Source organism: Pelodiscus sinensis, chromosome 8 (genome assembly GCF_049634645.1).
Source record: "Pelodiscus sinensis isolate JC-2024 chromosome 8, ASM4963464v1, whole genome shotgun sequence".
Taxonomy (NCBI): domain Eukaryota; kingdom Metazoa; phylum Chordata; order Testudines; family Trionychidae; genus Pelodiscus; species Pelodiscus sinensis.
Genome location: NC_134718.1, coordinates 6,595,186 through 6,652,403, shown reverse-complemented (window position 1 = coordinate 6,652,403; position 57,218 = coordinate 6,595,186). Strand labels below are relative to the sequence as shown.

The 57,218-nt window shown below is 63.4% G+C and overlaps 4 protein-coding genes across 6 annotated transcripts in view; 2 read left to right on the top strand and 2 right to left on the bottom strand.

Annotated features, from left to right (window-relative positions):
• Positions 1–1,305: 1,305 nt before the first annotated feature.
• On the bottom strand, positions 1,306–42,378 carry PAOX (polyamine oxidase). 2 transcript variants are annotated; one of them, XM_075934675.1, is made up of 7 exons: positions 42,355–42,378; positions 7,087–7,576; positions 6,374–6,573; positions 3,738–3,993; positions 3,261–3,373; positions 2,061–2,218; positions 1,306–1,754 (listed from the first exon to the last, which is right to left on the bottom strand). In XM_075934675.1, the coding sequence occupies exons 2-7, from the start codon at positions 7,557–7,559 to the stop codon at positions 1,605–1,607; spliced, it is 1,350 nt and encodes a 449-aa protein (XP_075790790.1). In that variant the 5' UTR covers positions 7,560–7,576; positions 42,355–42,378; the 3' UTR covers positions 1,306–1,604. The 2 variants fall into 2 exon arrangements, with proteins under 2 accessions (XP_075790790.1, XP_075790789.1); XM_075934674.1 differs by lacking the exon at positions 42,355–42,378 and adding an exon at positions 8,727–8,930.
• Positions 14,697–17,267, top strand: DEPP1 (DEPP autophagy regulator 1). Its single transcript, XM_075935622.1, has 2 exons — positions 14,697–14,771; positions 16,588–17,267. Exons 1-2 carry the CDS (start codon positions 14,697–14,699, stop codon positions 17,227–17,229), a joined length of 717 nt encoding a protein of 238 aa, XP_075791737.1. The 3' UTR covers positions 17,230–17,267.
• Positions 40,599–43,950, top strand: LOC106731635 (C-X-C motif chemokine 5-like). Its single transcript, XM_014571012.3, has 4 exons — positions 40,599–40,797; positions 40,893–41,025; positions 42,478–42,567; positions 42,789–43,950. Exons 1-4 carry the CDS (start codon positions 40,731–40,733, stop codon positions 42,862–42,864), a joined length of 366 nt encoding a protein of 121 aa, XP_014426498.1. The 5' UTR covers positions 40,599–40,730; the 3' UTR covers positions 42,865–43,950.
• A 5,616-nt stretch (positions 43,951–49,566) lies between these two features.
• The window catches only part of LOC106731636 (transmembrane protein 72), a 16,196-nt gene continuing 8,544 nt past the window's right edge, over positions 49,567–57,218 (bottom strand). The window contains exons 3-5 of one of the 2 annotated variants that reach the window (XM_075934672.1): positions 57,113–57,184; positions 55,490–55,629; positions 49,567–49,982 (exon numbers count right to left, since the gene is read on the bottom strand). In XM_075934672.1, coding sequence (XP_075790787.1) covers positions 49,567–49,982; positions 55,490–55,629; positions 57,113–57,184 — 628 coding nt within the window. The remainder of the gene's footprint in view (positions 49,983–55,489; positions 55,630–57,112; positions 57,185–57,218) is intronic. The other variant, XM_075934673.1, reaches the window with a different exon arrangement.

The window sequence follows — 57,218 nt, the reverse complement described above, 5'->3', positions numbered from 1 at the left end:
CTTCGATAGCACCAGAGGGGACTGCAGGGCCCCAACCCCTGTGGAGTCCCACCACTCGCTTCTCCTCTCCCTCTGTGCTCCTGGGAGCCTCAGCGCCTGGGATCAGGCTGGGAATAACCCCCGCTGACTACGAGTGACTCCGCCCCACGCCTTTTCCATGCCTCTGCTGATGGAAGCTGCTGGACACCAACTCTCCAGGCAGAGAAGAGCCCCCACCCACAGCTGCATGTCTGTCCCTGCTAACTCAACCTCCCACTTTCCCTGACTCCATAACCTTGGCATTCCTGGTGCTCTCAGCCCATCTCTTCTAGCTCACAGCTGGACTGATGTGAGCTAGAAGAGATGGGCTGAGAGCACCAGGAATGCCAAGGTTATGGAGTCAGGGCAAGTGGGAGGTTGAGTTAGCAGCTGTGTTCGGAGGAAGGCTAACCTGGAATTGGTCTTTGCCTGGAGCCAGGCAAGCTGAGGCCAGACTGCTCGCTGCTCAGGACGTGCGGGTAGACGGGTGCGGGCGTCTCCTGCTGCCAGCAGGAGACGCTCGGGCCCCGAAGAGCAGCACGTTCCAGGCCTTTGGGCACCAGGAGCCAAGTGCGCTGTGGTGACCCTGCTCCTCTCCCTGTCGGAGCCGCCCATCCTGCGAACAAACCCCTGGACACCAGAGAACTCGCGCTATGGCCAGCAGAGACGGCTGCCCCTTGGTTTCCCTTGGGCTGTACTGCCTAGATGCGGTGCTGGTGGCTGAGAGGCAGAGCACACAGCTCATTCCTGCCCGCACAGGGCCACCGGGCCTTTGGGACACTGACACCCGCCCCCCCAGCCCAGGCAGGCAAGGGGCCTCTCACTTTTTGTCCTCTCCAAGTTCTGCTGGCAGTTTTCCTGCAGCCCTTCCATGGACCAACCCCCCCCCCCTCGCGATGGGACTGTCCCTTATGGCCTGAGTAGGCATCAAGCCCCTGTCCAGTGCTTGTAGCAGGGCGTGTGGGTCATACAATTACGCCGCCTGTCTCAGGAGCGGCTGGGGCCTGGCACGTGGGTCACACACCCCCTGTCTCAGGAGTGTCTGGGGTTGGGGCCTGGCGCGTGGGTCACACACCGCCTGTCTCAGGAGTGTCTGGGGTTGGGGCCTGGCGCGTGGGTCACACACCGCCTGTCTCAGGAGCGGCTGGGGCCTGGCGCGTGGGTCACACAATTACACTGCCTGTCGCAAGGGTGTCTGGGGCTACTTTGACGCGGCCTGTCTCAGGAGTGTGCTGGCTACCTCGTTCCTCTCAGGAGCAGGCAGGGAAGACAAACTGGACGCACAAAGCCCTAAGGACAGAGGTTTACTCGTTATGACTGAGCCCTCCATTGCATAGCCAGGTGGCCTTTCCATGCCCCACTCCCCGCTGTCCGAGTGGGCGCCAAAGCTAGAGCTGGGTCCAAATCTGCCGTTAGTCTGATCCCAGGGCGATGAGACACAAGCCCTGAAGAGCGAGCGAGCCGGCTAGAGACACTAACCCCTTCGCCTGGCCACGGCAAGGGCCCGAGGGAACTGGAGGTCGAGGGATGAGCTGGAGACGGGAAGCCGCCACCTCCCGGCAGCAGGGAGAAGCGAGCAGGCGGCCTCAGAGCCGAGGCTTGTGCTGGTGGGATTCGGACGGGTCGTACAGGCCGAGCAGACGGTCGGCCTCTCGCCAGCCCGACAGCAGGGCCCCGTGCGTGGTGGAGTAGAAAGTCCGGTGCGTGGCTTCTCCGGCAAAGAGCACCTGCAGCGGCTGCAGCGGGAGGGGCAGACACAGGAGTACACACCATTAGGGCTTTGCTGCGGGACCCCCACGCCCAGTGGCTGCACTACGGCCGGGGGAGACCCAGCTCCACGACCTTCTGGTTAAGCCATCGAAAAGCGGGGCTTCCCGAAGCAGCGGATCCCCTGGGCATTTCCATGCCAAGTTCCCCACCCCACTGCCCTTGGCACGCTCGCCACCGTCCAGGCATCTAGCTGGGCTCAAAGCTGGCAAATGCCAGCAGCTGGGGCGTGGTCCGCCCCCTCCGGCTGTGCTCAAGGCGAGCAGCGCCGTTACCCTAGGGTCAGCGGCGTCCTCGGGGAGGGGCTGAGCCAGCGCGTCGATGTCGTCTCCCGAACTGCCCACGGCCACGTAACTGTAGGAGCCCCGGGTGTAGGGCGCACTGTGCCACTGCGATCTCAGCACCTTCTTCGGCGGGGCGAGGCCGGGGTCCCCTGCACCACAAACAGCAGCTGAGCGCCCAGCATCTCCCCGTGCTAGGACCAGGCATGCAGGGCTGTCCCGCCACTCACCCTAGCAACCAGAGCGCGGGGGAGGCACCCTAGCAACCGGGGAACCCTAGCAACCAGGCACCCTAGCAACTGGCGCACCCTAGCAACCAGAGCACGGGGGAGGCACCTTAGCAACGAGAGCACAGGGGGAGGCACCCTAGCAACCGGGGCACCCTAACAACTGGAATGCAGGGGAGGCATCCTAGCAACCTGGCACCCTGGCAACCAGAGGAGGGGAGGCACCCTGGCAACTGGAGCAGGATGAGAAGGGGCATGCCGGAAGGAATTTGGGGTCCTGCCCGCAGTGCTGGGGCTGTGCTAGCGGATAAGGAGAGGGACGATGCCGTCTGCTTAGGCACCACTCACAAACCGGGCCAGGGCCGAAGAGCCAGGTCGCCGCTCCACGCCCGGCAGGCAGCTCTGCAAACTGAGGCAGGGCCTTGCGCTTGCATGAGCGCGGCTAATCTGGCACCTCGAGGACGAGCTCTTCCCCACGGGGTGGGTGGCCCACCGATGGGGGAGGGGAAGGACAGTTGTCCGGGGCCGGCGCCCTGGGCCCTTTAAATCGCCGGCGGAGCGCTGTGCCACGTGCTCCGGGCAGTGCTAAGGGCTAGGGAGCGGGTCCAGCGCCGTGCTCCAGGCAGCGTTGAAGGTCGGCTGCCCTCTGCCCCGCCCCTTGCAAAAGCCTGGCGCTGGCCTTCCCCCACCTTGCCCAGGGGTCCCAGCTCTGCTGCCCATGGCGAAGACCCCTCGGCTTCCGGTTCAAGGCCTCCATTTGCAAAAGGGACGAGAGCTTGGGGGAGGGCTCAGCTGGAGTCAACATGGAGAGGCTGATGATGGGGACTGGGGGTGCCTGGCACTTGCTGAAAACCAGGTCCCTTTAAGGCCAATCGAGCGGGGGCCCAGGCTGCTGGCCCCTTGAAGAGCGCAGAGCGAGGTGCAGGACAGCTCACGCCTGGGCCAGGCCCTGCTGGAGAGGGGGTACCTGTCAGTCGCCGGATGACGTCCGTCAAGACTCTGAGAACTTCAGCATCACTCAGGGTCTCCATGTACTCCGATTCCTTCCCAGCAAGGAAGCCACAGAGGACGTGTCCATACCTAGGAAAAGGCCATTTCTATTAGGGGAACAACTTCAGTCCAGAGCGGGGAGCTGCTCGGAGTGGGGGAGGCAAACAGCAGCGGCCCCACCTCTGCAGAGAGCAAAGGCAACTGCTAGGGTCTGGCAAAGCTACGGTTTGCCCTGCATGTGTCTCTTGGTATCCTACCCTCCACCCCTTCCAAAAGAGCACAGCTAGTCTCCCCGCCCCCACCCGCGGGGCCCAAGAGATGCGAGTTCTCAAGGGGCTGAGCTGGTGGAGTGAGAAAAGCCACAACGCTGCCACGACCTAGTTCCCTAAAGCTGGCGCCAGGCATGTTCTAACCCCCGAGCACCCCAGAAGCCCCAACGCAGCCCCCCGCCTACCGCTCTGGCGGCTGGAGGACCACAAAGACAACCAGTTTTCTGAACCAGCCGGCCTGCAGGTCGGTCTCAGCCTCGGCCAGGGGAGACTCGTCCTCCCAGACAGCCTCGATCAGCTGACAGTCCGCCGGCCAGAAGGGCTGCTCAAACTCCAGGAAGATCTTGTTGTTCGTCCCAAAGCCCAGGCGTCGGACGGCGTCGGCTTTCCGGGGCGGCAGCGGCGGGTGGAGAAAGGTCTCGTGATGCTCCTTAAGGAACCCTACAAAGGGAGAGCAGGTCACCTGTCTTCCCTGCCGCTGCCTCCCAAGCCGGAGCCGCCTGGCACAGGGCTGCCCACGGCTACGTGCTGCCAGCTGCCCAGGCGTGGGCGGTGAAGCCAGGGGGTCAGGGAAACATTGGCAGCGCCTGTCGCCCTGCCGACAAAGGGCCCTTTGTGGCCCCGAGGAGCCGAAGGCAGCAGCCCAGGATGGAGTTTCGCCTGCACTGGTGACGGGATCAGACTCCGCTGGGCAGGCTGGATTTCATCCCCAGATGGGCAGCAGCGAGTCCTGCCCCACGTGGCTGGGGGCAGGGCAGGCCGCTGTCAATCCGGGGCCCAGCCGTGGGGCAGACAACGGGCTCGGGCCACGTTTTGCTCCTGGCACAGCGCTAAAGGAGGGGTTCTTTGCTGCAGAGAGCTGGGGGAGCGCAGCTGCGATGGGGAGAGGGGTCCTCAGCCCTGCACGCCCACAGCTGAGACAGAGCATCCTCCCACAGAGCAGGTGGAAACACTTTTACACAGCACCGAGCACCAGGCCTGCCCCGCAGCCAGCAGCCTCCCAGAGCCGCAAACACGGCCAGGCCCTCGATCCGGACGGGCAGCTGCGACACCTTGTTCTTCATGAACCACCTGGGCTTCTCGCATGGCATGAGCACCCCCCAGTGCTACAGTCGCAGCCTCACCCCCCGCCAGAGCCCGCGGTCGCCACGGGGAGGCTGAGGCAAGGCAGAGGGGCCGGCACCCCTTTGTGTTGGCGCTGGCCGAGTGTCACGCCCACCCAATTCCCCCGGAAGCCAGTTCTGTGTGCGGTCCGTTGGCCGGGAGCACTCCGTCCCTGCGCTGCCCAGCTGCTCCTCGGGGGCCAGCACCGCCCCGGCTGTATCAGACCACAGCTGGCGAGGCAGGTGTGGCTGCAGAGCCCCAAGGCACATTTGGTGGGGGCTGATACAACAGGCAGCTTATCAGCACAGGGCATGGGCCCTGGCAGGGGCTGCTGCAGCCCACAGCTGGAGTCCACTATCACCCGTGAGGGTCAGGCCCGGAAGGCAGGATCCAGCTGGCAGAGATGGACAGTGCAGGAGCCCTCCAAAAGCGAGGCTATCTATCTCCAGGGGCAGCCGTGTCTCCGCCCCCCTGCTCGCTGGGTCTCTGGGCTGGGGGCTGCACCGGAGCGCCCAGTCTGCCCCCAGCCCAGGCGGGAACCCGCTGGGGGGTTACTGACTGGATTCGCCCAGCATCAGGGCGGGGATCTGGTGCCCTTCCCATGGGAAGCCTCCCGAGTCTGACTGCCTGGAAGGCTTTTCCCTCAGCCCCCAAGGGCTGACCCCAATTATCCTGCCATCCCCCTCTCCCCCTACTGGGCCTGGGTACTGGGATGCCCTCAGGCCCTGCCCAGCCTGTGCAATTTGCTTGGCTGGAAGGGACCCTCTGGCATGAGCCCTTTGGCTTCTTCAGGAGGCAGAGATGCCCACAAGGGGCTTTCCCCCCTGGCTTTAGACACTGGAGGTTTGGGCCTGCCTGGTACCTGAGCTCCCTCCTCCTTGGCATAATGCCCAGCAATGGGGTTTCACCAGGGCTCAGGCTGGGAGGAGGGGCAATGCCACCCTGATGCCCCCAGGCAGAGCTGCCCTTCCCGTGAGCAGCAGACAGGAAGGGCAGGGCCGGGCCCAGCCAGCCCACGGAGCAGCGTCCGGTTCCCCTGCCTCCCAGGGAGGCGCGAGGCGTGTCACCTAGCGCAGTGTTTCCCAAAGTGTGGTCCACGGCCCAGTACCGGTCCTTAGGAAAAAAAATACCGGTCCTCAGAAAAATTGTCACGCATGATTCTTGGGAGAGCCGGCCGCCGCGGCATCTCTGCCAGGCATGCTGCCAGGCGGTGGGGCTAGATCCGGCGGAGGCGAGGACCCAGGGAGGAGGCCGGGTGCACCGACGCAGAACGCCCGGCGCTGGATGCAGCCGGGATTGGGGCCAGAAGGGGGGCGGAACAACCCGCTGGACAGGTAGGGCCAGCGACACGTCCCGGGGCAGGTGCAGCCTGCAGTTTCACCCATGAACGCAGGCACAACTGGGGGAGAGGACACGGGGCTACTCACCCAACCTCCAGGGCCCATACGAGCCGAGACACCGGGAAGGCCTAAGAGAGACCTTCTAACCTTACCGGTCCCAAATGGGGGTGTAGTAGATACCTTGGGGTTGGGAAACTGCCAAGGGCAGTCAACCGGGCCGCTCCTGTTGGCACTGGGCGCTTTGGGAGGACCAGAAACAATGTCTTTGTATATTCATAATTTGCTTAATGAATATGCAAATAAATGCGCCAGGTCCTCCAAAAAGCTTGTGAACGGGTTTACTGGTCCCCAGGATCAAAAGATTGGGAACCACTGACCTAGCGGCACCGTGACGACGACGTGATCTGCTAGGAACCTCTCGCCGTCCTCACACTCCACCTGGACCGGGAACGGCCGCCCCTCGTGGCCCTCCTCCTGGTAGGAGCCGCCCCAGCGAACCGCCCTCACTGGCTTGTGGAACATCACGCTCCCCTCGGGCAGGGAGCGCAGCAGGCAGTCCGGGAGGCCTCCGTAGCCACTGCAGGAGAGAAAGGGCCCAGTGCCAGGACATCAGCCCAGGGCTCGCTGGGGTCCACGGCCTCCTCCCCGAGCTCAGACAGACCCACCCACGAGGCCCACTGCCTCCCAACCAGGAGAGGCCCTGACCAGCGCCCAAACTTGGGCCTTAATTTCCCCCTGTCTTCCCCAGAGCTGTCTGGCTCCGTGGGGGGAGCCTGACCCCCGTTCCCTCCCTCCCCAGCTGCTCCAGCTGGCCTGGGCGAGCGAAGGGCTGCTGGGTTCCCTCTGTGCGGGGCACACAGCGGGCTGCTGCCGGCGGGACCAGCACAGAGCTGGCGAGGGCGGGTGCAGCTGGCAAAGCCCCAAAGTACCAGTTCGGTGGGTATGGCTGCAGCAGGCACAAGGTGGGCAGTGCAGGGTGCAGCCGGGCATGGACGGCTCTCCCACCCTGCCGGACTCTGCTGCGGAGGCGCAGCCGCCGTGCCAGGTCGCCCTCGAAGCCTGCCAGCCTCGGGTGGGCCCACTCACTCACCCGGGGAAGGTGCAGTCCAGGCCGGGGAGCATGGTGTACTCCCCAAAGGGCCCCAGCGCCACGAGGTCCATGCTGTGGGTCCCGCTCACGCAGCACTCCAGCTTGAAGCACGTGTTAAGGACGGCCAGCGTCAGCCGCTTGGCATCGGCATCGCCCCTCCGCTGCTCCAGCTGCCGGGCGATCTCCGTCCGCAGATACTCGCCCACGCTGGGCACGGGGGCCGGCGGCGCGTGCAGGAACTCGCGCGACCGGTCCAGCAGGGTGGCGAACAGCGTCTGCGCCTCTTCCACCAGCTCCGGGCTGAGGACGCGCCCCGCGCTGGAGTAGAACACGGCAGGCAGGTTGGGGTGGCCGTCCACCTCCACCTGCTGGTTCTCCTCCGACAAGGCCTCCTCGGGCAGCAGGCCGTACTCGGATGCCAGCCGGAAGACGGGGTTGGCCTGGGAGGGCCCGTGGATCCAGTGGGCGCCCATCTCCACCACTTCGCTCCCTAGGCGGCGGGGGGACATTGCACAGCTCATGGGCACTGCCAGGCGGGCCCAGCCTCTGACAGACCCGCAGGAGCAGCCGGGGGATAGTCTGCCCCCCACAGCTGCACTCGCTGGTCAGCAGCAGGCACAGGCCGGCTGGGAAGGGCTAAGACGCGGCCAGAGGGTTGTTCTCACTAGTCAGAATATGGGGGCAGAGGGTCGCTCACCCACTGAGCACAGACACACCCAGGGAGAATCCCGTCCCCCCCGGACAGGCGCTGGGATGCAAACCAAGAGGGAGCTGTATGCCACGGGGACACTGCCCCCAGCCTGGCACAGCCGCCCCCAGCCTGCTGCCCCCAGCTGGGTACAGCCGCCTGCGGCCCTCCAAGTTGGGCACAGATCCCCCCCAGCTTCGCACAGCCCCACCCAACCTGCTGTGCCCCAACTGGGCACACCCACCTCCAGCTGGGCACAGACCCTCCCAGCCTGCTGCCCCCCCAGCTAGGCACAGACCCCCCCCCCCCCAGCTGGGCACAGACCTCTCAGCCTGGCACAAACACCGCAGCTTGGCACAGACCCCTCCAGCATTCCACCCCCCCCAGCTAGGCACAGACCCTCCCAGCTTGGCACAGCCCCACCCAGCCTGCTGCCCCCCATCTTGGCACAGACCCCCCCCCCCAGTTAGGCACAGACCCCCCCAGCCTGCTGCCCCCCAGCCTGGCACAGCCACCTGCGGCCCTCCAAGTTGGGCACAGACCCCCCAGCTTCGCACAGCCCCACCCAACCTGCTGTCCCCCAGCTGGGCACAGACCCCCCCCCCAGCTGGGCACAGACCCCCCCCCAGCCTGCTGCCCCCCCCCACTAGGCACAGACCCCCCCCCAGCCTGCTGCCCCCCCCGCTAGGCACAGACCCCCCCCAGCTAGGCACAGACCCCCCCCAGCCTGCTGCCCCCCCGCTAGGCACAGACCCCCCCCCGTTAGGCACTGCCCCACTCAACCTGCTGCCCCCCCAGCTGGGCACAGACCCCCCCCAGCCTGCTGTCCCCCCCGCTAGGCACAGACCCCCCCCCGTTAGGCACTGCCCCACTCAACCTGCTGTCCCCCCCGCTAGGCACAGACCCCCCCCCAACCAGGCAGAGCCCCTGCCCCGTGGGGCGCGGCCGGTACCGTATTGCTGCGAGCAGACGCGCCCCCCGGCCCGGCTCGTGGCCTCCAGCAGGCGCACGTGGGGCAAGGCCCGGGAGCCGCAGAGCCGCTGGGCAGCGCCCAGCCCCGCCAGCCCCGCGCCCACCACCAGCACCCGGGGCCGGGCCCCGCCGGCCTCCTCCATCCCGGCGCGCTGGGCTCCGCTCCGCCCGCCCCTCCGCCCCCGGGAGCCCGCCCCGCCCCCGGCCCCGCTCCGCCCCGCACGGCAGCGAGCGGTGATGCCCGGTTCCCAGCGCTCAGCGGGGCCCCACGTGCTGCCTCTGCCCGGGGCCTGGCCCCCGGGCTGTGCCGACCCCCCTCCCCTCCGCCGTCGCCTTTTCGCTGGGACCGAGCAAGAAAGAACCAATGTCAAGTCCCTCCAAGGGCGAGCGCAGCGTGTCTGCCCAGAGCCTGGGAGGCTAAGAAAGGCCTGGCCAGGCAACGCTGTCCCGAACAGCTCGGCCGGGGACGGGCTCGTCCCGACAGCGCCAGCGAATTGTCGCCCCGGCTGGCACAGCCTCCTGGCCAAGGGGAGCGAGCCGCCCGCCCAGCCGGGCTAGGGAGGCTGGATGGGGGCACACACACAGATGGCACGCAGCCGGTGATTCTGCGTGGGGCCACACCTTTCCCAGGCTGCTCCCACCGTGCCCAGCCAGCGCCGCCGGCGGGAGTCTGGGTCTCCCCTCGAGGTCTGCTCGCAGCCCGTGCCCAAGGGGGTGACCGACTGCCCCCATGATCAGCAAGGGTACAGACGAGGAGGGCACACAACCAGCCTGCAAGGCCGGGCTGGGAAGCTGCCCGCAGAGGGGGGCAGCCCGGCACCACCCCAGCTTATCCCAAGGGACCCCAGTCCCCCACCAACCAAGCCCAAATACCACAGCTGCATGGAGACCACCTCTCAACGGCTTGGCCGGGAGCAGAGGTCCTACCCCGTCCTGCTGAGCAGCAGTGTATGCACTGCCAGACCGACCCCCCTGCTGACAGCCAGCGTGGTAGGGCTGGGCCTTGTCAGACTAGGCTTGGCAAAGGGCTCAGGCCACTGTGGGTTTTGCACAGGTGATGCTGTGTGGGGGGAAGCATCTCAGCTCCCAATCAGCAAGTTTTAACCTTTGGTGGAGGCGTTGGGATCCGGGGCAGCTGCGCCACCATGCGCCACCAGGGGATGCCACAAACTGGGACCGGAGAGGCCAGGGATTGGTGGGTGGCACCAGTATGAACAGTGCTAAGACAGAAAACCCAAAGGCGCATTTTCCGTTTGAGTCTGCAATGCTCCTTGCGATCAGCTGGAGAACAGAAAACCACCCCCGCCCTGCACATCTTTGTTTCACTGAAAACTCCTTTGGGAGGGAAAAGTCACCACACCCCACGGCTCTTCCTGGCCTCTCGGACTCTCCTGGCAGGGGGCCCTGAGGGAGCAATGGCCAAGATGCCTGGATGGCATCTTGGGCCCCTGAATGCAGAACACCCCCCCACCAGCCTGAAGGAGGGGTCAGGCCCAGACAGGAAGCCCTGACACAATCTGTACTTGCCCCCTTGGACTAAACCCAGCGCAAGGGCTTCAGAAACCCAGTGAGGGAGCCCCCCCCCCCCCCCCCAAGGTGATTCCTTCCCTTTCTGCTGGATCTGGGTCCGACACGGCAAACCCCCGCACTTCCTGCTGGCCGGCCCGAGAATTGGAACTAACCCCGCGCTGCTAGGGAGCTGCTTCTGAGAAATGCCCGAGTGACCTAGCGCCGCACAGAGCCACTCGCTGCCGGGAATCGGGATTTCCCAGCTCAGAACGAAACCCAGACCTGCCCGTCCCAGAACGCATCCTGTACTCTCCCGTAGGCGGGGTCAGCGAGAAGGAGCATGTGACCGCTAGCCGTGGGCGAGAGGGCATGCACGCGTGTGTGCATGCTGGCGGGAGCGGGTGTGCGCTGGGAATTTGCTGGGGGGTTCACGCGGGTGTGCGCCAAGTGTGACTGTGTGCACACAGCTTATGGGGCAGGCAGGCGGCGTGCATTTGTGAAGTTACTGCGTACAGGTGCGGGAGTGCGTGCCGGCAGGCGTGTGTGCGCCGTTGGGAGTGTGTGCACGTGGGCCTGGGTGCACGTGCAGCTGTGGCTGGCTGCGTTTGTGGAGAAGGGGTCCCCCGACAGCTGCAGGGAGCCGGGTTCAGGGATTTTACTTTCCTTGCCAAAAGAGGAGTCCACCAACCAGCCAATGCTGGCGTCAGACGCTTCCCTGGGGAGACCCCGTTTGCTGGCAGAGGGCACGTTTCTGCTCCTGTTTGCACAGCGCCAGGACACACCAGCTGCTCCGGTGACATGTGGCTGGCAGGGCATTGGGCTGAGGAGCTGTGCTCCAGGTGCCGCTGGGTCAGGCTGGTTTCTGGGGCTGGGGAGGGGCTGCATGCTTCCAGGCGGGGAGCTGGGGAAGTCACCCTTGTCATGCCAGGGCTCTTTGGAAGAACAGGCACGTGCAAACTCCCTCAACGCATGGGCCCTTCTTGGGAGAGCAGCTCCGTGCTGGGCCCTTCTGCTTTGTACTGCGGGGCGGCCCTGGCGCGGGGCACCCAGGGGTGCAAAGCTCAGCCACGGGGCCTGTGAGGGGTGAGACGGCGGGTGGTGGGGCAGGAGGAGGCCACAGAGTCTGCTGGATCCTCTGCCTGCAGACAGGGTAACTGGGGAGGCTGCTCTAAGTCTTGCTGGCTGGGTTTCCCCCTGCAGCAGGCCCAGATCGGGGAGCAGTGGGGGGCGGGGCTGTGGAGTGTCCCCTGGTTCTGAGAGGGGCTAGTGTCATGCAAGGGGGGGGGGATGCTGGCACGGCCCCTGTGCTGCAGCTTGCAGCGCTCCCCCGGCCTATGCGCACTGGGCTGGGTTGAATGAACCTGCTCCAATGAACCCGTGGAGGGCCAGGCCGGGACTGTGTCGCCGCTGGGGCTCCCACACGGCTGAGCGAGGCAGATGGCGTGTGACGTCAAGTCCTGGGTGGGTTCCGGTGCCTTCCCGGAAGAGAGCTTTGCTCGGGAGGGAAAGAAAAGCAGAAGCCACCGACTTTCTATTGCGGGATCCCCCTGCCAAGGGAGGGCAGGTCCCGGGACCAGAAGCCGCTGCCTTGCCCTTTAGTTACAGAGAAACGCTCGGCTCTGTTTTACGCCTCGCGGTGTCTGTCTGGGCTTGTGCAGTGACACGAGTGCCTGCTCTGTCACACACGACCCATCTGATCCAGATAGACACACGTGCATGCTGATAGGGACATGGAGGGAGCGTATGCACACATGCACATACACATGGGATGAGTGCACACCCACTTACCAAGGGAGCATGTACACACACACACACACACACACACACACACACACACACACACGGAATGCATGCATACGCACAGAGTACAACATGCACGCAAAGGGAGTACATATGCATGTGTATACAGACACAGGGAGTCCACGTGTGTTTGTGCACACAGAGGGAATACACATGCATGTGTGTACACACACACAACGCACACACACACTGAGGCATACTGCACACCCATTTGAGTGCATGTGCACGCACACAGACAGGAATACACGCACACCCGCACACACGGGGACCGCACAGGCGTGCACACACACACACATCTGTCAGTTTAACCCGTCAGTTCCAGAACCAGCTAAGGCCTCTCTGGGAGCCGAGCGAGACTCCACCACCCCCTGCACCCGGGCCATGGCTGGCCAAACGGCTGTCCTGGCAGCCAGCCACGCAGCTTCCCTTGAGCCCGCACATCCCGCCAGCATGGGCGAGAGGCAGGGCTAGCCAGGCTGGGCTGTGTGTCAGAGACTCCGCGCTGCAGGGGGCCACAGAGCCTCCCCGCACACGGAGCATCTCCTCAGCCCGGCCCTCGCTCCCTTGGGCAGCCCCAGCCGGTCCCCGGCCCAGCGTGTGTCTCCGGCCGAGGGGCTTCACCCGGTGACTGCTCCACCGGGTGCCACGGTGCTGCGCCCCGAAGAGAGGGGGCACGATCCTGTTCCACTGGGGCCTGAGATTTCTGGCTGCCCCCCGCTGGCTGTTACCATGGCAGCCAGGCCGCGGAGCCGAGCAGTGCACCCCCCCCCCCCCCCCATGCCAGCCCTGGCTGCTTCTGGGCACGCGCCTGGCGGTGATAACGGGCCCGGGGCGGCTGCGCCCATCCTGCGCTCCAGGAGAGCAGACGTGGTGGAGCCCGTCCTCCCTCAGCCCCTCGGGCAGCGGCCAGTCCTGCCTCCTGGGGCACAAGGAGCCGGCCCCTCTGGGGTCAGGGCCACCTCGCCCCACGTGTCTGGCAGGGCCTGGGCGCTGTCCCAAGCTGCCGGTCTGCTCCCCCCGGCCCTGCCCCAGCTCTGCTTATTGCTGTCAGGCTCAGTCCATGGCCTCACGGTCCCATCCCTCCCTGGCTCCCCACGCCGTGGGTCCTGGAACAGGCAGCAGCATGAGGGAGGGAGGGGGCAGGTTAGCAGCTGGGGGAGGCAGGGCTCCGGGCCTGCAGGGGCCTCTCTGTGCCACGGGCCTCTGCTTTACAGCGGGGACCCTCGGCCGCGCTACCTGCCCCCACAGGGCCCAAGGGCCTGCCCTGACACAGAGCTATTCCCAAGGCCCTGTGTGGCCCAGGCAGCCCTTATGCAGATGCAGGGAGTGGGAGGCAGCCACCTCTGGGGTGGAACGCAGCTAGGGCAGGTGGTGAAGAATAACGTAGCTGGCTGAAACTGCAGTGGGCATTTTGGGCGGGGCTCTGTTGCAACGGGGCTGGGAGGCATGGGGGTAACGCCCCTGCCGAATGCTAGCGGAGCTTCGCTGGCCATAAGGGCTCCTCACCGGCTCAAGGGCAGCCCCCCCCTCAGCACAGAGCCCAGGAGCTGCATGCTGGCCCCTGGCCCCGCGGGGAGTCTCCACATCTCCGGCTCAGGGCAGCGGAGGTGGATTCTTTCCTTCTCCTGCGGGCCTGGCCAGCGCAGACAGGAATAGCCTGAGCGGAGGGGAAGCTGGAGGGCCGGCCGGCCAGCCGCTACGTGCTCATCAGCAGGACCGCGGCTCCGCAGAGGAAGGGCGCCCCCCGGCCCGCTCCACCTGCAGCTCCACATGCTCTTGGCTGGGCCGGAGCCGCATCAGCGGGGTCACGGCCCGCCCGGAGAGCAGCTGCACGCGGCCCAAGTCACGTAGAGCCGGCAGCGTAGGGAGTGAGCCACAGGGAGAAGCACCTGCACCCCAAAGCGGCCAGGCCCTGGGGCCCTGCGGCCTCCAGCCTCTGAGCCAGCCCCGCACTGAGCTAGGAGCAGCTGGCAAGCGCCCGTCTCTGCCACACCAACGGGACACGCCAAGGGGACATGCATCTAGCCCCCGGCCGCTGGGGGTCAGCCCTTTGTGCTGCTGCGCTGCCCCATGCCTGGGCCAGGCCGGGCCCATGAGGAGCCCCAGGGCAGGCGGCTCTCGCTCACTCCTAGGGCAGGGATTTTGTGCTGCATTTCGGCAGCTGCGGCTCTGGGAACTCCTTCCCGCTGGCACGCTCTTGGCTCCCGGGGCCCTGTTCTGGGAATAGGTGCCTGAGCTGGGAACCAGCCCCTGCTGGGCACCAGCCCAGGGCGCTTCCGGCACCCTCCCCCTCGGCTCCCTGGCTGCCCGAATGGAGAGGGCCCTGCCGAAAGTCGGCAGCCCCCAGCCCCACTACGACCTGCGGCTCCCTGCACCCAGACCTTCAGCCCTGCCCTCTGCGGCCACTTCAGTAGGAGCTGCCCCCGGGGAGGGCGTGGCCGGGGAAGTCCAGCTGCTGTGCCCTTCCCTCCTCTTAGTAGACAGGGGAGCTGTGAGCACCGGGCTGGCTAGGTAGCCCTATAACATCCGCATAGGAGGGGATCGGGCCCTGGAGAGAGGGTCCCCAAATAGTACCAGCCCCTTGTCCTCCACTACTGCCAGCTGGTATAATGCTCAAAGCGCCATTGATGCTAATGGAAGGATGCCCATTGACGCAGTGGAAATCCAGCCCATTGACTTCAAAGCAGCGCTGCCCATTGGCACCAGACAGGATCGGGTCCGTTTGAGTCCACGGGCTCCACCCCAGATTGGCATCGCCTGGGGTTTTACCCCACCTGCACATTAAAAGGGCGACTCTCCCGTTGGCGTTTTTAGCTCTGACATTGCAGAGCAGTTCGGAAACGTGGTCCCGTTCCTCTTCTTTTCACCCCCTGGTCCCAGAACCGACTGGGCTCCGAAGCCCGAGCCAAGATCCTGGGGCCAGCGCCGTACATGGGCGCTCCTAGCTCTTGGTATTTCATCCCTCCAAACACTGGGCGATTTCTCCAGTATTTGTGACAAGGGAAACTTGGCGCGTTAGCCACTGCAAACCCAGCTTTGCTCAAAACGGGCCGTTCCAGGCTAGGCGCTTTGCAACATCTGAGCAGATTTCCAGCCACTAACGTGCTCTGGGGTGCAGCCTTTTCAGTGCTGCTGTGATTATTTCGGTCGTCTCTTGCCACTCTGCAAAAATAGATTTCCAGTGGGGTTTTTCCATAGCGCACTCCAAAAACGCCAGGGCCTCAGGACCGGCTGTGCCCAAAAGCAGCAAACCCCCCTCCCGGATTTGCATGGAGTGAAGACTCCTTATAAAATCCACAATAAGAGAATCCGCTGGGATATTAATCTGAAAGATAAACAGTTGCTGAAAGGTCACTGAAATCACCCCAGCCCCTCCCTCTGCTCGCCTGTGTTTTTCCTCTGAGTACACCGTGCCCTCTGCCTTCCTGAGTTTGCCTTGTTCACTGCCGCTTCTATTTTAGGAAGCTGCTGGCAGTGAGTTATAGCCGCAGGCAGGAAAGGATAAATTCAGGCGCAGGGAGCAAGGCTGTTCAGTAACATCCTAGCCCGGATTCAATACAGGATCCAGTAGGCAATCTACGGGGCCGTGAGCCGACGGGGTTCGAAACAAAGCTCTCTGTCCCAGCAAGCAGAGTCGCTGGTAGGATCTCAATCTCTAGGAAGACAGCCACTTCCCACACACAAGGTAAGAGGCTAAGGCGCTATCTCCGGAAAATCCGGGCTGTGCGGTCAGTGCTTTGTATCCACACAGCTCAGCCGGGGAAGCTGGCTTGATCCAGCGTGGATCAGAAACGAAGGCATTTTGGAGCAGGGGTCCAAAAGAAAACAGATCCCCCAGCTATCTGGGCCCAGCTGTCACTCTACAGGGCCCTTCTGCAGCCTGGGAACGCGTCCTTCTTCCTCCGGCCTCCCGGGCGCGTACAGTCAAGGGGCCGCTTGAGACTGAAAGGAGGAGCTGAAATTCCCCGATTTCTTATGCATTGGCTCTGTGTCCCAGAGTGCTGCTTGGGTCTGGGACTACCGGAGCATTTCAGCCCCGGCCATGATGGTGCACGCCAATCCGGCAGCTGGCGCGTGCGGGGGCAGTCCCACACAAGGCCAGCCGTCTGTGCACTGGCGTGGCGGGGTAAGCCAACCCAGCCACATCAGGCCTGGGCATGATTGACCAGGAGGCTGGGGGACTCAGGCCTGGGCGTTTTGCTGGCTCGAGGAACGATTGCGGAGCAGTTCTCCAGCGTGTGCTCCGCAGCGGGTCGGAGTTGATCCACGATGCTCCCTTCTGGCGTGGGGTTTACTGCTCTCCCCGGTGTCAGACTCGCTCCAGATCAGGGCATGCAGGCCAAAGCCTGCTCTCCGGGCGGTAACCCGGAGGAAGCGGAATGAGTCTGCATTTACACGGAGGGGTGGGAACGGAGACAAGCTGAACCGATGCAACCGATGCTCGGACAATGACCGGCCAAGCGCCTCGTTCTCTCTCCCTGTCTTTGCAGTACAAGCGCCAGGCAGCTGATCGCCGGGACTCGCGGGCCTAGATCGGCGCGACGGGGGAGATGTTGTGTGTGGGGAGCAGCCCCGCGCGGGCCGAAGAACCCCTGGCAGGGCTGGAGGAGTATGTCCGGTCCATTAGCCAGCTGGCCCAGCCTTGCTCGCTGTCCGGCGCCCTGCCTTGTCCGTGCCAGGGCAGCCAGGCCAAGCCATACAGGTTCCAGCGGGCCCGGGGGAAAGCTCCCCGGAGCGGGGTCGCCCCTCTCGGCCCCGAGAAGGAGCAGGGTAACGCTCCGTCCCTGCAGGACATCACGGCCCAGTTCAACGGGCAGCACAGCCCCCCGGAGCTCACCGCCGGCGCCGACCCGCTAGCCTGGCTCTTCGGACTCTCAGCAGTCAAGGAGCCGAGCCCGGGCCTGCGGAGACGGGTGCGCCCTGCGCCCCGCTGCTCCCCGACGGCCACCGACGCAGGCGGATCAGAGGTCGCCCCGCAGAGCGCCCCGGGGAACCCCGGTGCCACCGCCGGCCACAGCGGCGCAGCCCACAAGCCGAGCGGCCCGGCCCCACCTCTGGAGCGGAGATGCCGCTGGCAGCGATCCCGCAGGCGGCCGGCTCTCCCCGGCTGCGCCGCGAGGGGCAGGCCCGGCCGAGCCCAGAGCGCCCGCCTGCCCGTCATCTATGAACTGTGAGGGACTCTAATAAAGCGCGTTGAAAAGAGGGCACCGTGCGGCTGTTCTGTGGGCTCATTGCCCTGCGCCCAGCCTCTCCTCTCCGCACCGTGCCCGGACGCGGCACTGCCCCCGGCCCCAACACTGCACTGAACTGCTCCCGGCCCCTCATCCCCTCCCCCGCCTCGACGCGGCACTGCCCCCGGCCCCGACACTGCACTGCACTGCTCCCGTGTCAGCCGACGGTCAGGGCAGTGTGTGCGTGTGTGTTACACCCAAGTCTTCAACTGCTGAGACACAAAGTCTCGTTGCAGTGGGCAGCCTAGGAGGCTGGAGGGCGCCCCGAAAAATAGTTTAACGTCTGTGACTTTACTGCTAGGACCGGGGTCCCGTCGCAGAAGGCAGCCAACAGGCTCTCAGACGCCCCGAGTTTATAGGAAGAGCTTATTACACCTTAGATTTCAGCTGCTAGAATTCGTAATTCCTTCGCAGCGGGCAGCCTTGGGGAAAGACTGAAAGGTGCCCCAGTGGATTCTGCCACCTGGGTGTGACACAAATCCAAACGCCCAAGCTCTCCCTATATCTGTCCCTAAGACCGGCTGAAGTTCTTTTAAATTGTGCTTGGTTCTGTTACAGCAACTGAAGGAGTCAGGTTAAAGCTTAAACAGTTACAGGTTTATTAAAGAAGCTTATAAATCATATGGTTACAATGGCTATTGCTCTATTTCTTAACTACTAGCAAACTATAGATCTTAAAAATGGTTACAAAGAAGATAAAGATAGAAAAATAGAAATAATGGTACCAAGTAACAGCTTACTCTTTCTATGTGTACACTTAAGACAGAGGATCACATCCAGGTACAATTTTTACCCCCTTCTGTGCCTCTCGACTCCAGCATGTCAGGCCAGGGCCGGTCCCTCAATTCCTAGGAAAGACAAAAATACGAGGTGGGCGTCCCCATAGAACCTCGGGAGGTCAAACACCTAACCCGACCAGCAGGTAGAGGGTAGAATGACACTCAAAGTGAGTGTGTGCTGGGCCCATCTTTTATACTCATGGGGTCACGTATTTCTCTTTCTTATCTGTCATGCCAAATGGGGCTGGTCTGTCTTTTGTGAGACCAGTTCTTACAAGGGAGTTGTGAACTTAATTTACACTTGTAAGAGCGATAACTAAATTGGAATTACTGGGGATTCTTTTCTCAGTGGGAAATTCCTCTCCCAGGGACTGTGTGTGTGTTCGAATCAACATGGGTGCCAGCCGGGGGCAGTTCTCACAGCCTCGAGGCCAGCTTATTGACTTAATCGCTCTCTCGCCACATATCTGTTTTTTCAGCTTCTCAGGATCAGATGAGCCAGCATAGACTACGCTGATTTTACTGCTCCTTCTCTGCCCTGTATGCTTCAGAGAGGCAAATAAGATGGATGATATGGGGGGTTGGTCTGTCTGGCTACATCCCGGCCCCTCATCCCCTCCCCCGCCCGGACGCGGCACTGCCCCCGGCCCTGACACTGCACTGCACTGCTCCCGGCCCCTCATCCCTTCCCCCGCCCGGACGCGGCACTGCCCCCGGCCCTGACACTGCACTGCACTGCTCCCAGCCCCTCATCCCCTCCCCCGCCCCGACACGGCACTGCCCCCAGCCCTGACACTGCACTGCACTGCTCCCGGCCCCTCATCCCCTCTCCCTCCCGGACGCGGCACTGCCCCCGGCCCTGACACTGCACTGCACTGTTCCCGGCCCCTCATCCCCTCCCCCGCCCCGATGCGGCACTGCCCCCGGCCCTGACACTGCACTGCACTGCTCCCGGCCCCTCATCCCCTCCCCCGCCCGGACGCGGCACTGCCCCCGGCCCTGACACTGCACTGCTCCCGGCCCCTCATCCCCTCCCCCGCCCGGACGCGGCACTGCCCCCGGCCCTGACACTGCACTGCTCCCGGCCCCTCATCCCCTCCCCCGCCCCGACACGGCACTGCCCCCGGCCCTGACACTGCACTGCTCCCGGCCCCTCATCCCCTCCCCCGCCCCGACACGGCACTGCCCCCGGCCCTGACACTGCACTGCACTGCTCCCGGCCCCTCATCCCCTCCCCCGCCCCGACACGGCACTGCCCCCGGCCCTGACACTGCACTGCTCCCGGCCCCTCATCCGCTCCCCCGCCCCGACGCGGCACTGGCCCCGGCCACTCATCCCCTCCCCCACCCTGACGCTGCACTGCCCCTGGCCCCTCATCCCCTCCCCCGGCCACTCATCCCCTCCCCCACCCTGATGCTGCACTGCAGCTGGGCCTTTCCTCCCTTGGCCCCGCAGGCGGGAGGGTGGGGGCTCGGCGGGACTCTAGAGTTTGCACTGGGGGGGAGGAACGGCCTGCAGGAGAGAGGACTGCAGACAGTGGACACAGTCCCTGGAGAAGCCCCCTGCTGCCTCCAGAACTAGGCCTTAAACCCAGACCTCTCTGTGCTATAGCCCTGGCCACTAGAGGGCGTCACCATTCCCCGTCCCCCTCTCCCCTGCCCCGGAGCTGGCCTAGCAGCCAAGCGGGTGACAGTGGGCGAGTGTCCCTGTGCTGGAGTGCCAAAGAGCCGGCACAACCCCCCACCACGAGGAGACTCCCCAGCCCCCAACAGCACTGGTTGCGTCTGGAGGGAGGCCCCACAGATACAGCCGCTAACATGACACCGTCACACACACGCGTGGGGCACTTGCGTGTTCAATGGTTTCCATCCGTTACCACCTACGCCGCAGCCGGCGACAGAAACGTTGAACCCTCGACACGGCCGCGTGCTGTGATCTTAGACCCACCCGGGTGGATTCAGCGATTTTCCTGGCATCTGGCAAACCCATCCACAAACCAGCCAGACCAGTCAAATAGCAGCCAAGTAGTAACCCTACCCAGGGCTGTGTGAGCCACCCGGGGGGCAGAAAGTCCCTTGAGAGGAGGGGTTGAGTTTCTAGCAGCTGGGTTTGTGCCGAGTTGGAGCGGAACGGAACATGTCAACGTTCCGCGCCAAAGACAATTCCTCCCCCCCTGAAACTTTTCTGCTTTGGGTGGGTCGAAGTGTTTCCTTTCGACCTTGGCTTTTTTCACCTGTTCGATGTGGTGACAGAGCTGCAGGGCCCCGCACTGGATCAGTAATAAAGAGCCAGGCCTGCATTGGAACGTCTTTTTGAGAAGGGACAATGTCCCAGCAGGAGGAGGCGACAATCTCAGAACACCCGCCCCCCAAAAAACCCCACAAAATTTCCTGCCACGCTGGGGCATGCTGGACGAGTGCCATACCTGCGTGGGATTATCACTGCTGGAGTTGGGGAGACAGTCGATGCTTTGTGAACATTCGAACCGCCTGTCTGCCAGCATGTGTTTTCCCTGCGGGTGTCCCAAACAACACCCACCATTCCTAGCTGGGACACCCGACTTGACCCCCATTCCTGCTCCCATGGTGCCTGGAAGAGGGTTAACACTTCAGTTTGCACCCAAGTTAGAGCAGCTGATATCTCTCTGATACACCTCCTTGTGATGTGGAAATCAACTGGGCGTTGTCAAATCTGGAGCAGGCTCCATTTGGGAGGGCCCGCTGGATCTGGGCAGGGGTGCTCGGGGAAGGCCATTGGCCGTTCTAAAGCTCTCAGAGGGTTGTGGGCCACTACCCTCCATTTGCTTGTTTGGCCACCTGCCTCAAGGGCACTGAGCTGCAGTTATCAACAGAGGCCGATCCTGCAGCTGGTCAGTTTCCTCTGCATGTTGCACAGGCTATTTTAGGCTGAGCAGGCCGGGCCGTGTCAACAAGGATGCAGCTGGGCAGGAAGTACACAGCAGCTGGCTCAGCACTCTGTGAGCTCCTGGCTGGGGACTTACATCCACAGGGCATGTGCCAGCCAGCTGGCACTCCAAGACAGGCACTGGCTAAGCTCGCACTCCTTTATCCCACGCCCGTGGGTCAGGCAAGGCCCTGGGGGCAGATTCAGCCACGTGGGGCGGGGCAGCGCGAGCAATTGGCTTGCCAAGTGCCTGGCACGCTACATGGCTTTGTTTCCCTCCATGGCTGCCGTGCTGGCAGCAGGGAGGGGCCAGCTGTGTCCTTGGCCCATCTGTCAGGAGCACCAGAAGCCCGACAGGCATGCTATGCAATCACACACTAGCCCACGGAGCCCAGGCTGCTAGACCTAGAGCGCACTCTGGCCCAGCGGCACACGGACTGTCTGCCCCACTGCGCAGTGGAAGCCTCCCAGCCCAGCAGCCCCTGCACAACGTCTGCAACAAACTAAAGATGTGTGAAAATCTCATCTAGAAACTGACGGGAAGTGATGCAGAACTCTAGGAGCGTCTCCACTGGGATGTGTCTATCCCTGCAGAATACCGCTCACCCGGCTGGACACACAATACCCACACCCACTTCTCAGCTTACTAGAGGATTTACCCGGCATTGCTCAGGGTCCTTAACTCAAATACGTTTTGTTTTTCTTCATTTAAATCAGAGCTCTGAGCTGGGAGTGGGGAGGAGGGGTTCAGGAGGCAGGCCGCCCTGGGGAGAAAGGACAACTCCAGCCGTCTCTCACTGCAGCAGCGCGGGGCCAAATGAGAAAGGTCAGCAGTCATGGTCAGGGGAGCGGTGTAGGGACAGACAGACAGACACACAAATATACAATAGATAGCTGTTCCTTTCTCTGGCCCAATGGGGTTATTGGTGTCCTGCTCCCCATCTCTGGTCCCTTGCTGCCTCCTGTGGCCATTCCACAGTATCACTCCCTTGCCATTTCATGAGACACAATTCCATTCCAGACACGTCCCATTGTGCTGGCACAACCAAATCCTGATTTTGCTTTAAGTTATACAAGGAAGCTGCCTACTGAATTTGGTGGTCTTGGCTCTTATCGTGTCGGAGGAGTTCTTGAACAAACAGGCTCGTAGACACACAAACTTTCTCATCTATATAATAGATCAGTACCAAGGGGTTCGTTATGGGCAGTACCAAATCAACCCCACAACCATAGCTTCCTGTACTGGTGCACATGTACCCACCCCAAATTAGCCATGACATGAGTCAAGAGTGCTCTCTTCTTTGGCTATGTCTAGACTGCAGGCTTCTTTCGAAAGAGGCTCTTTCGAAAGCATCTTTCGAAAGAGCCTCTTTCGAAAGATCGCGTCTAGACTGCAGGCGGATCTTTCAAAAGAGAAATCCGCTTTTTCGAAAGAGAGCACCCAGCGAGTCTGGATGCTCTCTTTTGAAGACGGCCTCTTTACATTGAAGAACGCCTTCCTTCGAAAGAGGAACTTTCGAAGGAAGGCGTTCTTCCTCGTGAAACGAGGTTTACCGCCATCGAAAGAAAAGCCGCGTTCTTTCGAAATAATTTCGAAAGAACGCGGCTTGAGTCTGGACGCAGGGGAAGTTTTTTCGGGAAAAGGCTACTTTTCCCGAAAAAACCCCTGAGTCTGGACACGGCCTTTGAGAGAACAAGAATCTCCTAGCGTGTGAATATCTAAGCAACATGATAGCAGCTTTCAAGTATCCAAAAAGGTGTTACAAGAAGGAGGAAGGACCACTTAGAAATCGTGACCATAGCATACTTGTGGTGAGAAAAATACCCCAGCAGCTCATCACTGTGATATTTAATTTGAGAAAAGAGAACTACACAAAAATGAGGTGGTTAGTTAAACAGAAAGTAAAAGGCTCAGAACCAAAAGTAAAATCCCTGGAAGCTGCCTGGACACTTTTCAAAGACACCACAAGAGAGGCTCAATTTAAACGTATGCCCCCAAATTAAAAAACACGGTAAGAGAACCAAAAAACTGCCACCGTGAAAAAGAGAAAAAAAGGCATCGTTTGCAAAGTGGAAGTTTGTGAGGAAAATAGAAAGGAACATACATTCTGTTAAATCAAGTATAAACATATTATTAGGAAGGCTAAAGAGGAATTTGAAGAGCAGCTAGCCAAAACCTCAAAAAGTAACAGCAAAACATTTCTTAAGTGCATCAGAAGCAAGAAACCTGCTAACCAGCTATTGGGGTCCCTGCATGATCGAGATACTAAGAGAGCATTCAAGAATGACAAGGTCATTGCAGAGAAACTAAAATAATTCTTTGCATTGCTCTTTGCGGCGGGGGACGGGAGGGAGGTTCCCAAACCTACGCCATTCTTTTTAGATGACAAATCTGAGGAACTGCCCCAGGTTGAGGGATCATTAGAGGAGGTTTTGGAACAAATTGATAAGCTAAACACTAACAAGTCACTGGGACCAGCTGGCATTCACCCAAGAGTTCTGAAAGAACGCGTGTGTGATTGAAGAACTACTGGCTGTGGTTTATAACCTATCCTTTAAATCAGCTTTTGTATCAAATAACTGGAAGATAGCTAATGTGATGCCAATTTTTAATATTGGCTCTAGATCCTGGCAATCTAATGTCAGTACCGGGCAAATTGGCTGAAACTAAAGAACAGAATTGTCAGACAGAGAAATGAACATAATTTGTTGGGGAAAAGTCAACATGGCTTCTGTAAAGGGAAATAATGCCTCGCTAATCTACTAGGCTGCGTCTAGACTGGCATGATTTTCTGGAAATGCTTTTAACGGAAAAGTTTTCCGTTAAAAGCATTTTCGGAACAGAGCGTTTAGATTGGCTCGGACACTTTTCCGCAAAAGCACTTTTTGCAGAAAAGCATCCGTGCCAATCTAGACGCGCTTTTCCGTAAAAAAGCCCCGATCGCCATTTTCACGATCGGGGCTTTTTTGCGGAAAACAAATCTGAGCTGTCTACACTGGCCCTTTGCGTAAAAGGGACTTTTGCCTGAACGAGAGCAGAATAGTATTTCCGCAAGAAGCACTGATTTCTTACAGTAGGAAGTCAGTGCTTTTGCGGAAATTCAAGCGGCCAGTGTAGACAGCTGGCAAGTTTTTCTGGGAAAGCGGCTGATTTTCCAGAAAAACTGTCCAGTCTAGACACAGCCCTAGAGTTCTTTGAGGGGGTCAACAAGCATGTGGACAAGGGGGAACCAATGGAAATGTCGCATTTAAGATTTCCAGAAAGCCTTTGACAAGGTCTCTCACCAAAAGCTCTTAGCAAAGTAAGCCACCATGAGTTAAGAGGGAAGGTTCTCTCATGGATTGATAACTAGGCAAAAGACAGGAAACAAAGGGTGGGAATAAAAGAGGTAGCTAGTGGTGTCCCACAGCTGCCTGTACTAGGACCAATCCTACTCAGCATATTCATAAATGATCTGGAGAAAGGGGTAAACAGCGAGGTGACAAATTTTGCAGATGAGACTATGGACCAAGTTATGGTTACGGACCAAGCTCAAGATGGTGAAGTCCAAAGCAGATGGCGAAGAGCTTCAAACGGAGCTCACAAAACTAGGTGACTGGGCAACCAAGTGGCAGATGAATTTTAATGTGGATAAATGCAAAGCACAGCCGGTCCCCGAGTTGCGAGCACGCCCATTCGCAGTTATGACCAAAGCTGTCGTAAATGGCAGCCCCCGAGTTACGCACCCGATCTGCGTGTACAAACAGCACGGTCGCATGTAACTCTATGGGCTCCGACTTGCGAACGAACCAATTTACGACCAATTGCTTGGTCCATAACCGGTTCGTAAGTCGGGAAGAGGCTGTAATGCCTATTGGAAAACATCATCCCAATTATACGTGTACAATGATACTGACTAAATTAGCTGATACCACTCAAGAGAAAGCTCTTGGGGTCCTTGTCGAGAGTTCTCTGAAAACACATCCTCGGGGTGCAGCGGCAGTCAAGAAACCAAGCAGAACCTTAGGGCTGTGTCTACACTGGCAAGTTATTCCGGGAAAATCAGCCGCTTTTCCGGAAAAACTTGCCAGCTGTCTACACTGGCCGCTTGAATTTACAGAAAAGCACTGACGATCTAATGTAAAATCATCAGTGCTTTTCCAAAAAAACTATGCTGCTCCCATTGGGGCACAAGTCTTTTTATGGAAAACTGTTCCGGAAAAGGGCAGTGTAGACAGCACAGTAGAGTTTTCCGCAAAAAAGCCCCGATTGCGAAAATGACGATCGGGGCTTTTTTGCGGAAAAGTGCGTCTAGATTGGCCACGGACGCTTTTCCGAAAAAAGTGCTTTTCCGGAAAAGCATCCTGCCAATCTAGACGCGCTTTTCCAAAAATGCTTTTAACGGAAAACTTTTCCATTAAAAGCATTTCCGGAAAATCATGCCAGTGTAGACGTAGCCTAGGAGTCATGAAACAGGGCTAGAGAATATCTTATTGCCTCTGTATAAGTCCATGGGACGCCCACCTCTGGAAAGCTGCACGGAGATGTGAGTGCTTCATCTCAAAAAAGATCTATTGGTATGGGAAAAAGTTCAGAGAAAGGCAATGAAAGGAGTTTGGAATGGCTGCAATATGCGGAGAGAGAAAGAAAACTGATAAGATATAAGAACTTAAGTAGGGTGACCATATTTCCCCAGGCCAAATATGGGGCACCAAGAGGGGGCTGCCGGTGCTTGGGGCTTCAGCCCTGCAGGGGAGGGGCAGTGCTCGGGGGTGGAACCACCAACGTTCAGGGCTCCTGCCTTACAGTGGGGGAGAGGAGCTGCTGGCACCCACCGGCTCTAGAGGCTAGAGCTCTGAGTTCCAGCGGCTCCCTGCCCACTGCAGGGAAATACAGAACAATGTGCCCATTAAAAAAAAAAAAAATTCGGGACTCTGGGAACAGACTTAAATATAGGACTGTCCCTGTGAAAACGGGATGGATGGTTACCCTAAACATGAGAATGTAAGAGCGGCCAGACTGGGTTAGACAAAAGGTCCATGTAGCCCAGGGTCCTGTCTTCTGGAGGGAGTGAACAGAGCAAGGAATTATCACATGATCCCTCTCTTGTCACCCAGTCTCTGACAGAGGCGAGGGACACCCTTCCTACCCATCCTGGCTAATAAGTATTGATGGATCCATCTTCCATGAATTTGTCTAGTTCTTTTTTGAATTCTGGTAAAGTCCTAGTCTTCACAACATCCTTTGACAAGGAGTTCCACAGGTTGTCTGTGCACCGTGTGAAGAAAAATATCCTTTGTTTGTTTTAAACTTGCTACCTATTATTTCATTTGGTGACTCCTAGTTCTTATGTTATGAGAGCAAGCAAATAACGTTTCCTTATTCATTTTGACCATAGCTGTCATGATTTTATAGACCTCTATCATATCCCCCCTTAGTTTCCTCTTTTCTAAGCTGAAAAGTCCCAGTTTTTTAATCTCTCTTCATAAGGCACCCATTCCAAACCTGCAATTATTGTTGCCCGTTTCTAAATGTTTTCCAATGCCAAGACATCTTTTTTTTGCGATGAGGCAACCACATCTGTATGCAGTATTCAAGATGTGGCTGTACCATGGATTGATATAGAGGCAATAAGATACGGAAGCAATAAGAATATTGTATAGGGGCAATAAGATAAGACAGAGATCTGTAAAATCATGACCGGTATGTAGAAAGTAAATAAGGCAAAGTTATTTACTTGCTCCCATCAAGGCCGGTCCTAACCAATTACCCCCATAGGGTAGCCAGATGGTTTAAAAACATACCAGACAAATATTTTGTCAAGGAATAAAAAGGGGGCCAGGGAGGAACCAGGGAAACCTGGGGGGAGGATTCAGGAGGTTGAGCTGAAATGCAGTCGCGACCTGCCCCTAAGACCAGCTGTGGCTCCCAGAACACAAGAACCAGGACTCACCAAATGAAATTAATAGCAGATTTGAAACAAACAAAAGGAAGTTTTTCTTCACTCAGCACACAGTCAACCTGTGGAACTCCTTGCCAGAGGATGTTGTGAAGACCAGGAGTTTAACAGGGTTAAAAAAACAACTAGATCAATTCATGGAGGTTGGGTCTATTAATGGTTATTAGCCAGGATGGGTAGGAATGGTGTCCCAAGCCTCTGTTTCTCTGGAAGTGGGTGACAGGGGAGGGATCATGTGATGTTTACCTGTTGTGTTCCCTCCCTCTGGGGCATCTGGTATTGGCTACAGTTGTCAGACAGGAACTGTGCTGGATGGACCTTTGATCTGACCCTGTGTGGCCAGTCTTATGTTGTTATACGTCTAGTAATCTATTACAGAAGGTGTGGGGGAGGGGAGCAAGAAATTCAGGGACATTATTGCACTTGCAATTACAATTTATTTTAAAAGTCCCAGACACACAAAGTCTTTTGGAGAAAAGCATGCCAGGAAGGATCTAATCAGGGAAAGAAAGATCTTGTCTGAAAAGCTTGTACGAACTAGCTCTGATTTTGGTGAATTGTTTGAACTATGTACAGTTGCATCAGACGTTGGCCTACTAACTATGTTATTATAAACAGGAAGCATGCAATTGCTTCCTTAAGCAAAAGAATTGACACCAATTAAACAGTGTGATAAGCACTGTACAAAGTATGCTTTGTGAGGACCATTCAAAAACTCATAATCTACTGATCATTATTGTCCTGATAAGATATTATGTAGCAAGACTGTACACAAAGTTGTAGGATTCTGCTGTATGGAATCAGTTCTACTGACTCTACTAAAACATGTTCCAAGTCTGGGAAGCGGCCAGAAACCAATTCTTTGGAAATAAAAGAGAAACTGATGCCTCAGCCAGGTGTCAACAAAATCAATTTTCTCATGCCTTGTTTAAATTGCTGCTTCTGGGCAGGAAAGAGGATGTGGGAAAATGTCTACCTCTTGACAAACAACTTGGAATGGGGTGCGGTGAAGGGTGGCAGCAAAACTTTCTAGGCATGACCAAGTCTGTGTTAGTCCCAGAAAACCTATAAAGTTTGCTTACTAGAGAAGTGTCTATTATTTTTTTGAAAATTATGGTTGGAACTCATCTGAGTGTCTACGTTTACCTCCTTTCACCTTATCAATAACTCTCATTCTGTTTTCTTGTATAATAAATCTTTAGGTCATTTATTAGACCACTGGCTAGAAGTCTTACCTTTGGTGTGAGATCTAAAGTGGAACGGACCTGGGGTAAGTGGCTGGTCCTTCGGGCAGCAAGCCACCTGGTTTCTGTTGTGATCCGTGGTCTAAAGGGCCATCTGTCGCAAAGGACTGGAGAACACCAGAGGACTGCCTGTGACTCCATGCTTAGGTTGGCTTAGCCCCCGAGGAATTTACGCTTGCTCATTGGTGGGCAAAATCTAAGTTGAGGACTCGCAACCATTTTGAGTTTTGTGCCCTGAGACTGAAGAACCTGCCATGACTCCAGGCAGTGTGCCAGGCTGCACACAGGGATGGGGACGGAGGGAAACGGAGGCACCGTGCTGTTAGGTGAGTTGCCCCAGGCCTCCCAGTGCAGCAGGGAGCCAACCCCAGCGCTCTAGACTAGGAGCTGATGGTCCAGTTCCCTAGGCCTGTGGGTGAAGACAAGTCACCCAAAGGAGATCTATGGGCTGTGGGCAGGTAGTGCCCCTCTCATGCTGCCTGGTTGCGCAGCAGCTGTGTATCGTCTGGCTCACAGTGGGCACCATGGAGGCTGAGCACAATGACTCGATGGCGGGGGGGGGGAGGAGGAAAACCCAACTCACGCCCCCCCTCCATGTTACCCTGCTTAGGAGTAAGACGATGAACGTTGGGAACCGAAAGCGGGGAGCACACGAACCCCCTCGGGGCGTCCGTGGCTCTCAGCCAGACGGGCTGACAGGGCAGGGATAAAGGCAAGGCGCGCAGTTGTGTAAGCCACCACAGAACGCCTGGTGATAAAGTCTAATCTCTGGCTAACAAGCGTGACATGAGACTCTGAGTCGCTGTCACTGCCCTTTGATGGTTCACCTGCCCTTGTTTTCCCTGCCACGCTCTCCACTCGCTGGTGGCTCGGCCAAGCAGGAAGCAGGAAGTGAAATTCACACACTAGGGTGTTTTGTTCCTTTGGGAGCAGCGAACCGGAGAGCATCCAATGGAGCACGTGCTGGGAGCTCCGGGGATGCTCTGAGGATCGGCCTGTGCCCGCCGCTCACCTGCCCTGAGAGTGAGGCCTGCTGAGGCCTGGGGGCAGGACTTGTGCTGCCAGAGATGGGGGGGAGGTGGGGAGATGCCCCGAGCAAAGCCAGGAGAGGTTTTTTCAGGCTAGGGACAGGTAGCAGGAAGGTGCCTCACAGCCCTGCATGCAGTGTCCCAGTCGGGGATGTGCAGACTGCTACAGACTCTCTGGGTGCCCTTGGGCTAGTCACTTTGCCCCTCAGATCCCCGACTGCCCCCCTCCCAGGGTAGGCACATTCATGGCTGTGTGAGGCACTCAGGTGCCAAGGGGTGAGTTGCAGGTTATACGCAGTGACCTTGTGGGACAAGCAGCTGCTGCTGCCCACATGCACAAGCCTGTGCCCGTTGCACAATGGCGAGGCACAGTGACTCGCTGGGAACTTCCCACCGCTGTCTCCTGCATGGCCAGTGACCTCTGCTCCCCACCACTCACCCCAGTGCTCCTGCATGGCAGCGACTGTTTCTCTTTCACAGGAACTGCGGCGGCACCCAAGAAGCGCATGAAGGCAAGGGCTGAGCACATGCCTCATTGGGCAAGACGGCTCCTCCCAGCCAGCTTCCCTTCCTCGGCAGAGGAGCCCAACCCAGCTCCCACGTGGGAGGGAAAAGCAAGCTGCAGCTGCCAGCCCTTAGACTCTGGCTGCCCGGAGGTTAGACGTTGGCCACTGGTCCTTTGGACGTGTCTACACTGCAAACTTGTCTACGCTACGTACTTAGCCACGGCAACGACTGCATCGCTTGTGCGGGCCCACGTGGCTTCTTGTGTCGCCAGTGTGTGTACTCACCAGGAGTACCTGTATCACGGCACAGTGCGGTGCACCATGGCTAGGAACCCCACCCTGCATCTCACCACCATCCAGCGCATTGTCTTTGGGGAAGTTTAGGAATAGAGTCCTAGAATCTTAGAACTGGAAGGGACCTCGTGGGGTCATCGAGTCCCGACCCCTGTCCTCATGGCAGGACCAAGCACTGTCTAGACCATCCCTGACAGGTGTTAGTCTAACCTGTTCTTAACACTCTTTAATGATGGAGATTCCACAGCCTCCCTAGGCAATTTATTCCAGTGCTTAACCACCTTGACAAAGTTTTTCCTAATATCCAACCTTGCTGCAATTGAAGCCCGTTGCTTCTTGTCCTATCTTCAGAGGCCAAGGAGAATAATTTTTCTCCCTCCTCCTTGTAACACCCTTTTAGATACCCCCACCCAATCAACTCTTACTTATTTATAGAATCCTAGAGCACTAGAACTGGAAGGGACCTCGAGAGGTCATCAAGTCCAGTCTCCTGCCCTCATGCCAGGACCAACCCCCATCTAGATCATCCCTGACATATGCCTGTCTAGCCTGCTCTTAAATATCTCCAGTGATGGAGCTTCTACAACCCCCCTGGGCATTTTATTCCAGTGTTTAACCACCCTGACTGGTAGGAAATTTTTCCTAATGTCCAACCTAAACCTTCCTTACTGCAATTTACGCCCATTGTCCTGTCCTCAGAGGTCAAAGAGAATCATTTTTCTCCCTCCTCCTTGTAACACCCTTTTTGGTACTTGAAAATCTCTATCCTGTCCCCTCTCAGTCTTCTCTTTTCCAAACTCAGCAAGCCCAGTTCTTTCAACCTTCCCTCACAGCTCATGTTCTCGAGATCTTTGTTGCTGCTGCTCTTCTCTAGACCTTCTCCAATTGGTCCCCATCTTTCCTGAAATGTGGCGCCCAGGATTGGACCCGAATCCCCAACTGAGGCCTAATCAGTGCAGAATGGAGTGGAAGAATGACTTCTCGTTTCTTCCTTAACGCAGCCCACAATGATGTTTGCTTGTTTTACAGCCACGTCACTCTGCTGACTCATGGTTAACTTGCGGTCTACTTCAACCCCTAGGTCCCTTTCCTCAGAACTCCCTGATAGACAGTTGCTTCCCATTCCGTATGTGAGAAAGTGATGCATGATGTGGCTGCAATGAGGTGCATAGGAGTAATTGGGGTCAGCTTGTCTGCTGGCCGCTGCCTCCCTGGCACACTGGCATGTCTCCCATCATTTCTGCACCATCCAGATCGCACGAACTCGATTTCTCCGTGCCCTCCGTCTCCGACAGAAGCAGGGATCCTGCGCGGCTCCGCCCTGCTGTCATGCACGGTCTCAGTGCAAACCCGGGAGCTTGCGTGGCTCTGCCCTGCTGTCATGCACGGTCTCAGTGCAAACCCGGGAGCTTGCGTGGCTCTGCCCTGCTGTCATGCACGGTCTCAGTGCAAACCCGGGAGCTTGCGTGGCTCTGCCCTGTTGTCATGCACGGTCTCAGTGCAAACCCGGGAGCTTGCGTGGCTCTGCCCTGCTGTCATGCGCGGTCTCAGTGCAAACCCGGGAGCTTGCGTGGCTCTGCCCTGCTGTCATGCACGGACTCAGTGCAAACCCGGGAGCTTGCGCGGCTCTGCCCTGTTGTCATGCACAGTCTCAGTGCAAACCCGGGAGCTTGCGTGGCTCTGCCCTGCTGTCATGCACGGTCTCAGTGCAAACCCGGGAGCTTGCGTGGCTCTGCCCTGCTGTCATGCACGGTGTCAGTGCAAACCCGGGAGCTTGCGCGGCTCTGCCCTGCTGTCATGCACGGTCTCAGTGCAAACCCGGGAGCTTGCGTGGCTCTGCCCTGCTGTCATGCACGGTCTCAGTGCAAACCCGGGAGCTTGCGTGGCTCTGCCCTGTTGTCATGCACGGTCTCAGTGCAAACCCGGGAGCTTGCGTGGCTCTGCCCTGTTGTCATGCACGGTCTCAGTGCAAACCCGGGAGCTTGCGTGGCTCTGCCCTGCTGTCATGCGCGGTCTCAGTGCAAACCCAGGAGCTTGCGCAGCTCTGCCCTGTTGTCATGCACGGTCTCAGTGCAAACCCGGGTGCACGATCCCGCAGTGTTTGCAGAAGAATGAACAGGGCCCACGGTTTCCTGCCCTTTCTGTCTCTGCGCCGTGTGGGCTTGGCAGAACCTTGACTGCAGGGGGCGGGAGGGACTCAGGAGATTCCGGGGGGTGATGGCAGGCGTCGGAGCAGCTTTGCCCTGCCACGCGGCCTTCCTGGCCTGCAGTCCTGGCTTCTCTGCAGCAGCAGGAGGCAGAGCGCCCCGTCCCCACGGCTCTTTGCTTCCCGCTGCTGCAGAGAAGTGGGGTGTGGTGGGGCTGGCACAGCCACTCCGGTTCCTGTCACCCGCGTGGGGAGTGACCACCGCTGTCACCCCACACCAGGCCCCTGTAGTCTCCTGGGCCATGTTGCTGGGGGAAGGGAGCAGAGTGGGAGCATAGAAGGGTGGGGCTTGGGGAAGGGCCGGAAGGGGTTCAAGGCCTGCATCGGGGGGGCTGCCGCAAGCCCTGCACCTGGGGCACCAGCGGGGAGGGGGGATTGCCCCAGGCCCTGAGAACACGTGCTTCACTGCCATCAGTGTGGGCAGCAGGCAGGGCCGCAGTTTCCCAACCAGCAGATTCCTACTGGCCATGCTGAAATGCCACTAGTGATCCCAGGGGACCTCGCCGGCTGATTGCACCCCAAGCTGTACGCCCACCACACCGAGGGCACCACGGAACAATTCAACCACCTTCTCAGCTGGCGCAGCCCTTGCCGTGGCTGGACCGGAGGCGCGCCGGTGCGCCGTTACGCCTCAGCCTGGACTTCCGCCAGACAACTCCCCACTGGTGATAGCTGCCTGCTGCATTCTGCATAACATCTGCGCAGCAAAGCGGGGGACATTTCTGCTGGGGGAGCGAGGGGGCTAGAATTTGAACAGCCAGATTCCGGGGCACTAGAAGAACTCAGCATGGAGCTCCAGCTCAGGGAGGTCTTGGAAGATCATTTTAACAGTGAGCTGGAGCAGTATGCCTTGATTCAGGGTCCTCCACCTGCTTGCTGGGATTACCTCGGAGACCTTTCCATTCGACTTATCCAGAGATCCTTGTCCGCTTCTGGGAAAACGTTTCACCCCATTTCCCGGGAGTCAAAGTCCTCAGGTGGCCTCTACATTTGCAGCTTCCTTTACTTGGCACACACCCAAAGCCACCCAACCAGCCTCTTCCTTTAGATACATTGACCCAACCCATTTCATTTTCTCAACACGACACCCTGCATAGTTGGCTTGGCAGAACCCAATCCTGACACAGCATATCCCAGGCATGGTTCATGTGAAACTTGATCATCACATTCCAGGCTGACTTTGTCCACAGTTCCTTGCACTGGGGTGTTTCCACATGTCCTAGCTAGCAGACACCCAGGTGCAGCATTGTGCGTGTCACGCTGAACCTTCCTTTTGTCTTCTCAAGTACACCCCCTAAGAAAGGAGGAGAGTTACTTAAGTCAAGCCAGGCCTAACCTTTTGTGGCCTAGTAGGACTTGTGTAGCAATTGACTATATCACTGTCAATGCCCCTATTAATTGTGTTTCTGAACAACCCTATGAGTTGTGCGACACGGTCCAAGAACAGGTGATTTGGCTGAGTTCTCATGCTGCTGAGCATCCGGCGGCATATCGTGAATAAACAGAGCTGAATTATGTTCCCAATACGAGAGCATTATCCTGTTACACAATCAGTGCAGGAAAACCAAACCACCCCCCATGTCATTAAAACACACAGACGTTAACCACACCGTGTAGTAAGGGTGCCGCACGTACGAAGAGGCAAGAACATTCATGCCCACGTCAGCCACACCTGTGTGCAAACTCGGTGAGCTCTGTGCTCGGTGTATGTGGTGCTGTGCGGGTTGTGGATGGCTTCCCGGGGTGCCGTGGAAGGGGTAGCGCCGTGACCCCCAATGCTACGTGGAGTGGTGCAGCGGGAGGGCGGGGGCGATCCGGATAGCGAGGTCTCAGCGGGGATGCTGAACTGGCAGGTCTCACAGAGTCTGTGGCATCTGTTTGCTGCTTGAGAAACCCCTTTGTGCTCTAGTGTGTCCCCCTCGCCTTGCCCTGCTGGAACGCCTCGGCCTGCCTCTTCTCCCCCCATTGCTTCTCCTAGCTGCCAACATCTGTCCTACAGGCCCCGAGTTCGAGATCTCCTGGGGCACGTCCTCCCGAGCCCTCTTCTTGCTCCTCCTTACATGGGGGGGACGATGACTAGAAGGATGTGGGGGGGCAGTGTTGCAGCACCCCTGGATTCCTGGCCACCATCCTGCATGCTGGGGTCCAGGCTGCCACCCATGTCTGGGACCCCATTTGCTGCCTGCACGTTAGGGGGCTCTGAGGCCGGCCCTGCACCTGGGGACCTGGCTGCCAGCCCTGCATACTGGGGCTTAGCTCCTGGCTTCAGGCACCGTGCGGGGCAGACAGGGGCAAAGGGGCTGGCTTTCAGCATTCCCGCGCTTAAAAATCCTAGAACTGGAAGGGACCTCGAGAGGTCATCGAGTCCAGTCCCCGGCCCTCACGGCAGGACCAAGCACCATCTAGACCAACCCTGACAGGCGTCTGTCCAACCTGCTCTGAAATACCTCCAGAGAGGGAGATATTTAATGTTCCTGCACCCCTGTCTTCTTATCTGGCCCAGATAAGTGTGGTAGCTGGGCTGGGTTTGCAATGGCATCGTGCCCATGTCACAAGGGCTCCCAGGATGGTGGCCCTGCACCCTGCGCCGCTCGCCCTCTGCCCCGAGATCCTGCCCTGTCCAGACTCTTCCCACCGCCTGCTTGGTTGGAGGTGTGTGTGTGTGTGTGTGTAGGGGGGGTGCCTGAGGATGGAACGGGCTGGACTAGGGGATTCAGCCAACCCCTGCGCAGAAGAGGAAACCCAGAAGGTGCTCACAGCAGCAGCAGCAGCGGCTCAGCCCTGCGGTGTCAGCACACTCGCTACCGAAAGTGAAGCGGGAGGTGCTGCAGCCGCTCCCCTGGGCCCCAAACCAGCAAGCTCTGCATTCTCGCTTCTGCTTGGGCTGGAGAGTGCGGTGAGCGCGAGCCCGCGGGGAGTGGGCGGAGCAAGGAGGACATTGCTCGGCTGCATGATGCCAGCAGGAGAGGGCACAGGGCTGGAGCCAGTTTCCAAGGGCTTTGGCTGATCTCCTTCCTGGGCAGACCAGAGGCACGGAGCCCAGCTGCCACGGTGCCTGCTGATGTGATGGCTCCGGGGCGTGGGAATGTGTCCTGCCGCGGAGGAAGAGACCAGAGCCCTGCAGCCGAGCATGGCAGAGTACCTGCGCCCAGTGCCCATAAAACCCCAGCACCCATAAACCAACGGCTCCGCAGCATCCTCTCCTGCCTAACCCTGGTGGGGAATGAGACGCTGTTGCCAACTCGGCCTCTCTCGGCCATGCCTCCGAGTGACACCGCGCTCAAAGCGGGAGACGGACACCCGGCACTGAAAATCTATTGACACTTCCTTGCGGTCCCGTCCCCTGCACCAGGCTTGCCCACGCTATGCTGGGGAGCTGGATCCCCTGCTTGCCCGTCTCTTGTACTCGGCCACCTCCTCGCTCTTCATGGCGGGGCCCGTGACCGTAGGTACCCAGGGGGTTGAGGAGGGCCGTGCTGTAAAAGCATCCGCTCTGTGGCTGGCCCGGTGGCCTCCTTGCCCGTTGCAGCTCCGTGGCTCTCGTGCAGCCCTGTCGCTGGCCCGTGCGTAGCCTTCTCCTGCACCCCCCAAGTGCTCAGCTCTGAGATCTCCACATCTGTATGGCTGGATCAGAGCTGGGCCTGCCCGGCCTCTTCTCCCCACAGACCCAGGAGACACCCCCAGGCAGGCGCGCGGCGTAGGGTGAAGCCAGCAGGGTCGGCTGGGCCTTAGCACTCAGTGATGGAGCGGGGGTGGGTGCTCGCCACACCGCGTGAGCAGGAAAAGGCATTTCAAGCATCCACAGGACTTTAGAGGCATGTGTGTGTGAGTGTGTGTGTGTGTGTGTGACTGTGTGAGTGCGAGAGTGTGTGTATGTGTATGTGTGAGTGAATGTGTGCGTGTGAGAGTGAGTGTGAGAGTGTGTGTATGTGAGTGAGTGTGAGAGTGAGTGAGGGAGTGTGAGTGTGAGTGAGTGAGTGTGTGAGTGTGAGTGAGTGAGGGAGTGTGAGTGTGAGTGAGTGAGTGTGTGAGTGTGACTGTGTGTGAGTGTGAGAGTGTGTGTGTATGTGAGTGAGTGTGAGAGTGAGTGAGGGAGCGTGAAAGTGTGTGTGAGAGAGTGTGTGAGTGAGAGTGTGTGAGTGAGTGTGAGAGTGAGTGTGAGTGTGTGAGTGTGAGAGTGAGTGAGTGTGAGAGTGTGTGAGAGTGAGTGTGAGAGTGAGTGAGTGTGTGTGTGTGTGAGAGTGTGTGTGTGTGTGTTGTGTGAGTGAGTGAGTGTGCAGAGCGTCTGGCCCCAGAGCAGAGGAGTTCACAGCAGTGACCAGAGCGGTCAGGATGGGGCATTGTGGGATTGCTGCTGGAGGACAATTACAGCCGATGTAAGACATGCAGGGTCCCCACTGGCGCTGCCTTGGCCAGAGAACACCGGCTGTGGCTCGGGGAGGGGCGGAGTTACGGGGCGCTCTGGAGCTCAGGCGGCGCCTTTCCCTGCTGCAGGGTGGTGGGGCGCAAGGGAAGTGTTTGCTCCGGAGGGTTGGCCAGGGAGCCGTAATCCTGTCAGTTTCCCCTCCAAAGCTCCAGAGAAGCTGGATCCCAAACCGGCCTGAGCGCTGGTCCGAGCTCCACTCCCCATGAGCACAGCCCCGTGTGCTGGGGGCTCCCCAGACCTACGCCCAGCGGGGTAGCCAGCAGCAGCACATGCCACCCCCAAGCCCTCCAGCCCCTGCAGTGCCAGGGCATTTAAATCCAGCCACCGGGTAGCTGGCTGGGGTGCAGCTCTGGGGTTGGGTTGCAACTCTTCCCAGCCGTGGATCTAGGCTTCCCCCCGTGGAGCCTGGGTTTCTCTTCGCTCCCGTCCCCTGGGGAGCCTGTCCCCAGAGCCAGGGGGTTTGAGACGGGATAACGGTGAGCTGCACTGAGCTCTGGCCGTGCCGATGCCCTGGCATCCAGCTGAGCCGTGTAAGCAGAGAGCACTGGAAGGCTGCTGAGGTAAACTCCCAGGAGGTTGGAAACATCCCCCTGGGCTTGTCCTGCTGCTACCGGAATCCAGCTCCTTTCTCCCGCTGCAGGACAACCCAGGCTGGAAGGGCACGTCGGTCACCTCCTTGCCCCCACACCCCGAGGAGAAGGCCCAGCCGAAACCGGCACCCTGAGCGCCCGGGCCTAGCCCGTGTCGACTCCTGTTTCTGGCTGTGCAGTCAGGTGATTTCTCATCCTCGCCCTGCCACGAGCCAGGACTTCCCGGTCAGGCGCCGGGGCTTTGCTCATTTGGGGGAAGTTTCCTAAAGGGAAGCCGAGAGTTTTGTTTTTGCAACCCCCCTGAGCTTCTGCGCCTCGTGGGTGCTGGGGTGGGCAGCGCTGCACGGTGACCCGGTGATCCCCTGGGAACGGGCGCTCCCCGGGCCGGGGGACTTGTGCCACGGAGGAGAAGGGGGGTGGGGCCACGGCGTGCGAGCCGTGCTGTACAGAACGGTCCGTGGCACAGCTGTGGATCCTGTCCCCCAGGAAAGCCCCTTGGACGGGCCCTTGCTTTGCTGGGGCAGCCCCCCGGGAGTGAGTCGCCAGCACTAGGCCATGGCGCAGGGCATCTGGCTGCATCTGGCCCCTGCTCCTCCCCAGAGACACCCCTCACCCCAGCAGACCAGTCACACCCTCCCAGCCACGCTGAGCGGCCCAGTTCCACACTCAGCCCCCGCTGGGGCAGGCCGGCCGCCCTGGCAGGGCAGGGCTGCGTGGCTGTCCCCGTGGGGAGCGGCTCCCTGGGGCAGGAGCAGAGGGCACGCATGGGTCCCTGTTCACAGATTCCCAGACTCCAAGGCCAGAAGGCACCACTGTGATCCCCGGGTCGGCCCTCCACATAACAGCCCTGTCACAGAGCCCACGCGCCGCTAGCAGCACCTCCTGCTGGTGGCTCCGGGGATTAGCTCTTTGCTGGTGCGGCACCCTCCTCTCACGGTCTCTTCACCATCCTGTGTCGCCCCTCTGGAGCTGCAGTGGCCTCTTGGGACAGGTCCTATGGCTCTCTCTGTCTGGAGCACCCAAAGCTCCCCAGGCCAGCTGTCCCAGGCAGCCTGCTCCCCCCTGCTGGGCCTGTGCCGCTTCCCTGGTGGCTGGCAGAGAAACCCAGGCCTGCCCCCTACTCCTGGTTCCAGGCCAGGGGCCCCCTCTTCAGCAGCCATGGTGGGCCCTGTCTTACCTCACCCCTTGCTGCTTTCTCCCACAGCCCTTCCTACCTGTCAGGCTCTTCCCGCGTCCCTGGGTTTGCTGTAGAAAGACTCCCTCTTTCCATAGCCCCAAACACCTCTACCTATTTCCCTTCTGCTCTGCAGCCCCCACTTCCTGCCCGGCCGAGCAGCAGACAGTCAATCCCTCCCCCTCCAGGTACAGCCTGGGCCATCAGTTGTCCTCCCTGGGCTCCTGAACCCCTTCCAGCCTCGCCAGAGAGCGCCTCAGGCCAGCCGAGGAAGGTCGAAGAGGGAGCAGTGGCTGGAAGTTGAAGCGAGACCCAGAGCTCAGACCCGCAGAGTTCACCTCCCACCCTGAGGGGGGCAGGTAGAGAGGCATCTCCCTCACTCCGCTGGTCACTCGCCATCCGCCTGCTCACTGCTCCCTGGCGCTGCCCTGCTGGCCATTACTGCTCCCTGGTGCCACCCTGCTGGCCATATGCTCACTGCTCCCTGGCGCCGCCTTGCTGGCCATCACTGCTCCCTGGCGCCGCCCTGCTGGCCATCACTGCTCCCTGGCACCGCCCTGATGGCCATTACTGCTCCCTGGCGCCGCCCTGCTGGCCATTGACTCTCTGCTCCCTGGCGCCGCCCTGCTGGCCGTCACTGCTCCCTGGCGCCGCCCTGCTGGCCGTCACTGCTCCCTGGCACCGCCCTGATGGCCATTACTGCTCCCTGGCGCCGCCCTGCTGGCCATTGACTCTCTGCTCCCTGGCGCCGCCCTGCTGGCCGTCACTGCTCCCTGGCGCCACCCTGCTGGCCATTACTGCTCCCTGGCGCCGCCCTGCTGGCCATATGCTCACTGCTCCCTGGCACCGCCCTGATGGCCATTACTGCTCCCTGGCGCCACCCTGCTGGCCATTGACTCTCTGCTCCCTGGCGCCGCCCTGCTGGCTGTTACTGCTCCCTGGCGCCGCCCTGCTGGCCATATGCTCACTGCTCCCTGGCACCGCCTTGCTGGCCGTTACTGCTTCCTGGCGCCGCCCTGCTGGCCATATGCTCACTGCTCCCTGGCACTGCCCTGCTGGCCGTTACTGCTCCCTGGCGCCACCCTGCTGGCCATATGCTCACTGCTCCCTGGTGCCGCCCTGCTGGCCATTGACCTCCAGGACCCCCTCCAGGACCTCCCCCAATACTCCCTCCCTCACCTCCAATACCCCCTCCAGCACCTCCAGGACCTCCCCCAATACCCCCTTCCTCACCTCCAATACCCCCTCCAGGACCCCCTCCTGCACCTCCCACACCCCCTCCAGCTCCTCCAGGTCCTGCTCCAATACTCCCTTCAGCATCTTCAATGCTCCCTCCAATATCCCCTCCAGCTCTTCTAGTAAAAGCCATTAGTGATACTTTAGGAACCCGAGGCTCAGTGAGCTGTGGATGATTTTGTTTGCCCTGTGAGCCCAAACTATGGCTGGTCCTACAGAGACCTGTGGACCGGCCGCCTGATGCTGGGACCCATTTTGGATCTGGTCCTTTGCCACTCAAGGGGAGAAAAATGTGAACAGAGCACGAAGAACCCCCACCTGGGGTGGATGGGATGTGAGGGGAGGAACGCGAACGACAGAGGAGACGCCCGCCCCCACCTCCCACCCGAGATGCCTGCGGGAAGCCTCTAAGACTGAACAGGGGAGGATTGGGCCCACGCTCTGTGAGAGAGACAGGACCACGGTGGGGGAGAGAACGTGCATGTTAGCCCAGGCCACCGGTGTTCCTTAGAGGCCTGGGCTAAGCTCAGCTCTCTGCCTGGCACCCTGCAGAGGGGCAGGGCAGGGCGAGCCAGGGCCGCCGGAGCGGGGAGCGGGACCTAGCTGCAGTAGTGGGGTGTGCCCAGGGGGCATCTCAAGGCAGCCAGGCTCGCGGGGCAGGGACAGGGGCCAGCGCTGGGGCATTGCCGGCCAGCACTGGCCTCCTTCGAGCTGTGGCGAGAGCGTGTCAGGGACCCAGGGTAGAGCCCCGGGGAGCCCCCGTCCATGCCGAGGAGCAGGGCGGAGAGCCAGGGCCGGAGGGATGGTTATTAAACTGGGGGTGCGCACGACCCGTTCTAACCCCCCTTGTCAGCCCTCGGGGGAGCGACTGCGCTCGCTCTCCGGGACTCAGCCGCTCCGTGGCGGCTCTGTTCAAAGAGCCAGTGGGCTGGGTGCTCCCCCCGCTGGGCGTTGTGGCTTTGCACTTCCCTGGAAAGCAGAACCCTGCGCCGTGGTACTAGTCCCCTGCGCTTGCAGCAGGAAGGGGCGAGGCCAGGAATGGCACCCGACTGCCCCGGCTTTATAAAGCCCCACACAACAGCCCGGGGAGCTGCAGTGCTGACACTCCCAGAGCCGGCATGTGTCCTCTGCCCAGGGCGGCCCTCGGCGTGCTCCTCCTCTGCCTGTGCAGCAGGCTGCCAGCAGGTAAGTGGCAGCGCGGGCTCCCCGTGGGCGGGCGGTGCCACTCACCCCCGCTGGCGCTCAGCCCCGCACTCTCCAATGTCCCTTTTCCCACGCAGCCTGGGCCGCCCCATCTCACCACGTGCCCACCAGGTGCCTCTGCTTGAAGTTCCAAGAGAGGGTGCACCCCAAAGCCATCGTCAAATTCCAGGTCACGGAGAAGGGAGCCCACTGCCACCGCCATGAGATCATGTGAGTAGCACCGGGGGAGGGGACAGGGAGGGACCCCGCCACCCCAGCCCCGCGACTGCTCTCGGCCCCTCCTGGTGGGGCGGGCGTCAGAACCCGCATGGCCATGACCACCCTGGCGCCAGCCTCTCTGTTAGCAGCGGCAGCTTCCCAGCTGTGTTACCCTCTGGCATTGCTGAGCAGAGCTGTCTGGCACTGCCCGGCCCTGCCTCAGTTTCCCCAGGAGAGGCAATGCCGAGCAGGTTCCCTGGGTCCTGGCACCACCACCTTCAGACTCCTGGGGTGGACCGAGATCTCTTCCCGGCGGAGGTCCGGAGCCTTGCCGAGGACTGGCCCGTGGCTTGTGGCCTGACCCGCTCTCTTAGTTGCCAACTCCCCCCAGTGCCACGGGTCCATCCACAAACACCACTGGGCTTGGCTGCTTCCGGGCACGACCCTCCGCGTGCTGCAGCACGTCCCAATGCAAATGCCTCCTGGTGCCCTCAGGCAGGGAACCATCCTCCATGCCACGCTCCCGCGGTCCCAGGGGCTGGTCTGTGCCCAGCATGTCCCCCTTCCCCTGGGAGCAACCCCTGCCGTGCGCTGGGCCCCGGCCACCCCTCAGCCCCACAAGGGCAGGCCATGCCAGCGCGGGAGGCAGAACTCTGAGGGAGCGTGTTCAGACACACGCAGGGAGCCGCGTCCCCAGGAGAGCAGAGAGAGGCGCTTTCTCCCAGAAAGGACAATGCCGTGTGGGATCTGCAGCTCTCCTGGTACAAACGAGTCAGTTTTGGTATTTCCAGCCCTCTCAGAAGCGGAGGCCCTAGAACTTAGCTTTATTAGCTTGTGCATAAACCTGGAACGGGAGACAACCCCTCCCTCCACCTCCCGTACAGCTCCAGGCGCAGTGTTAACCCTCTGCACCCACTGGGCACCAATGCACCGTATGGAGGGAAACTGAGGCAGGACATTCCCACTTCGTCACACACACCTCTGGGTGAAATGCAGCCTCTGTGTGTGGAGGCTCCTGCAAGCTGCACCGCAGCCTGGCCAGCCCGCTGGAGTGGATCTGGCATCCCACCCTCGGCCCGGGCTCCGGTTAATGACAAGGCTGAGGAGGCAAGAATCCTAGGGCATTTCTCATCCCTACCTAGCAGACTCAGCTCCCCCGAGCCAGCTCCTGAGGCGCCGTCCCTGCCCTGCACGCCTTGCTCACGCTTCTGCCCTGTCCATTCCCTCTCACAAGTCACCAGTGAGCCCATCACCGCAGCATCGGGGCGCCAAAGCCCGACGCCCCCCATGTTCCTCCAGAGCGGGACGTCAGGCAACAAGCCCCATTCTGTCCATACTTACCGGGTGTCAATCAGGAGCGACTCCCCAGATCCGAATCAGGCCCCTGGCTCCAGCGCAGGTCCGGGGGCACCGGCGGGGCATTGGGCCCTGCCGGGGAACCAAACGCAGCCGCTTGTCTTCCAGATTAACCATCAAGATCAAGGGAGGCCAGCAGGAAATGTGCCTCGACGCGTCCAAGAGGCAAGGGGAGAAAATCCTCCGGTGCTGGGAGAGGTCAGTGCTGGGTGCAACGGGCCGCGGTCCCCCTGGCCGGCCCTTGGCTGCGCTCGGCCTGACTGCGAGGCAGGCAGCGCACGGCCGCAGGGCGGGGCGGGGGTCCCTGCACTCTGCTGCCAGCCTTCGGACAGCCGCGCCGGCCCATTGGCTCGTCCCTCTGGGTCCCCGTGGCTGACAGCCCCTGGGTCCTGCTCTGAAGGAGCCTCCTTCTCTTGCAGGAAGCCGCAGCAGAGCCCCAGGCAGCTGCACCGCTGCATGAGAGAGCAGCGAGAGGAGGCCAGGCCTATCCTGTGAGCACGGCATCCACAGGCAAGGCCACACGCTGGGCGCCGGGGCCAGGCCTGCCACTGCTTCCCCGCCCCGCCTGGGGCAGGACTTTGACCCACCACTCGTCAGTCGCTACCTCTGTCGCTTGGAAAGCGCCCAGGCTGTCACCCTACGCCCCGAGGCGGCTCAAACACACCCTGAAAAGACCCCAGCACCCTCTGGGACTGGACCCCGGGGACAGGATGGGCTCCTGGCCCGGCTCCCAGCAACTTGCGCAAGGCGAGTCAGCAGGCTGGCCCCATGCCCCCAGGGAGCGTGGAGAGCTGCGCCCGCAGGGTGGCAGGAGGAAGTAAAGCCCCACCTTGGCTGTGATTCAGGAGCGAGACGGTTGTGACAGTTTAAGGCTCTTTTCCCAGAAAGATCAATCTCAGACTGCCCTTACCTAGGCAGACTCTGGGAGAGTTAAACTGTAACTTGCTTTCCCCACTGGGCCAGCCGGGGCTCCTCCAGCAAACGGCTCAGGGCAGCACCCGTCAGACAAGGTGGAGGAGGTTGGCCTCCTTTCTGGGACCAGCTTTGGAGGGCGCTTCCCCTCTCGGCGCTTCCCCCGGTCTGGAGAGGGGCGTCCTGCAACCCCGGGGAAGCCCATCGCAGCCGCAGCCTCTCCCCTTTGTTTCCTTTCCTAGCTCGGAGGGAAGAGCTCTGGGAAACTCCCAGCGTGTCCCCTCCTGCGCCACCAGGGCCTGGCCCAATAAACCTTCCCTCGCTGTGTCGGGTGGGTGGCATGTCTGCCCTAGGTGCGTGGGGAGGCCGCTGTGTTCTCAGTGGAAAACATCCCTGCCCGGGGGGCCGCTGAGGCCTCTAGCCCGTGCCAGGGCGGCGTTGCCAGCGCTGCGGAGAGTGAGCGGATACCGGAGCTGGCAGAGCGGGAGGGGGCAGTGGTCTGGGCGCTGCCCCCGGACAGAGAGCCAGGCCCTGCAGGCTAACGAGGTGCCAGGGCAGAGGGCAATGCCGGCCGCAGGGAAGGCACCAGGCGAGGGGGTCTCTCTTTTTCAGCCTCCCTCTCTCAGGCCCGTGCCCGGTTTGGGCAAATAAATCACGCTGGGTACTGGAGCAACGTGCCTGTGATCCTTGCAAGCGTCCGCGCCGACCCGGGCAGAGCAGGCAGGCAGGGTCCGGCCTGGCTGGAGCTGCCCGCGGAGGGGGCGGTGCTCCCGTGTGCCCGAGGGCAAGCAGCCCACGCCAGGGAGAAGGGGAGGCGGCTGGGGGGGCTGTGGTCCCCGGGCTCGGGCCAGACGCGGCCGCCACGTCCCGGTTCCCCAACGGGAGCGGGGCGACTGGGGTCCGGATTTCCCCGCGTTGTGGATGCTGCCCCCGCACAGGCCCGATGGCAGAGCCACGGCGCCACCTCCTGGCCCCACCGCGTCACGGCCCCGCACAGGCCCGATGGCAGAGCCACGGCGCCACCTGCTGGCCCCACCGCGTCACGGCCCCGCACAGGCCCGATGGCAGAGCCACGGCGCCACCTGCTGGCCCCACCGCGTCACGGCCCCGCACAGGCCCGATGGCAGAGCCACGGCGCCACCTGCTGGCCCCACCGCGTCACGGCCCCGCACAGGCCCGATGGCAGAACCACGGCGCCACCTGCTGGCCCCACCGCGTCACGGCCCCGCACAGGCCCGATGGCAGAACCACGGCGCCACCTGCTGGCCCCACCGCGTCACGGCCCCGCACAGGCCCGATGGCAGAGCCACGGCGCCACCTGCTGGCCCCACCGCGTCACGGCCCCGCACAGGCCCGATGGCAGAACCACGGCGCCACCTGCTGGCCCCACCGCGTCACGGCCCCGCACAGGCCCGATGGCAGAACCACGGCGCCACCTGCTGGCCCCACCGCGTCACGGCCCCGCACAGGCCCGATGGCAGAACCACGGCGCCACCTCCTGGCCCCACCGCGTCACGGCCCCGCACAGGCCCGATGGCAGAGCCACGGCGCCACCTCCTGGCCCCACCGCATCACGGCCCCGCACAGGCCCGATGGCAGAACCACGGCGCCACCTCCTGGCCCCACCGCGTCACGGCCCCGCACAGGCCCGATGGCAGAACCACGGCGCCACCTCCTGGCCCCACCGCGTCACGGCCCCGCACAGGCCCGATGGCAGAACCACGGCGCCACCTGCTGGCCCCACCGCGTCACGGCCCCGCACAGGCTGCGGGCCCAGGCGTGGGGCGCCCGGCTCGGTCCTGCGGGGACTCGGCGCTCAGCTCCCGTGGGACGCGCCGGGGGCCGGGGAGGCTGCGCGGGAGCCCCGCTGGGCGGGGCCGGTTCCCTGGGGAGGAGACCCCGGAGAGGGCCCGCAAGCAGGGAAGGGAGATGGGGGGGCTGTTCTCCCCGCCACAGCCGGGCAAGCGACAGTCTCAGCGCGGACGGGTGGGAGAGTCCGAACCCGCCCCCTCCCCACGGGGCACTTCGCAAAATTCATTCTGCACTCGGACAGCCTGGGGCGGGGCTGGGAAGGAGGCAGTTGGGGGGCAGGAGGTTGGTGCGGGGCTGGGCAGGGGTTAGGGTGCGGGAGGAGGCTCAGGGTTGGGGCGGGGTCTAGGAGGGAGTTGGAGCGGGGCGGGGGGCTAGGCAGGGCGTTGGGAAGTTGCCTCTTCACAGAGACGACTCCCTTTGTCAGGCACAGCTAGCTCCTCCCCTCGGGCATCCTTCCTGGGCTGGGCTGGCGGGGGGCTGGGGTCAGAGGGAGCCCTGGGCTGGGCTGGCGGGGGGCTGGGGTCAGAGGGAGCCCTGGGCTGGGCTGGCGGGGGGCTGGGGTCAGAGGGAGCCCTGGGCTGGGTTGGCGGGGGGCTGGGGTCAGCGGGGAGCCCTGGGCTGGGCTGGCGGGGGGCAGGGGTCAGCGGGGAGCCCTGGGCTGGGTTGGCGGGGGGCTGGGGTCAGCGGGGAGCCCTGGGCTGGGGTCAGCGGGGAGCCCTGGGCTGGGCTGGCGGGGGGCTGGGGTCAGCGGGGAGCCCTGGGCTGGGTTGGCGGGGGGCTGGGGTCAGAGGGGAGCCCTGTGCTGGCGGGGGGCTGGGGTCAGCGGGGAGCCCTGGGCTGGGCTGGCGTGGGGCTGGGGTCAGAGGGAGCCCTGGGCTGGGTTGGCGGGGGGCTGGGGTCAGAGGGAGCCCTGGGCTGGGTTGGCGTGGGGCTGGGGTCAGAGGGAGCCCTGGGCTGGGTTGGCGGGGGGCTGGGGTCAGCGGGGAGCCCTGGGCTGGGTTGGCGGGGGGCAGGGGTCAGAGGGAGCCCTGGGCTGGGTTGGCGGGGGGCAGGGGTCAGAGGGAGCCCTGGGCTGGGTTGGCGGGGGGCAGGGGTCAGAGGGAGCCCTGGGCTGGGTTGGCGGGGGGCTGGGGTCAGCGGGGAGCCCTGGGCTGGGCTGGCGGGGGGCAGGGGTCAGCGGGGAGCCCTGGGCTGGGTTGGCGGGGGGCTGGGGTCAGCGGGGAGCCCTGGGCTGGGGTCAGCGGGGAGCCCTGGGCTGGGCTGGCGGGGGGCTGGGGTCAGCGGGGAGCCCTGGGCTGGGTTGGCGGGGGGCTGGGGTCAGAGGGGAGCCCTGTGCTGGCGGGGGGCTGGGGTCAGCGGGGAGCCCTGGGCTGGGCTGGCGTGGGGCTGGGGTCAGAGGGAGCCCTGGGCTGGGTTGGCGGGGGGCTGGGGTCAGCGGGGAGCCCTGGGCTGGGTTGGCGGGGGGCAGGGGTCAGAGGGAGCCCTGGGCTGGGTTGGCGGGGGGCAGGGGTCAGAGGGAGCCCTGGGCTGGGTTGGCGGGGGGCAGGGGTCAGAGGGAGCCCTGGGCTGGGTTGGCGGGGGGCTGGGGTCAGAGGGAGCCCTGGGCTGGGTTGGCGTGGGGCTGGGGTCAGAGGGAGCCCTGGGCTGGGTTGGCGGGGGGCTGGTGTCAGAGGGGAGCCCTGTGCTGGGCTGGCGGGGGGCTGGGGTCAGCGGGGAGCCCTGGGCTGGGTTGGCGGGGGGCAGGGGTCAGAGGGAGCCCTGGGCTGGGCTGGCGGGGGGCTGGGGTCAGAGGGAGCCCTGGGCTGGGCTGGTGGGGGGCAGGGGTCAGAGGGAGCCCTGGGCTGGGTTGGTGGGGGGCTGGGGTCAGCGGGGAGCCCTGGGCTGGGCTGGCGGGGGGCTGGGGTCAGCGGGGAGCCCTGGGCTGGGCTGGCGGGGGGCTGGGGTCAGCGGGGAGCCCTGGGCTGGGCTGGCAGGGGGCTGGGGTCAGAGGGGAGCCCTGGGCTGGGCTGGCGTGGGGCTGGGGTCAGAGGGGAGCCCTGGGCTGGGCTGGCGGGGGGCTGGGGTCAGCGGGGAGCCCTGGGCTGGGCTGGCGTGGGGCTGGGGTCAGAGGGAGCCCTGGGCTGGGTTGGCGTGGGGCAGGGGTCAGCGGGGAGCCCTGGGCTGGGCTGGCAGGGGGCGGGGGTCAGAGGGGAGCCCTGGGCTGGGCTGGCGGGGGGCTGGGGTCAGCGGGGAGCCCTGGGCTGGGCTGGCGGGGGGCTGGGGTCAGCGGGGAGCCCTGGGCTGGGCTGGCGGGGGGCTGGGGTCAGCGGGGAGCCCTGGGCTGGGCTGGCAGGGGGCTGGGGTCAGAGGGGAGCCCTGTGCTGGCGGGGGGCTGGGGTCAGCGGGGAGCCCTGGGCTGGGCTGGCGTGGGGCTGGGGTCAGAGGGAGCCCTGGGCTGGGTTGGCGGGGGGCTGGGGTCAGCGGGGAGCCCTGGGCTGGGCTGGCGGGGGGCTGGGGTCAGCGGGGAGCCCTGGGCTGGGCTGGCAGGGGGCTGGGGTCAGAGGGGAGCCCTGTGCTGGCGGGGGGCTGGGGTCAGCGGGGAGCCCTGGGCTGGGCTGGCGTGGGGCTGGGGTCAGAGGGAGCCCTGGGCTGGGCTGGCGGGGGGCTGGGGTCAGAGGGAGCCCTGGGCTGGGCTGGCGGGGGGCAGGGGTCAGAGGGAGCCCTGGGCTGGGTTGGCGGGGGGCTGGGGTCAGCGGGGAGCCCTGGGCTGGGCTGGCGGGGGGCTGGGGTCAGCGGGGAGCCCTGGGCTGGGCTGGCGGGGGGCTGGGGTCAGCGGGGAGCCCTGGGCTGGGCTGGCAGGGGGCTGGGGTCAGAGGGAGCCCTGGGCTGGGTTGGCGGGGGGCAGGGGTCAGAGGGAGCCCTGGGCTGGGTTGGGGGGGGGGCTGGTGTCAGAGGGGAGCCCTGTGCTGGGCTGGCGGGGGGCTGGGGTCAGCGGGAAGCCCTGGGCTGGGTTGGCGGGGGGCAGGGGTCAGAGGGAGCCCTGGGCTGGTGGGGGGCTGGGGTCAGAGGGAGCCCTGGGCTGGGCTGGGGTCAGCGGGGAGCCCTGGGCTGGGCTGGTGGGACCAGGCCCCTTTGGCGAGCAGCGAGTGCCGCGGGTGCCGGGACGGTGCTGCCTGCGGATGCAGCGAAGGGGCTGTAGGGCCACGTGACTGATGGCAGATGCCAGCCCAGCCTCATCCTGGGCACTGGGGCCCGGCTCGGCCTGGCAGCATGAGGCACGGACCATGCCCAGGCCGGCCCAGCTGTTTGCCCAGCAGTGTGCGGGGGAGAGCTCAGCACACAAGCAGAATGGCCGGGCTCCTCCAGCCCCTTTGTGCCGGTCGCCAGCCTCCCAGCACATGGCATCCTCGCCCGCCCGAGGGGCAGGGCAGGGGACCCGCCCCATAGTGCCAAACCCCCAGCCTGGCGGGTTTGCGGAAGGACTCCCGGGTACCCCACGGGAACCGCACTGGGCTGCTTGGGGTGAAATGGAGGCAACGTTTATTCCAAAGGGCGGAGAGGTGAGTGTTACCAAGCCCAGACCCAGCCTGGCTCCGAGTGCCAAAACCCTCCCTGGAGCCAGGCACATGCCCACCAACGCGTCAGCCCCCCGCCCTGCGGACAGGGCCCCCTGCTCTCCCAGGCTGTACCCCATGGCCCACGGCACCAGCTGCTTTTTGCTCCTGCGTGTGTTTCCCACCCCTCGCTGGCCCGGCGGCAGGACGGTCTGGGGCTCTTGTGTGTCCGTGTGGCCGTGGCAGGGCTGCCAGCACTTTGCTCCGTGCTGCTCACCGGTCGCCGGCCACCTTCCGCCCCCTTGTTTGGGCGCAGACTTGAAAGCAGCCCGGCTGTGCGCCTCTATAATCCCCCCCCTGGTGTTCACACGGGTCACGCTCCTCGCACGTCACCGCTGGCTTCGCTCCTCGCACGTCACCGCTGGCTTCGCTCCTCGCACGTCACCGCTGTGTTTCACTTCCAGTTCACGTTGACCGCACACAATTGCCTGGGTCATTTGCTTGTTGGGGCGGGCTCCCCCTTGGGGTGGCTGGACCCGGATCACAGCTAGAGGCGCGGATGCCCACTGCGTATCCGTGCCGGGCTCTACCCGTCACCACTTGGGGCTGGTCTCGCCCCTCTTCCCCCCGCATGCTTACCTAGATATTTACTGGGAAAACGCAGACGCGGCTTAGCCTGCCCCGACGGCCCCCAGGGGCGGCATTTGGAGCACAGGCTGATCCCGTCCTGGGAACCGTAAAACCGAATAGCGACGGGGCCCCAAGGGCCGTGCCCCGGAGCTGCTCCAGCCCCGAGGGATCCCTGAATGCCATCGGGTGCCAGCCAGGGAAGCCAGGAGGGCATTGCTAGCCCTGCCCTGCGGCGGCAGCAGCAAGCGGGAGTCGTGGGCCTGGGCACGTCCGAGGGGAGCTCCGGTCTGCCACCACTCGCCGCAGACGCTCAGAACGGGCCTGTGGCACCGAGCGGCGTGACCAGGAGCGGGGAGTCCAGGGGCCCGAGGATGGGGGCCGTGTCGGACGTGGTCTCCTCGGCCTCGCTCTCCCCCTCGGCCTGGCTCTCGCTGACGGCGGGGATGATCCTCACCAGCGCCTCCTGGAAGTGCACCTGCCTGGCCAGGCCGGGCGGGGCGGGCCCCTCGCTGCCCCTCAGGGAGTTCTGCACGCGGCCCAGCAGGGAGGGGCGCTGCTGCCTGCGGCCCCTGGGGAAGGTGAAGGTCTGCTCGGCGTCGCCGCCGGGGTCCACGGCGCAGGGCTCCACGTACAGCTCCCGGGGCCCCTGCGCCGCCCCGTGTGCCGGGCTCTTGCGCCGCTTGCTCAGCAGGAAGTAGGCCAGGCCGGTCAGCACCAGCATGGAGCCTGGGGAGAGGCGGCACGTCAGGCAGAGACGAGACTGGGCCCTGGCCCCTCCTGGCTGTTACAGCCCGGCCATGGCCCCCACCCAGCCTGGCACCCCCGGAGGTCACAGCTGTGTCCTGGTCCCCAGCCTGGCACCCCCGGAGGTCACAGCTGTGTCCTGGCCCCCAGCCTGGCTCCCCCGGAGGTCACAGCTGTGTCCTGGCCCCCAGCCTGGCTCCCCCGGAGGTCACAGCTGGGTCCTGGCCCCCAGCCTGGCACCCCCGGAGGTCACAGCTGTGTCCTGGCCCCCAGCCTGGCACCCCCGGAGGTCACAGCTGTGTCCTGGTCCCCAGCCTGGCTCCCCCGGAGGTCACAGCTGTGTCCTGCCCCCAGCCTGGCTCCCCCGGAGGTCACAGCTGGGTCCTGCACCCAGCCTGGCTCCCCCGGAGGTCACAGCTGGGTCCTGGCCCCCAGCCTGGCACCCCCGGGGGTCACAGCTGTGTCCTGGCCCCCAGCCTGGCTCCCCCGGAGGTCACAGCTGGGTCCTGGCCCCCAGCCTGGCACCCCCGGAGGTCACAGCTGGGTCCTGGCCCCCAGCCTGGCACCCCCGGGGGTCACAGCTGTGTCCTGGCCCCCAGCCTGGCACCCCCGGAGGTCACAGCTGGGTCCTGGCCCCCAGCCTGGCACCCCCGGAGGTCACAGCTGTGTCCTGGCCCCCAGCCTGGCACCCCCGGAGGTCACAGCTGGGTCCTGGCCCCCAGCCTGGCTCCCCCGGAGGTCACAGCTGTGTCCTGGCCCCCAGCCTGGCACCCCCGGAGGTCACAGCTGTGTCCTGGCCCCCAGCCTGGCACCCCCGGAGGTCACAGCTGGGTCCTGGCCCCCAGCCTGGCTCCCCCGGAGGTCACAGCTGTGTCCTGGCCCCCAGCCTGGCACCCCCGGAGGTCACAGCTGTGTCCTGGCCCCCAGCCTGGCACCCCCGGAGGTCACAGCTGTGTCCTGGCCCCCAGCCTGGCACCCCCGGAGGTCACAGCTGTGTCCTGGCCCCCAGCCTGGCTCCCCCGGAGGTCACAGCTGTGTCCTGGCCCCAGCCTGCCTCCCCCGGGGGTCACAGCTGGGTCCTGGCCCCCAGCCTGGCTCCCCCGGAGGTCACAGCTGTGTCCTGGCCCCCAGCCTGGCTCCCCCGGAGGTCACAGCTGTGTCCTGGCCCCCAGCCTGGCACCCCCGGAGGTCACAGCTGTGTCCTGGCCCCCAGCCTGGCACCCCCGGAGGTCACAGCTGTGTCCTGGCCCCCAGCCTGGTACCCCCGGAGGTCACAGCTGGGTCCTGCCCCCAGCCTGGCACCCCCGGAGGTCACAGCTGGGTCCTGCCCCCAGCCTGGCACCCCCGGAGGTCACAGCTGTGTCCTGGTCCCCAGCCTGGCTCCCCCGGAGGTCACAGCTGGGTCCTGGCCCCCAGCCTGGCTCCCCCGGAGGTCACAGCTGTGTCCTGGCCCCCAGCCTGGCTCCCCCGGAGGTCACAGCTGTGTCCTGGCCCCCAGCCTGGCTCCCCCGGAGGTCACAGCTGGGTCCTGCCCCCAGCCTGGCTCCCCCGGAGGTCACAGCTGGGTCCTGGCCCCCAGCCTGGCACCCCCGGAGGTCACAGCTGGGTCCTGCCCCCAGCCTGGCACCCCCGGAGGTCACAGCTGGGTCCTGGCCCCTAGCCTGGCTCCCCCGGAGGTCACAGCTGGGTCCTGGCCCCCAGCCTGGCACCCCCGGAGGTCACAGCTGGGTCCTGCCCCCAGCCTGGCACCCCCAGAGGTCACAGCTGTGTCCTGGTCCCCAGCCTGGCACCCCCGGAGGTCACAGCTGTGTCCTGGCCCCCAGCCTGGCTCCCCCGGAGGTCACAGCTGTGTCCTGGCCCCCAGCCTGGCTCCCCCGGAGGTCACAGCTGTGTCCTGGCCCCCAGCCTGGCACCCCCGGAGGTCACAGCTGTGTCCTGGCCCCCAGCCTGGCACCCCCGGAGGTCACAGCTGGGTCCTGGCCCCCAGCCTGGCACCCCCGGAGGTCACAGCTGGGTCCTGGCCCCCAGCCTGGCACCCCCGGAGGTCACAGCTGTGTCCTGGTCCCCAGCCTGGCTCCCCCGGAGGTCACAGCTGGGTCCTGCCCCCAGCCTGGCACCCCCGGAGGTCACAGCTGGGTCCTGGCCCCCAGCCTGGCACCCCCGGAGGTCACAGCTGGGTCCTGGCCCCCAGCCTGGCACCCCCGGAGGTCACAGCTGTGTCCTGCCCCCAGCCTAGCACCCCCGGAGGTCACAGCTGGGTCCTGGCCCCCAGCCTGGCACCCCCGGAGGTCACAGCTGTGTCCTGGCCCCCAGCCTGGCACCCCCGGAGGTCACAGCTGGGTCCTGGCCCCCAGCCTGGCTCCCCCGGAGGTCACAGCAGGGTCCTGGTCCCCAGCCTGGCACCCCCGGAGGTCACAGCTGTGTCCTGGCCCGCAGCCTGGCTCCCCCGGAGGTCACAGCTGGGTCCTGATCCCCAGCCTGGCTCCCCCGGAGGTCACAGCTGTGTCCTGGTCCCCAGCCTGGCACCCCCGGAGGTCACAGCTGTGTCCTGGTCCCCAGCCTGGCACCCCCGGAGGTGACAGCTGTGTCCTGGCCCCCAGCCTGGCACCCCCGGAGGTCACAGCTGTGTCCTGGCCCCCAGCCTGGCACCCCCGGAGGTCACAGCTGGGTCCTGGCCCCCAGCCTGGCACCCCCGGAGGTCACAGCTGGGTCCTGGCCCCCAGCCTGGCACCCCCGGAGGTCACAGCTGTGTCCTGCCCCCAGCCTGGCTCCCCCGGAGGTCACAGCTGTGTCCTGGCCCCCAGCCTGGCTCCCCCGGAGGTCACAGCTGGGTCCTGGCCCCCAGCCTGGCACCCCCGGAGGTCACAGCTGTGTCCTGGTCCCCAGCCTGGCACCCCCGGAGGTCACAGCTGGGTCCTGGCCCCCAGCCTGGCTCCCCCGGAGGTCACAGCTGTGTCCTGGCCCCCAGCCTGGCTCCCCCGGAGGTCACAGCTGTGTCCTGGCCCCCAGCCTGGCTCCCCCGGAGGTCACAGCTGGGTCCTGGCCCCCAGCCTGGCTCCCCCGGGGGTCACAGCTGGGTCCTGGCCCCCAGCCTGGCACCCCCGGAGGTCACAGCTGTGTCCTGGCCCCCAGCCTGGCACCCCCGGAGGTCACAGCTGGGTCCTGGCCCCCAGCCTGGCTCCCCCGGAGGTCACAGCAGGGTCCTGGTCCCCAGCCTGGCACCCCCGGAGGTCACAGCTGTGTCCTGGCCCGCAGCCTGGCTCCCCCGGAGGTCACAGCTGTGTCCTGGCCCCCAGCCTGGCTCCCCCGGAGGTCACAGCTGGGTCCTGATCCCCAGCCTGGCTCCCCCGGAGGTCACAGCTGTGTCCTGGCCCCCAGCCTGGCACCCCCGGAGGTCACAGCTGTGTCCTGGCCCCCAGCCTGGCACCCCCGGAGGTCACAGCTGGGTCCTGGCCCCCAGCCTGGCACCCCCGGAGGTCACAGCTGGGTCCTGGCCCCCAGCCTGGCACCCCCGGAGGTCACAGCTGTGTCCTGCCCCCAGCCTGGCTCCCCCGGAGGTCACAGCTGTGTCCTGGCCCCCAGCCTGGCTCCCCCGGAGGTCACAGCTGGGTCCTGGCCCCCAGCCTGGCTCCCCCGGAGGTCACAGCAGGGTCCTGGTCCCCAGCCTGGCTCCCCCGGAGGTCACAGCTGTGTCCTGGCCCCCAGCCTGGCTCCCCCGGAGGTCACAGCTGTGTCCTGGCCCCCAGCCTGGCACCCCCGGAGGTCACAGCTGTGTCCTGGCCCCCAGCCTAGCACCCCCGGAGGTCACAGCTGGGTCCTGGCCCCCAGCCTGGCTCCCCCGGAGGTCACAGCTGTGTCCTGGCCCCCAGCCTGGCTCCCCCGGAGGTCACAGCTGTGTCCTGGCCCCCAGCCTGGCTCCCCCGGAGGTCACAGCTGTGTCCTGGCCCCCAGCCTGGCACCCCCGGAGGTCACAGCTGTGTCCTGGCCCCCAGCCTGGCACCCCCGGAGGTCACAGCTGTGTCCTGGCCCCCAGCCTAGCACCCCCGGAGGTCACAGCTGGGTCCTGGCCCCCAGCCTGGCACCCCCGGGGGTCACAGCTGGGTCCTGGTCCCCAGCCTGGCTCCCCCGGAGGTCACAGCTGTGTCCTGGCCCCCAGCCTGGCTCCCCTGGAGGTCACAGCTGGGTCCTGGCCCCCAGCCTGGCACCCCCGGAGGTCACAGCTGTGTCCTGGCCCCCAGCCTGGCTCCCCTGGAGGTCACAGCTGTGTCCTGGTCCCCAGCCTGGCTCCCCCGGAGGTCACAGCTGGGTCCTGGTCCCCAGCTTGGCTCCCCCGGAGGTCACAGCTGGGTCCTGGCCCCCAGCCTGGCACCCCCGGAGGTCACAGCTGTGTCCTGGTCCCCAGCCTGGCACCCCCGGAGGTCACAGCTGTGTCCTGGCCCCCAGCCTGGCACCCCCGGAGGTCACAGCTGTGTCCTGGCCCCCAGCCTGGCACCCCCGGAGGTCACAGCTGGGTCCTGGCCCCCAGCCTGGCACCCCCGGAGGTCACAGCTGGGTCCTGGCCCCCAGCCTGGCACCCCCGGAGGTCACAGCTGGGTCCTGGCCCCCAGCCTGGCACCCCCGGAGGTCACAGCTGTGTCCTGGCCCCCAGCCTGGCACCCCCGGAGGTCACAGCTGGGTCCTGGCCCCCAGCCTGGCACCCCCGGAGGTCACAGCTGTGTCCTGGCCCCCAGCCTGGCACCCCCGGAGGTCACAGCTGTGTCCTGGTCCCCAGCCTGGCTCCCCCGGAGGTCACAGCTGGGTCCTGGCCCCCAGCCTGGCTCCCCCGGAGGTCACAGCTGTGTCCTGCCCCCAGCCTGGCTCCCCCGGAGGTCACAGCTGTGTCCTGGCCCCCAGCCTGGCTCCCCCGGAGGTCACAGCTGGGTCCTGGCCCCCAGCCTGGCACCCCCGGAGGTCACAGCTGTGTCCTGGCCCCCAGCCTGGCTCCCCCGGAGGTCACAGCTGGGTCCTGGCCCCCAGCCTGGCTCCCCCGGAGGTCACAGCTGGGTCCTGCCCCCAGCCTGGCACCCCCGGAGGTCACAGCTGTGTCCTGGCCCCCAGCCTGGCTCCCCCGGAGGTCACAGCTGTGTCCTGGCCCCCAGCCTGGCACCCCCGGAGGTCACAGCTGTGTCCTGGCCCCCAGCCTGGCACCCCCGGAGGTCACAGCTGGGTCCTGGCCCCTAGCCTGGCACCCCCGGAGGTCACAGCTGTGTCCTGGCCCCTAGCCTGGCTCCCCCGGAGGTCACAGCTGTGTCCTGGCCCCCAGCCTGGCTCCCCCGGAGGTCACAGCTGTGTCCTGGCCCCCAGCCTGGCACCCCCGGAGGTCACAGCTGTGTCCTGGCCCCCAGCCTGGCACCCTCAGACGTGAGAGCTGGGACAAAGGTCCCCCAGCCTGTCAGGCCCCCACTCCCTGCCCCGGCCCCTGGAGCGTGTGGTTCGGGCGCGCTGCTCACCGGGGATGGTGACGTGCCAGACCAGCACAGGGTGCAGGAAGCAGGCAACCGAGAGCAGCATGTAGCCGAGGAACTTCTGGAAGCTGGCTGGGCGCCTGACTCGTTTCCAGAGGCCGTGTGCCAGGGAGCCTGGCGGGTAGCTGGGGAGAGAGGGGCAGGCGTGGGCTTGGGGTGGGCAGAAGCCAGGGAAGAGTAAGCGGCACAGGGGTGTGGGGTGGGCAGAGTGTACATGGATGGGCATGGGTGGAGCACTGGGGGAGTGGGCAGGATGGGCATGGGCGGGGCACTGGGGGCGTGGGCAGGATGGGCATGGGCTGGGCACTGGGGGAGTGGGCAGGATGGGCATGGGCGGGGCACTGGGGGCGGGCAGGATGGGCATGGGCGGGGCACTGGGGGCGTGGGCAGGATGGGCATGGGCTGGGCACTGGGGGAGTGGGCAGGATGGGCATGGGCGGGGCACTGGGGGCGGGCAGGATGGGCATGGGCGGGGCACTGGGGGCGGGCAGGATGGGCATGGGCGGGGCACTGGGGGCGGGCAGGATGGGCATGGGCGGGGCACTGGGGGAGCGGGCAGGATGGGCATGGGCGGGGCACTGGGGGAGCGGGCAGGATGGGCATGGGCTGGGCACTGGGGGAGTGGGCAGGATGGGCATGGGCGGGGCACTGGGGGCGGGCAGGATGGGCATGGGCGGGGCACTGGGGGAGCGGGCAGGATGGGCATGGGCGGGGCACTGGGGGAGCGGGCAGGATGGGCATGGGCGGGGCACTGGGGGCGGGCAGGATGGGCATGGGCGGGGCACTGGGGGAGCGGGCAGGATGGGCATGGGCGGGGCACTGGGGGAGCGGGCAGGATGGGCATGGGCGGGGCACTGGGGGCGGGCAGGATGGGCATGGGCGGGGCACTGGGGGAGCGGGCAGGATGGGCATAGGCGGGGCAATGGGGGAGCGGGCAGGATGGGCAAGGGCGGGGCACTGGGGGAGCGGGCAGGATGGGCATGGGCGGGGCACTGGGGGAGCGGGCAGGATGGGCATGGGCGGGGCACTGGGGGAGCGGGCAGGATGGGCATGGGCGGGGCACTGGGGGAGCGGGCAGGATGGGCATGGGCGGGGCACTGGGGGAGCGGGCAGGATGGGCATAGGCGGGGCAATGGGGGAGCGGGCAGGATGGGCAAGGGCGGGGCACTGGGGGAGCGGGCAGGATGGGCACGGGCGGGGCACTGGGGGTGCGGGCAGGATGGGCATGGGTGAGGCACTGGGGGTGTGGGCAGGCTGGGCATGGGCGGGGCACTGGGGGCATGGCAGGGGCACGGGTGGGGCACTGGGGGTGTGGGCAGGATGGGCATGGGCGGGGTACTGGGGGCATGGCAGGGGCACGGGCGGGGCACTGGGGGTGTGGGCACGATGGGCATGGGCGGGGCACTGGGGGTGCGGGCAGGATGGGCATGGGCGGGGCACTGGGGTCGTGGGCAGGATGGGCATGGGCGGGGAACTGGGGGAGTGGCAGGGGTGTGGGCGGGGCACTGGGGGCGTGGCAGGGGCGTGGGCGGGGCACTGGGGGCGGGGCACTGGGGGCGTGGCAGGGGCGGGGGCGGGGCACTGGGGACCGGGGCAGGGAGTACTCACGTGCCACATGCACCCAGGAGCAGGCAGACAAAGAAGGAGACTTCCCAGATGGAAATTGCTGCCCCTGAGAAACTGAAGTGGGGGACCATGAGGGCCAGCTGTGGCC

Coding starts and splice junctions, on each gene's coding strand:
- LOC106731635 (XM_014571012.3), top strand. CDS start 40,731: ATGTGTCCTCTGCCCAGGGCGGCCCTCGGCGTGCTCCTCCTCTGCCTG. Junction 40,798..40,892: donor GTGCAGCAGGCTGCCAGCAG/GTAAGTGGCAGC, acceptor TTTCCCACGCAG/CCTGGGCCGCCCCATCTCAC. Junction 42,568..42,788: donor ATCCTCCGGTGCTGGGAGAG/GTCAGTGCTGGG, acceptor CTTCTCTTGCAG/GAAGCCGCAGCAGAGCCCCA.
- PAOX (XM_075934674.1), bottom strand. CDS start 8,889: ATGGAGGAGGCCGGCGGGGCCCGGCCCCGGGTGCTGGTGGTGGGCGCG. Junction 3,374..3,737: donor GTCCTCCAGCCGCCAGAGCG/GTAGGCGGGGGG, acceptor GCCTTTTCCTAG/GTATGGACACGTCCTCTGTG. Junction 2,219..3,260: donor CGTCATCCGGCGACTGACAG/GTACCCCCTCTC, acceptor TTTGTGGTGCAG/GGGACCCCGGCCTCGCCCCG.
- DEPP1 (XM_075935622.1), top strand. CDS start 14,697: ATGCCCATTGACGCAGTGGAAATCCAGCCCATTGACTTCAAAGCAGCG. Junction 14,772..16,587: donor TTGGCACCAGACAGGATCGG/GTCCGTTTGAGT, acceptor TCGCGGGCCTAG/ATCGGCGCGACGGGGGAGAT.